We start from the raw sequence: 72,089 nt of genomic DNA, 5'->3' as shown, positions 1-72,089 counted from the left end.
GGCCCGGCGCGTTCAGTCGGGGTTGATTCCCATCCTGACAAATGCCTCATAGAATAGGATGTCGGCCGAACTATCGTTGTCAATTGTTCACATAAAAATATATCTGCAAGTGCACATAATCGTAACAAGTAGTAAAATATTTTTAAGAAAACGGATATCGAACCCATGGAAAATAATTATGCTATTGAGTATTGAAATTTACTAAATTAATTACTATTTGGAAAACTTAAATTTGAAGAATAGATTATCTAAATTAAATTGAAGAAAATAGCATCAAAATTAAGATTTTAAAGATAAAAAGAGTAGATCTAGAACGTTTGATTTCACTTAGTAAATCCCATACAATTTATTCTTCCTTATTATAAAATTTTAATTATCCCAAGTTGATGATAAAAATCTCTTAACTATTTAATATATTCTCTCGATTAGTACCAAAAATATCTCCAACTAATAACTTCATATCTTTGTGTGAATTTAACTAATTGGAGACTCATTAAGTCTTTTAAATTTTTCTAGAAAATCACATTAATCGCGGTAAAGTATTTCTACTTTTGCTCAACTAATGGTGTTTAATCCTAGAGCTTTAATCACAAATCACCTCTCACTCTCATTATGATTCAATAGATCGAACAATAATTAGCTAGAAAATTGCAAGTATTAAGAACAATGAATAAACACTCAATCATGGAAATATTGAAATAAAATAACTTAGAATATAAATTATGTGTTCAATGCTAGATTGCATCAAACCTCTAAAAAATAGAATTAGTTCATAATGAAACTGAAAAGAAAAATAATAAAACTAATGTTCTTCATTGGAGTTAGTTGATGAAGCATGCAGCTCTCACCTCTGCTCCCCAGATCTGCCTCATTGAAAGAAACTTAAGAATAAACTCTCGAATATTTTTTTGCTCTAAACTCAGACTCTCTAAAACTCAGAAACTCATAACTCTAAAAACTCAGAACCCTATGAACCCCTTATTCATCCCACAAGACGGGATTAAATAGATGTCAAAATTCAAATCTAGAAACAAGATAAATGCAACTACAATCTAACCTAAAGATCCAGAAAATAGTTTCTAAAGATAAAAGTTAACATAAAAGGAATTATCCCAAGAATAACGAAATTATCTAAAATGGAAGATTTAGTGATATGTGGCTTGATTTACGGGGTTTGGGAGGATTTGGTGGTTAGCGGATTGATTGATTGCGGAACTCGGAAGGGTCTCATCGAGTAGATGCCGTGTGCGTTGAATATAACTGGTCTTCTTGCCTTTCAAGAGGAAAGAATCCTGATCGGGATGATAGAACCCTCTCGCCAACCTACCTAGCGATAAAGCTGCTCACCTTTGCTAGTTGTCGCCCACGATTGTTTAGGTTGGTCATTTAGACTAGTTGTCCAATCTAGTCGCCCGGAGCGTTGCGCCAAGTCTTCTCGCTCAGAAGGTAAAATATATCGCTTATCGCCTAACTCTTGTTGCCAATTCTAGTCACGTGTCTCTTCGCCTAAATCTCATCGGTTCTCTTCAGATTTCGCTGCCTCTCATCAGTCTGGATCCGTAGTCTCTTCTTTTGTATTAAAATGCTCTCATTTCGCACTAAATTTTCTCATTCCTTCAAATCCAAGAAAATAAAGAAAAATATAAAGAAATAAAATAAAATCAATAGTATTGAAGGAAAAATGACGTGTTTCATAAATAAAAGAGTAATAAAAATCACATAAAAATAACACTTATCATCAATCAAGACCCTTTACGTCGTGAAGTTGGTGACCTCCACGATGACTACCAAGGCGTCGTCATGAGGGTGGAGGATGCCTTGTCCGTTTCTCTTTCTAAATGTCATGACAGCTCATCCTGTGTGTCTCCTAGCCTTGGCAGCAGTCCTTTTCGTCGTGAACACCTCCTTGTACAGGCCCTACGGGCGTGGGCCCTTGGTGCCAACAAGGTGGGTCCTCCTCCTACATATCCCCCTACAATAGTGCGGATCTCGCCCATCGAGTTGTCTATCCTAACTGGGCTCCGACGTCGTGGGCTCATCTAGGCCCCCCTTTTGGCCCTTCATCCTCTCGGGCTCTCACTTCCCCGAGGTCTCGAGGGCTCATTTGCTTGTTGGGTCGGCCATTCGCTCTCCTGGCATTGTTGGTCCAATAGACTTCCAAGCTCTTCCATCTTCCACTTCAGTGTATAGCAGGCATCGATCCTATGCCAGTCCATCCAGTGGTAAGTGCAGTATTTGTGGTTCTCCTAACCCTGTTGAGGTTCCTCACGCGAGCTTGGGGTGCGTTCACCTTCCATAGTCATACTTGTATGTGCACATGTTCTGCTGTGTGCCCGAGCCTACACCTCGTTCCTTCGATTGACTTGCTTTCGCTCTGCTATTCAACCCCGCAGCTTTCTTATCCGCATGTTCTAGCTCAGTTTTCTGGGGGGTTGTCAAAGCCGGGAGGGTGTCTTCGACATTGATAAAACCATCGACTGGGTCCATGAACTCTCTCAGGGTCGTGGGGATCTTGCGTGCTATCTTGGTCATGATTGGATTTCATGGCCAGATTCCCCCTCAGCAGAGTGCCAATGTGATCTTTTCATCTTGGTTGTCTATAGTCATATGCTACCGATTGAATCAAGAGAGGTATGCCTTGAGGCAACCGCGTCGCGCTATGTTAACATCAAGAGGTAGGTGGCCGGGCACCTCCTCTTTTGGCTTGCCATAAATTGTGCTAGAAAGAGACGAGCTAACTCACCGAAGCTATCAACGGAACCTGGTGGTAGGGGTCTGAACCAGGCCCTTGCTGCCCCTTTAGTGTCAGTGGGAAGGCTCAGCACGCGATCTCTCTCGAGAATTCGTGAAGGGTCATGTGAGTTTTGAATGTCTCCAAGTATTCCAGTGGGTCTTTGGACCCATCGTAGGCTTCCATCTGGGCGACTTTGAACTTGGGTGGGAGAGGGGGCCATGACCTCCGTGTTGTATGGTAGGTCTGTGCTGGTGAGCAGATGGTCAACGGAAGATGACTCATCCATTCGCTTGGCCATTTCTGTGTACTTGTCCCTAAGCTCCTAGAGCTCGAGGTACATCTTGTGTCTCTCTTCCTCGGGGCTGTGACTCGACGTGCTTGTTGTGGCTGGGTTCTGTTCCTCCTGCCAGTTCTTTGTTAGCTCTTTGTAATGTGGCATTTTCCTACCGGAGACCTCCTACCTTTGCCATCAGCTTCTTTATCGTGTCTCCCATTTCGGTGAGTCTTGCCTCTATGGTTCCAGACTGGTCTTCTTCCCTCCGTGTGGTCTAGGAACACGTCGTTGTCGGCATACGAAGCACACACTTTTATAGGATATTTTTCACAGACGGCGCCACTGTTAATGTCTTGTTTAGTTCCCCCTCGTTTGGAGCCTACAAGAATGCGAGAAGTGAAGGCTTGGGTGGTGAGAAACACCTTCGATGTCTAAGTCAGTACCCGTTGTTGGGGATTTAGAAGAAGAAGTCAGAGACCCCCAAACCCCTGAGGGGTATATATATATATATATATACATATATATAGTGGTGGTCCCTTGCCAAGTCGATCATGGCTCTGCCACATTGTACCCAGGTCGTGCCGCCTATCGGCATTCTGCCACGCACAGGCCTGCCATGCCTGATCGTGGCCACTCCAATGGACCTGCCCCCAGGTTGTGGTGTGTTCACCTGTCCTTCTTTAAATGCAGGGTGGTCTTGATCTGGCACGCCCGCTCCCCATGCCTGCCTAGTCGTCAGTAACCTGGGGCAGTGGCCATTCCTGTCCCTGCGTACACGGCTTGTCGGCCAGTAGAGGTGTCAGGTCTTCTGACTGAGTGGTTCACATTTCGTGTGTGACACATCTCTGCCCCTTTTTGGGCCTCTTGGACCCGTCTCACCCTACAGACCCGACCCTCCTATCTTTTTATATAGATTCCCTACTGCCGAGATATCTCGAAACCCATTGGTGCCTCATGGGCTAGGTCCGTGTGGTACAGCCCAACATGGGGAACGACCTCCTCTCCCTTGAAGCATCTACTTTTGTGAGAGGAAGAAGTTTACAAAAATGGAAACTTCTCATTTTCGGGGGAGGAAGAAAAGTCTTAGAATTCATTTGGATGAGATGAGATGAGATGGTTTTAGATGAGTTGAATAAAATATTTTTAGAATATAATTTTTTAATATTATTACTGTTTTGGGATTTGAAAAAGGTTAACTGTTTATTATATTTTGTGTGAGAATTTAGAAAAGTTATAATGATGAGATAAGATTGTTTCTCTATCCAAACAAGCCTTTAGCCTTTAGGTTTCAGGAAAAGATTACTTTGCTATGAATAATGCTATTAATATCACTTTTATCATCATCTTATCATTTCATAATATGATATTAACTGATTGGACTCATTAAAGACTATTTATTATATTTTACTTATAAGCCTATAATTTAATATCACATCAACAAATGTCGAGAATATGAAAAATAGATTTTTCTTTTATCAGACATGAGAGCCTAGAATCATTAACATACCACTAAAGTTCTCTCCCAACCGTTTCTCTCCATCGCCACTCCTAGAAAGTATTTTCGTTCACTGGGGGGAGGAGGGTTGATGCTTCGGCTCCACCCACCTCCCCTCCTCGCCTTTATTTCTGTTTATTTGTATTTTTTCCTTGTTTTTTTAGTTTTCCGGTAGCACCATTCATCTTTGCTGATCTGCTGCTTTCCGGCGACCTAGGGTGGACACGCTCCCCTTCTTCAGCTTCTCCAGGTGCCGATCGTCAATCTGGCGGAAGAAATCCACCCATCCGTGCAGCGCGTTCGCCTCACGCGCGGCTTATGCTATGCATGATCCTCACGCACTGTCGCGCCTCAAAGAACACTCTGCCACCACGCGTGGCAGTTTCGGGATCTTCGACTTCGGATCTTCCAGATCCGACTGTTCTTTTCACTCCAGCTGTGGCATGTGGCCTGCACGCACCGCCAGTAACACCCCCTCGCCGGCGATTCGACAAAGTTTTCAGTTGGTACACTATGTTCCCGCTTTTCCTAACCAGAGATCGAGTGAAAGTGGATGTGATAGTTCCTTCCAACCAGTCCAGACCAACACGTTGCAACACACCCCTTTGTATTGCAACTTCTAGCTGTAGTTTTATAGTTTGTTCATCAGACTATTTAAAAACCGTCACCAAGCAATCTCCCCTTGTGAGAATTGGGTGGGAGTCAATCTTTTGGCTCCGATCATCCACTTTATTTTGTTACTTTTGTGTTGTAATGTGTGTTAACTTTGAGAATACTGTAGAGGACTCCCACCACACCGAACTGTATCTTATATTCATTAGTTTATTTATAAATACTTAACTTGCCGTAAAATAAAAAAGAAAAAAAAGAAAAAGACATAGAGAGCCTAACTTATTGAGTGTCCTAGCTAGCTGGCATGCTAAGCCAAGATGGTCCACCACGTCAACATTCTGTTCTTGTATTCATTCGTGTATATAAGAGGCCGGAATGCACTATTCTTGATACATTCACTAAAATCAGAACTTTTGTACTTTCATTGGTGCTCTCTAGTACACTATTGTAGTTGATCCATACAGTAAAATATTCGTAATTTAATACGACACAAACACCAATATGCCAACCATCCTCACCGTTGGTTGTGCATATTATGTGAACCCTGGCCAACAGAACAAAATCGTTGGGGAATGCACAAAGAGAAGCCCAGAATGTGTAAGCAACTCATTAAAGTCAAAACTACAACCATAAAGGAAAGAAAAATCGATGGATCATAATTACATAATAATGCCCTGAATACAGATAGATCTCTTGAGAGTCATGGACCACAAATCCATGGGTGCTAAGCCTGGAATATTAGATTCCCTCCAAGCTTAAAAATGCACCAATTGTAAGACTAATAACAAGATCATTTCATGACACATTTCTTATGGAGACTTGCTTAATTTGGATCCTAGGCAATAAGACGAGTACCAATATAACAAGTCATTCCATTGAACATTGAATCGTCCAGGTAGATCAGGTTCACATTCACAAGCCAACACAAAGAGAGAAACAAAAAGGGAATAAATAAAACTGCATAGACTCCGTCACAAGACAATCTTAAAGGATAGAAATAGAATATTCTTCCACCACCACCACCAGAACATACTACTACTATATTCCCTGTAAAGGCAGATGCAAATGAGATTAAAGGAAATAGGAGGCCAACTGACATCCTTGTTCTCCGTTTTTTTCTTTTTTTGTTTTGGTTGTAGAAAAAGATAGATTTCATTAGGGTTTTTGGTGGAGGCAAGATTGATCACTTAGCCATCATCACCTTGACAAACTCCTCGTAGTTTATCTGGCCATCACCATCAACATCAGCCTCCCTGATCATCTCATCCACTTCTTCGTCGGTGAGCTTCTCTCCAAGATTGGTCATCACATGGCGCAGCTCAGCAGCAGAGATGAACCCATTCTGATCCTTGTCAAAAACCCGGAATGCCTCTTTAAGCTCCTCCTCCGAGTCGGTGTCTTTCATCTTCCTGGCCATGAGGTTTAGGAACTCAGGGAAGTCAATGGTTCCGTTGCCATCGGCATCAACCTCATTGATCATGTCCTGGAGCTCTGCTTCAGTTGGGTTCTGGCCCAGTGACCTCATAACAGTCCCGAGCTCCTTGGTAGTGATGCAACCTGCAAATCATTAAGACGATAAATTTCTAATATTCTTGTCAAGAATCGATCCCAAACTCACAGAGGCTAACTTGTGAACCACACAGAGCACCGTCTGAAATATGTCAACCATATTCATCCCATTATAGAAGTCTAAACACAATAGAAGTGAAGTTTAACAAGAAAACCAATCCAAAGTGACAAACAAGGTAATATTTATGGCGTTCCTGCATATTCTTTTATCTCAGGGACCAAACAGGGCATACTTCGTTCAAAGAAGTTCATCTCAATTATTCATAAAAAACATGCTTGATATCCAAACTTGTCGAATGAAATTGAAAGTGCAAGATCACACGTGCAATTGAATTATTCCTCTGAAAGCGACACCTAATCGACCAGGGAACATCTATTTTTGTACGCATTACATCAAGCCCGCGAGCGTGTTGTCGAAAATAAATATTAAGGAACGCAGTAGATGAAGAATATCTGTAAAAATGGTAAACATGCAGCAAGAACAAGGCAGATCAGTCTCTTTTTTTATTTTAGAAGGTTTCTAATTTATCAATAAATCACAAAAACAACAAATTTTGTCAACATGCGACCTCCCACAATGACAGATCTCACGTTCCATAGCCATATGATCTTCAAAAAATAGTGTGAAACGAAAAACAAACGCAGAAACTACATTATAGTTTCCAAATATATATATATATATATATATATATACATATATAATTGATAGCAACTTTTTCCTCTTTCAAAGTAAATTTCAAAGTGTCGGGTGATTAGAACCTTTAAGAAATTTTGTCTTCCAAACAATAAAACACAGATTCAAATTCCCACATCGTTGATCACTTTTCATCCCACCCAATTTTTTTCCTAGCAACCAAACGGTGCAAAATTATCAGTTGAAATGGCTCAGTTCAGACATGGTACAAGAAAGGGAAACACAGAGAAACGAAGAGGCAGAAATCCTTAAGACACAAAGAAAAATTAAAAGTTCAGAACCATGGAACCGCATAAAATTCAGGTTGAAGAAAAACAGAAAAAGAACATAGATCTGACACAAAATCGCAGATAAAACGAGATCGACATAAATCCTTAGAACCAACGAACCAGACCGTAAGAACTAGACCCGACACAAACATAAAGGAAATAGCCCTCAGACTCATCAATATAGGGGAGAGAGAGAGAGAGAGAGAGAGAGACGGACCGTCTCCATCCTTGTCGAACAAGCTGAAGGCCTCCTTAAACTCAGAGATCTGGTCGTCGGTGAGTTGGTCCGCCATTCTTCTTCTTCCTCTTCGAAGATTCGCTGCTTTCTGTTGTCTCTTTGCAAGGAGGAGGATATACTAATAGAACAAAGAGAGAGAGAGAAGGTGGAACTAAAAAGATGGAGAGAGAGAGAGAGAGAGAGCGTTCACTTTTTTAAAAGACAAGAGCTGCCGTTTTATATAACGGACAGAGAGACAGTTCACCATTTTCATCACCAAAGTATTGATAGGGGTAGTTCGAAAGATCTACAAGATCCTGCCACGTAGAAGAATGAAGGAAGATGAGAGACCCAAAAGCGTAGGATCCGTGGATGGCTGTGCACCGTTGGGTACAGAATGAGATTCTCTCGCCCAAAATTATAATAAATAAAAAAAGGAACATATCCTACACGCTGTGACACATAATAATTAAAATAATTAGCGCTTTGTGGAAAATGGAGAGGGCAGGAAATCGCGCTGCGCCTTTTATTTTTTATTTATTTCATGTATATCTGCTTCGCTATTTATTAATAATAATAGTAATATTAATAATAATAAGGAAATGGAAATGATACGCGGACGTACGCGGTTTGGACGCGGAGAGAGTGGTGTGTGATCTGATCTCATTATGTGTCGCGTTGACTGCCACCTCAAAGAGAAAGGTGAACAGAGCGTCCCCACTATTCCTAGCCAATCACCCAACCGGCCTTATCGAATCTCTTACTATTATTATCTTCGACTTGACGAATCTGTCCAGGCACCTGGAACACAGAGCGAGACTTATCACAATTTAGGCTGCGTTTGGAGCTGATTTGATTTGAATCGAAATAATAAAATATTATTAAAATATTATTTTTTAATATTATTATTATTTTAAAATTTAAAAGATTAAATTATTTATTATATTTTATATTGAAATTTGAAAAAATTATAATGATGAATTGAAATGAGTTTAAAATCCAAACTCATCGGAAAATAAATATTCTTATCTCATTTTATTTGATTTTTTTCTTAAATATAATTTAAATATAAAATTTTTAAACTAATTATTATAACTTTTTTAAACTAATCAAGTCAAATCTTAATTTTTAAACTAATTAATTTTAATTTTTTTTCTCTTTTTCCAAAATCTAAAAAATAATCAAGTCAAACTATCTCATTACTATTCACAAATTATCTTACTACTATTTACAAAATTCTCATTTCATCTCACTCACTAAACCAACTTGTACCCTAGAATTTCTTTCATATAAATACTTTTTATAATTTAAAAAGTAAATAAATATTAAAGTTGATTTTGTTTAGATACATAAAATACTTTCTATAAAAAATTTTAATATTATTTTTATTTTAAGATTTAAAAAAAATTGTATTATTTTTTATCTTTTATTTAAGAATTTAAAAAAGTTATAATAATTAAATAAAAAATTAAAAAATATTTTTTATTTAAATAATATTTAAAAGAATATTTAAAAATACTTTATTTAACCCTAAACGTCAAGAGTGAGAGGGAGCTATGAAAAAACAAAACGGAACATAATCTTATAAGAGCACTCTTATTGGATTAGTTAAAGTTAAAGTACATTTTTTTATAAATGTAAGATGAATTTAGTTTTTAGCTATTTCATTCACATAAGTCTCCACATTAGAATAACTATTTTTTTTTATTATATGATAATAAAATAATATAAGATAAATTTGATTTTAGCTATTCACATTAAATCTCTACATTAGATTATGAAATTATTTTTAAAAATATTTAATTTTTTTAATTATGAAATTATATTATTTTATCATATTTTACTATTCATAATATTATATATTAATTAGTAATCGTATTCTAATTAAATTATGGGTTAAAAATAGAAATTAAAAAGACATTGATGGATATCTCAAGAGAGAAATAAATGATATAAAATAAATTTGATGAATAAATAGTGTCTTTTAAATTTAGAAATTACTTTAAAAATTACTGTAACTATATTCTAAATATTTGAAATATAACTATTCTAATGTGCTACATTTTATAATTTAATAATTAAATTTTGATTGAATTTAACTTTTAACTAATTTAATAAGAATGCTCTTGGATATGGAATAAAACATTTCGAGATCGTAATTGTACGATATTGGTATGATGTCCTCCCTTCACATTGTGGATAGTGATTGGATAAGACATTGGAAGGAATCTGAAGGAATCTTACCCCATCATAAGATGGTGCGTCACAAATTGACATGTAATAAGGCGCACGACCCCACATAAATTGAGGAGGAATGTTATCTATTAATTATTATTTATTTTAACATTTTATATTCGTAAATTTTTATAAGATGTGAAGTGTAGAACGATAAATAATAATTGATAAATTTTTTTTTTTTAAAATTAAAAGTCAAGGCACAAAGCTCTACAATAAATTTATTCTATTTATAACATAATAAAAATAAAAATTGTTATATTTTATCCTTCTCAAAGCTTTACAATAAATACAATTTCTTACGACCATAAGAAGCCATTGCACAGTGCCAAAAAAAATAAATAAGTTGAAATTGTAAGCTAAGATTCTTTGAATTTGATGATATAACATCTGGTCTTCAAATAAGAGAATCGGATTCGAAATCCCACCTCCTAAATTAAAAAATAAAAAAGTAAAAATAAAAAGCTGAAATTGTGAACACAAGAAAGTCCAAAAGTAATAGACGACAAGGTAACAAGCAACTCGATCCTAGGATCCATGTTGTAGATGGGAGCAACATTGTTTTGTTGTTGCGTCCCTCCTTGTGTCCAGTCTGTGGAGCAATTTATAGACACGTGTACCAGGAAATTCTCACTTCAACAAACACTACTTTAGGTTCAACTTTTAATGTGGCTATATTTTCTATCAGCCCAGAAACACCGAAAACTCTCCCGTGTTGCACTTGTAAGTAGACACTGGGTGATTCTAGTGGGAGATGCCTCCTATGACAAAGTTAGAAGTATTACATGTGTAGGACTTTCTAGGGAGTTTAGTGCCTTTATAAGAGAGGAACTGTATCTTGCACTAGAAGATATCTCACAGCTTGTTTGGTGATGAGTGAGTTATTTCGCAGAATGCTAGATTTCGAAATAGTCATTGTTAGCTTAATCATAACACGTTGCAAGTCATAACTCTTTGATTATACTTTTTTCTTTTTAAGTCTAATCACCTGTCCTATCAATCTCCATTTTTTGCAAACCATCCTTTTCTTGGTGGAACCCTCGTGGGCCTCATTGTGAGGGCCCTACCAGTGTAAGGAAATAGACCATCAATATAGTTGAATGGAAAGAAAAATGAGGAACACGTCATTAGTTGGTGAAAAAATTTTTTTGCAGGTGCTGCAAAGTGTAGCTAGTTTAACATGTAAACTAGCATGCACCTTGTAGACGTCCTGACATACATGTCTTAGATGGAGGTGAATATGAGTGTCTCGTCCTATAATAGGCGAGCTAGAGAAGTCATCCGCCATACAGTCTAGAACAAGGAGCTGAAGAGGCTAGTGGCTCTGATGAGACAAGAGCTACTCGCCCAAGGCGAGTAACGGTCTAGGACAGACCAACCCAGACATGGAAACCTTTTGAAACTACACGGAAGATGCTTACAAGAGTGGTAGTGTCGTACTAAGAAACCTATACTCCAATTGAAAGGTTACATCTGAAGTGGGCCTGCTAGAGGTATTACGACTTGGAAAGTCATATCATATCGACCTAGAGGTATGGCCGAACACCATGTGGAGAAACATCATTCAAAGACGGATTGAGGAGTTGGCAGGCCGTAGGGAAGTGTGGATCATGTCCTGGCAGTCTGTCTCTACCATTTTTCAGTAGAACAGTCGAGACCAAATGACTCATAATCAAGCATACCTGGAGTCAGAGATGTGTCAAAAGGACATTTGACAGTCCCACCCTATATAAACTATTTGGACACGGGAAAAAATCTCACTTTTAAGATTTTAGACATCTAAGACCTCATGTAGCTGAAATATTTCAAGGGAAAGGGTGTAACGTGACTGAGTAGCGAGCTCGACGTTGTGGAGATAGGTTAGCTTCTAAGATAGAATTGGAAATGTGGGGGTGAATATTGTATGTAAGAGGCATATAAATTCGATTGATGAATTTCTTTAGAACTTATAAAAGTTGTGAAATCTCGAAAGGATTTCATGAATCAAGCGATCGATTAGGTTTTAGTATGTTATGTTGTCATGTAGGATATCCAAATACACTTGGGATCACTATAAAGATTTTTGGTTGGATATATGGCACAATCCTAGCCATCCACTTGGAAACCCTAGGACACTTATCAATAAGAAGACAAAGTGTGTAAGAGATGAAGTGTGAATCAAGCTGGTCATCATGTTCTCTTACACAATTCACCATTCCATCTAACCAAACATTTTCTGGGCAACGAGAAGAGGGTTTCAACCCTAATAAAACCCCAAACCATTGGTAGCAAACCCAAACCCTGAATCCCCTTGTGGAAAGCTAATACCCTAAATGGTTCCCAAATCCTAAACATACTTGGTTTGTAACTAAGCGTTTACTCACATGGTTTAGTCACTTCCACAAGTATCCAACCACTCAAGTACACACTCTTATACACTCATCCAATCTCTTACATCTTGGTAATTGGATTTGACCAAGAAAAGTTATAATTGGACCAAACACTAACCTAAACCCTAACTATACCCCAAATAAAACCTCATACGATTAGCCCCTTTTTTGTCCCACTAAAACCACCTTTTTCCTCAAGCTTCTTCAAAAATTTTCTCCACTCTTACAAGGCCATACCATGGTTGTCATGCCATCTCATTTTCTTCCCAAAATAGTGCCATTTATGGCTACTCAAACAAGCAAGACTCACCTCTCACCCACTCGGCTAGCAGCATCAGAAAATTATTTGCACTTCAGCCCCTTTTTCTCTCCTCTTTTCACAAGTTCAATTCACATCAAATGGTCATTCACTCACCCAAAAAGTCAGCCCCTTCATCCATACCCCACGCCCCTTTCATTTGCCTCCACACTTAGCCACTTTTTCATTTGTTTTCCAGGAGAGAAACCAAGAGAGAGTTAGAGAGAATTTCTGGCGGCTTTATGTTCTTGTGTTCCAAGCTTTTGTAAGTTATTTCCTATGGCTCTAATCTCTTCCATTTTGTTAATTATTTGTCTTAGTTTAATTGGGTATGTGTTGGTAAATCTTTCTTGGAGATTTGATTGATGAAAATGGGTATTGATGGTGGAAAAATTCAGTTTCGTTGATTGTGATGAACTTAGAAGTTTTATGATTTTTTTTTTGAGTATTTGTGTGGATATTGATTTGATGAAATGTATACATGATTATAGGAAAAGTTTATGGTATGATTCAATCATGCTAGTCTTTTATAAAATGATTTTTTGCACGATCTTTAAGTGGTAGAAACCAATTGGTACAAAGTGAGTTTTGTTTGGCTTATATTGTGATATTTGCTTTAGGATTTTGATTCTATGGTCATATTTTTATTAATCTTGTTTTTAAAGCTTAGGTCTATGATTAAGATTGAGTTTTAGAAATTTTATAAATTGGGTCTTTGTTGGATTTTTGAAGAACATGCAAGAGTTTAAGTTTAAGCATAAACTAGAGGCTCTCGGGGTTCAATGTAGTTTTTAATGAAATATTTGCTATGACACGCTAGATTTGATACTTAGATCTAGTTAGAACTTGAATGTGAGGTATATGGTTGTATTCTTTCAAGAGTTATTGTATGAAAATCAAGGATCTAGTCACTTTGTTTCAAGTCCAAAAGTATGCATGTTTGGTTTCTATGTTTCCATGCAAACAAATTGTTCTTTGTTGTGTTTTGTGATTTTTGATTGACTAGTCAAGCATTTTATCACCTAGGTTTGAATGATGAACATGTTAGAAGTGTTATTTATGGACTTTTGGAGTCCTTGGGGTTGATATGAAAGTGTTAAGCCAAGAACATCAAGAGTTGGTTATATTTGACCTAATTTTGATGCTTTGGCATTTTCTTTGAGATAGTGAGTCCAAGTTTTTCTAAAAAGTTTGATCTAGTGTTTTGGCATGATTTTTGAACTAAGTATGTGAATTTTTGGGAGTGCTAAATTCGGTTTAAGCATGTTAGTGTTAAATGATCAAGTAGCAATAAAAACTTGATTTTTAGCCTAGGAGTGAATCGGCCTAGAGAGAGATGTCATAGTTGGGTTTAACTTTAAAAACTTATGAGTTCATATTTGGAGTTAGGATGAAATTTACATGAGAAATGTAAATTTTGGTAAGTGTTGGAATCCGTTTGCAAATTCCTTATTTTTAAGGGCAAATTTATAATTTTTCATAAGTTGTGGGGGTAACTTTGCAAATTTGGCCGTAAAATAGTAATTTTTATGTTTGCAAATTTGGCCATGAATACCATGTCATAAGCATTGAGTATTTCATGAAATATTTCTAAGTCATAGCATGAATACATGTCTTGAAGCATACCAGTCATTCATGAAACATTTCTAAGTCAAGCATGCATAAGATACTCATGGCGAAAGCACTCTGCTTTTCAGAATATCTCTAATAAAAATATGAATAAGGTGCTCATGGTGGAGGCATTCTGCATTTTTTTAGTACCTCTAATAAAATACTCATGGTGTAGGCAATTCGGCTTTGTCTGAGTATCTCTGTTGGAATACTTTGAGCGGAGGTAGCCTGCTTTGTTTGAATGTTCCCGATGAAACAAAAAGGGTGAAGGAATTTTGTTGTGTCTGAGTAAATCTATGAATTTGTAACAAGGTCTCATGTCATGTTCAAGTCAAGTCATGTTATGTTCAAATCAAGTCATGTTATTTCCATGTCAAGTTATGTTACTTTCAAGTCATGTCACACATGTGCAAGTCCATGTCATGAAGCATACATGTCATATTACTGTCATGCATGTTTATTCATACTGATGGCAGTTTAGGAGCTTTACTCGCTGAGATTTTGTAAATCTCACTTGGTAGTCCCAACTACCATCCTCCCAGAATAGTAGAATATGTCAATGGACTAGGGATTAGAACGCGACCTGTTGGACGAGGTTGAGTAGGCCACAATAGATGCTAGAAGAGCTTGTGGAGTTGGGGCTCCAATTTTTGGGATCCATTTTGGCACTTATAGCCGAGTTGCGTGAGTGGTTTGGTGTTTAGTTTAGTAGTCTGTATATTATATTTGTACTTATGGAGATTTGTCTCCAATACTACATCGTTTTGATTATAGACTTATTGGGTTGATGTTGCATCTTTTGACACGTGAATATTTATGGAAATATGTTATGTTTTGTGATTTAGCATTCTGATAAATTAAGTATTGTTAAAAAAATAAATTATTTGTTGCGAATACTGCATACTAGTTGCACTGCATCCTTAACTGTCATGAATGGGGGTATGTGATCTTGTGTTGCATGTCGCGACGCTCCTAGTTTCGTCAAATTCTTTGTGTTGGTATGTGTACCATGCATCAACTTTCATGGGGCGGGACGGAGTTCCCAGTTCCCAGTTCCCAGTTCCCATTTGCGGACCCAAGTGTCCGTGCCCTCGAGGGTGATTCCTTGCCAAGTCATACATGCATGTGTGCCCTCACTATTTACATAAACTGTTCATTGCATCTTTAGGAACATTATCTCTCATTAGCAGTTTGTTTGTCATGGATGTCTAACCTATCTATGGTTTCACTTTCGGGACCAAAGACTTTGGTGCAGAGTTAGAACTAGAAGTGATGCCTGATGAGGAAGAGTCGACCACCTTGAAGACGGAGACCTGTCTCTGTTGTAGGCACCATGTATTATTTTTAGTTGTACGTAGTCTTTTGGAACGAGGTGACCACTGTACTCAGTCTGCTACCTCTAAACCTTTATCTTTTCCTCTGCAATCTTATACCTATATCCCACAAGTGCACTTCCATCCATATGAGGCACACTTGACCTGATCTAATTGTGGCTGTTGACTATCTAGGTGGTACCCTTGGCACCACGAAACCTTGCCCGGACCTTTACACGAGGGCTGGGGTGCTACAACATATCAGAGAGTGCTTGCACACGACTCTGGGTAAACCTATGAATTACGTAGGACGATACCAGAAATGTAGGAGATGATCTTAGCATTATAAGCTTGAAATTTTAGGTATCCTAGGTTTGATATGTATTTAGAAATAAATGAGGAGATAGAAAGTGAGAGGACTAGGCTATGTGGTAGGATTTGAGTATGGTGCAATTGAGAGCCAGGAGAGCAGCTACCTAGTGGATGCGAGGGAGGATTGTCGAACGATAGAAGAGATGAGGAGCTAGCAAGAGCGCTAAACTGTATTTCGAATGTGTTGGAGCACCAGCGTGACCTATATTCATGTCATCTACAAGTTCAACCAGTAGAACCTCCTAGGAGAGAGCAAACAGGGTGTACATACAAGCGATTTTTGGCACATTGTTAACCAGGACTCTTCAATAACAAGGGTCCAATGAAGGCAGAGAGGTGGATAATGGACATCGAAATGACTTTTGAAGTGTGTGGGTGCACTGAGAGTCAAAAGGTACTGTATGCAAGTTATTTGCTACAAGGAGATGCATCGTTATGGTGGGGGTACTAGGAGATAGTTAATTACCATCGATTAGGAGACATGGAAGAGATCTAGTGAGAGACATTTAAGAAAGAATTTGATGACCGACACTTCCCCCCGCTATAGTAAGATAGTAGAAGTCAAAGCACATTGCTAGTTTGGTCTAGGGAAATATGACAGTAGAATAGTACGCTTATAGGTTTATGGAGTTAGGGAGATTTACCCCTCATCTTATCTCCACAAAGAGTGTGAGGATGGAGAGATGCCAGGATGGACTGTAGACTCGGATTAGGACCCAAGTAGCGGGCTAAGAAATCAATGACTTTAAGAAATTGGTGCACGTAGCATTCATTGTCGAGCCAGAGCAATGCAATTCGTTGACCTTTAGAATATGCATCGATAATTGAGAGCTGAATAAGATGACAATAAAGAATAGGTACCCATTGCCAAGGATAGATGGACTATTTGATCAATTGCAGGGAGCAGTGTGATGACCCGAGTTTCGTCTAGGCTTGGTCCTTATAATTGTTCTAGATTGCCATGGTATTTTAGGAACCTTAGTTACTTTGAAAGACGTTAGAAGCCTTTGATGTAGTTATTTAAGCCCAAGAGAAGAGTGACTCTAGTTACCTTAAGGAATTCGGCCTTATTGAGAATTTAGGTCTAAAGGTTTAGGCCCATGACCCATTTATAAATTTGCTAAGTGTTATGTGACGTAAGAATGTTTTTCTTTGAACCTAGTCTTGAAAGTGGGCTAAGGGAGAAAGAGAAAAGTGTAGGAAAATGCCAAGGGTTGGCTTACACGCCTATCTTGGAAAAGTTGCTACTTGTCATTGTGTAAGAAACTTTCTAGATGATTCAAGGGACAAAAGGAACTTAGAGGAGCCAAAGGATTTTCAGCTAGATCCAAATTCCCACATGCTTATACCCTTTGTCTTGCCCAATTCGAGTTCCAAGGGAGTTAGTTATCTTGGAAATAGAAGTTTAGGGAAGTGAAATGGGACTTTTTCTAGGAGTTTTGCATGGGAAACCGAATGGAGGCTTATGGGATTTCGAAATTTAGTCAAATAATGCCAAGTGTCAAGCATGCATGGAGTTTCTAGAAGGATATGTGAAGAGACATTTTGACTGAAGAACAAGAATACCCTTAGAAATTCGGCTAGCACACTCCCAAACACTATATTCCTTTGCCACTTGTCACCTAAGCTAAATTGGATCTATAGAACATGAAAGGTCACCTAGGGAAGGAGTATTGGAAGATGAAACATCATCTTGGGAAAGGAAGAAAGAGGTGGACGGTTAAGCCATGGCATATGTCTTTTGCCACTTATCATCCATGCAAAAGATTACTTGCTTGGGAAAAGGAAGAGTCACATGATGTTTTACCATGTTACCCTTAGAAGAAATACTCAATTGTTTGAAGAAAGGAAGGGCATAAAGGGGAGAGAAGAGGAATTCGGCCTAGGGAAGAGAGCCTACACGCCAACCCAAAAAAAAATGCACCTTCCCAATGCAATCCATCTAGGGAATTCTAAGAGGTGGTTTCGGCCAAAGTGAAAAGAGCAAGGAAATCTTTGCCACTTGTCTTACATGCATTGGTTTCTAATCACCAATGAGGGAATGAGGAGTTTTCTATAAAATGGGAGAAAGACCACACGCCCAAAGGCTTCTTCTTTTGCAAAATTCAAAATTTTCATGCTCTTACCCTCTCCAAACAACTCTCTCATATTTTCTTGAAGAATCTCTCACTTTCTTATACTTTCTCCTCAACCAAACAAGAAGATTTTCTTATCTCAAGAGGAGATTTCGGCACACTAAGTCTAGCCAAGGTAAGAATCGGTTTTTCCTTCTAAGCTTCACACACGCATTACTTGCTTAACCCGAAAATGAGATTCAAATCTCATTTGGACAATGTGGAAGATAGAACACCCACTTTTCTTGTGATTTCTTGAAGATGGTTTAAGGTTCTTAAGAAACCTTAGAAGCCGATAAGAGAGAAGAGTTTATCCTCCATGTTTTTTTTCGGCCACTACCCATATCTTTGGTTATTTTAGGGTTTGCTTTACTTTAAGAATGAATTGAAGAAGTTTTTACCCCAAAAACCCTAGAAGCCGAATAGATATAGACAAGTTTTGCTCTAGAAATCTACATATACACTCAAGAACATGAGGTGAGGTTTTTAGTTGCTTTTCTAATGAGGAATGTTTGGATTTACAGCTTGCTAATATTGCTATATGTGGATTTTTTTTGTAAGTATACACACAACCTACTCTTGGTTAACACTTGTATATGATTATGTAAATCTTTTCATTACCATGTTTGTCTTAGTTGCTATTTCTTGATTGTTTGTTGATTATGTTACTATGATCTTATATCAATCTATGGAAGGAATTATATGCTTTGAAATAGTGATGAATATGCCATGAAATCCTTGTATATGTTTCGGTTTTCACATGTTTATGAATGATGAAATGTGTATCATGATATTTCGGCCATACCATGTCTTGAATGATTCGGATCTTGGTCAAATGTTATGATTTCATGCTTTGTTTTACTAAACTATGATTTCTATGTTATTTGCTTGAAGTTTGGACTATGTTTATGGGATGAATCTTCATATTTTTATGCCTGTGAGTTTCGGCCTAAGCAAGATTTTATGGTTCTATGCACATGTTTTTATATCTATCATGGTTTATGTGATTATGCTATGAAATGAATATGTTATGCTTGGTTATTTCATGTATGGCATTTCATATATCATATGTCATGCATAAGTAAGCATGTTTAAGTCTCATGTCACATGCATTTGGGGAAAGAAGTGTTTTCAAAGAAGTATTTTTTTTAAAAAAAAAACAATGCTTTTCAAAGAAAAGAGTCTAAATGTTTTATCACGACCCCAAGTGCTAGGGTGGGGAATGTCCTAGTAGAACTCCTCTGTCCACTCTGGAGTGCTTAAGAATGGAGTGGTAACCCTTGGGTCGATGAAGAATAGTCGATGAGCCTCGAATGGATTCTTTTAAAGAATGCCAGAGCGAGGACGCACCTAACGCTAGTGGGTGCATAAGGCATGTAACCCAACGAAGTAAGGTCGAGTTATTATGATTCTCTATTTATGACGTATTCATCATGGTGTACGGATCGTTGATGGTGTGCTAACTAGTAGGAACACGCGGTGCAAGGAGGGGAACACTTGATGAAAATCTTGTGATATGTTTTGATAAGACAAGTTCTGAATAAGATCACGTGAATAAGAAAAAGTTAAGAAGTTTTTATGAAAATTTTAAGTCTCTGTTACAAGTCTTTTGCAAGTGGTCAAGTGCATAAGTTAAGTTATAGTTAAGGCATAAGTCAAGTACATGTCCATGCACGCATATCATGACATACTTTTTGTATGCTTGTATTGACTGTGGTATGTTGTGTGATTACATGCTGAGATTTCTCCTAATCTCATTGTGGTAGTTTCCACTACCATTCCCCAACCTGAATGGTAGAAGATGTAACAAGTTTGGTAAGAAGCCATGATGACCAAGAGGAAGAGAATGACACCTCCTCCTCCAGAGAGGATTGTACCTAAAATGGCCATGAATCGGCCTGAGTCCTCCATCTGGGAGTGTCTCAAGGCCATCGATCGAGAGATCATAGGAATACTAGAATTCATCGCCGAGTTCAAGTGACGTAACAATTGAGACAAGGATAAGGCTTTAGAGAAGCGCGTGAAGCCTGAGTCTTCTTGAGGAACACGTGTTTAAATATTTTCTGAAAAAAAAAAAAAAGAGAAAGAATGCATCAATGTTTATGGCCATCTCTTGTGGACCTATTCATTGTGGGAATCCCGTGTTTTGGGAACTTTAAAATTATGCTTCATGCTGTTGGGGTATTTTGCCTTTAAGGCCTATGTTTATGCTTTGGGACAATGTTTTGGGTTATGATATTAGTTTATGGTGCCATGTGCTTTGCAATTGCTTATTGCATTGCCTAGTTATCCGACTTTTATAATGTTTTTTTGCTGCGTCGTTATTGCATATTGCTAGTATACTTAGGTGCATAGCATATTATCTGTCATGTACGAGGGGTGTGTAGCCTTGTGTTACATGTTCCGGCGTCTCAGTCACCGTTCAATCCCAAGCAGGGGCTAGGGGCACCACAAGCAGCAACATTTTCTAAGATTGACCGTATGACAAGATATCACCAATTAAGGATTAAAGAGGGCAACATATCGAAAATAGCTTTCCGAACTAGGTATGGCCATTACAAATTTACGATGATGCCTTTTGGGTTGGCTAACATCCCAGTTGCTTTTATGGACATTATGAATAGAGTGTTTCGGCCGTATTTGGACCTATTTGTAGTAGTCTTCATTGACGACACTCTGGTATATTTCGGAGATGCCGAGGAGCATGAGAGCCATTTAAGATTGGTGTTGGAGACACTTAAGGACCATCAACTGTTCGCCAAACTTAGTAAATGCGAGTTCTGGCTGGACGAACTCATATTGCTCAGTCATGTGATATACAAGGAGGGAACCACGGTCAACCTGAGTAACATTGAGACAATAGTAGGATGGCAACGACCTAACTCTATGTAGGAGGTGAGGAGTTTCCTAGGATTGGTCAGCTACTATCGGAGGTTTGTGGAAGGATTCTCTAAGCTGTCGAGTTCGCTTTTGACACTAACTAAGAAGAATGTTAAGTTTGCGTGGACTGACAAGTGCAAATGGAGCTTTAAGGAGCTAAGGAAAAGGTTGACTACGGCCCCTGTTCTAACCTTACCTGTGTCTCATAAGCCATTTGTAGTATTTAGTGAAGCGTCTAAATATGACCTAGGTTGTGTTTTGATGCATGAAGGTAGGGTAGTAGCCTATGCATCCTGACAATTGAAGGACCACGAGAGGAACTATCCAACTCATGACATGGAGTTGGCGGCGATGGTATTTTCCTTGAAGATACGGCGACACTACTTGTATGGTGAATAACGTGAGGTATATACTGATCACAAGAGTCTAAAGCATCTCTTTACCGAGAAAAACCTTAACATGAGACAATGAAGGTGGTTAGAACTTAGAGGTTATCATCCACAACCAATGTAAGATTAAGTACCACCTGGGGAAGGCTAGCTTAGTCGCCGATGCCCTAAGTCACAAATCAAAGGTGGGGAGACACAAGAGAACTCTTGGAGGTGGACTCACTCTTGGAGGGGATGAGATGCATAATGATAAAGGATCAACCACCAGAAGAGGTCCTCACTGCCTTACGATAGATTAGGAATACACAATTTCAATGAGTGGAAGGGCCAACAAGAAAAGGGATTCGAATCCGATAGAGAGTCTGTAGAGGTGAAGGACCCATGTGCTTCAACTTGGGTAAGGATGGGACCTTGCTATTCAAATAGAGGAAAGTAGTTCTGACTAATTCGGAGATTTTAGGGTGGATATTGGGTGAAGCACATTCCTTGCCATACTCAATACACCCTAGAGGAACAAAGATGTATCGAGATCTTAAGAAATGATTTTGGTGGAAAGAACTGAAGCGAGATATCACCCATTTCATCGAGTGGTGTGCCACATGTCAAAGGGTAAAGGTGGAGCACCAAAGGCCAGCAGGGAATCTGCAACCTTTACCTATTCCTAAGTGGAAATGGGAAGATATCGCTGTGGATTTCATGATTGGATTACCTAGAACTTCCTATGGGAAGGACGCCATATGGATGATCGTAGATCAGTTGGCTAGGAGTGTCCACTTTTTACCTATCACCGCGACGAACACGGTAAGTAAACTCATCTAGCTATACATAAGGAAGATCACCAAATTAAGCAGAGACCCTAAGACTATAATATCAGATTGAGACGGGCAACAAACTGAAGTTCAACAGTGCCTATGCGCCCCCAGATTTTGCTTGAGATTTGGCAAACTCTAAAGCGTGGGGACATGTAACACAAGGTTACCTACCTCCGTTCATGACAGATAAAAATGCAATCTACCTTGAATGTATCTAACAATATACAATATTCGCAGCGGATAATTTTTTCTTGAACAATACTATGCACTAGATATAACATATCCAAAATTAACATAAGCATGCTTCATAAAATTCACATAACAGATGTTCAAAAGTTACAGTGTATGTCCAAAGATTTGTAACGTTACGAGTATTGGAGACAGCGCTCCTTAAGTACATGTAAAGACTACTAAAATATCTTAGGTTAGTCCTTTGAGTAGCTCGCACAACTCAGTCAAGGAAGCCAACATACTATCAATGAAACAGAGCATTGAAGCTATAAGCTCCTCGTCATTGTGTTGATGCCTATTTGACCTCCTCAAGTCGACCCTCGGTCACATGTTAGGATCGGGAGACACAACCGACGGTCGACTGGATCAGGTCGACTAGGTGTAAATGCCACAATGCAGAGCTTATAGCCTTCATGCTTCGATTCATCGATAGTATGATGGCTTTCTTGGCCGAGTTGCATGAGTTACTCGAAGGATTAGCCTAGTATGTTTTTAGTAATATTTTCATTTACTTAAGGCGAGCTTCCTCCAGTACTTTTATCATTACAGATCTTTGGACATATATTGTAACCTTTTGAACATCTGTCATGTGAATTTTGTGAAGTATGTTTATGTTTTTGGGATATATTACTTTTGGTACACAATATTGCTCAAAGACAATAATTATCAGCTATAAATTTTGCATATTAATAGATGCATGCTAGGACCATTACGTCTTTATCTGGCATGAATGAGGGCAGGTAACCTTGTGTTGCATGTCTTGACACTTCAGAGTCTACCAAATCCCAAGCGGAATTTAGGATCATCACACTTGTTCCCATGATAACTGCTTGATTAAACATGAATTGTGGATGCTACACAAGTCCCCTTGAGTCGTGTGCCTCTGCTAATACCATATCACATCACATCTATCTGCGCCAACAGTAAGTACGTTAACATATGCATCACAGCACAAGTATCTGCACCTTTCGCTAGTACGTAATGTACGCATCTCATGACAGGTATTTGCACCTACACGAGTGCATATAACATGAGATTTAACTGTAGTTGGCACCATCGGCATTAGTGCCTGACTTCGCTCTGGGGACCAGTTACTTAAGTCCCATTCGAAACCTGTTGACAGTACTTTGTCAACCCAGAAAATTTCACATTAGTTTAAATATTCCAGTGTGAACAATGGAGTTACATTAGGATATTATGCTATCCTAACACTTGGGGTCATGATAAACGTAAAAGACTCAACTGGCTTGAAAATACTATTTTTCTTGACAAACTTCAAATTCGTGACATGACGTGGCGTGAAATGGAAAGACAGATGACATGATGTGACATGTAAGTATGACTAACAACATGACATAATATGACGTGCAACAGTTAAACATGGCATGACATGAAATAACATGTAACAAATAATTTCATACTTGAAAATAAAACATGGCGTGATGTAATATAACATGTAACAAATAATTTCGTGCTTGAAAATGAAACATGGTATAACATAACTTAACATGTATATATATTAAACCTAACCAACGTGAATTATGGTAAGATAGACAAATACCCTGAGAGTAAGTTAGAGGCTAATTTATAGTGATTAAGCGGGAAACTGTAAGTAGGGGTGTAAACCGGTCGGTCTGGACCGAACACCCATAGGGACCGGACTGGACCGGTAGTTATCGGTCTGGTCCGGTCCGGTCGGTCCATTCGGTCCGGCCTATTTTTTTTTTTAAATTAATTAATAAAAAAATTATTTAAAATACTAAATTAAATTAAGCGACTTATTAATGTGGATTATGTAACAAACTCAATAAAAAAATATTTTATATGGTCAATGATAATAAATTAAATGAAAATTACATTATTAATTTATATAATTACTATATAATTAACTAATTGATATTATATATTAGTTAATTCATAGAATATTAACAAGTGTTAATAACATATTTAAAATTTTATATTGTTAATAGTGATAGGTTAGATGAAAATATATATAAAATATTGTTAATTTATAGAATATTAACAAGTATTAATAACATATTTAAAATTTTATATTGTTAATTGTACAATTATTATATAAATAATATATATAATATTTTTATTTTTTATTTTTTATTTTTTATTCGGTCGGTCCGGTCCGGTCTGGTCCGAGAAATCTCCACCCCGGGACCGGACCGAAGACCGAAATTTATGTAGTGTTTGGACCGAAATTGACCATGCATTTGGTCGGTCCGGTCCGGTCCGGACCGAACCGGTCCGTCCGGTCGGTTTCTCTGGTCCGGACCGACCGGTTTACACCCCTAACTGTAAGGAGACATTTCTAAGGGTTAGAAACTTCTTATTAGTATACTTAGAAAAATAAAATCACTGACTCAAAGTAAAATAACCATTTTACCCATAAGTTAAGGATTTCACATTCTAACTAAAAAAATCACAAAAATTAAAATTACTCATGAATTTTTTTCCTAAATCGAAATATCTAATTAGAAAAATTTAAAACATGACATAGCTACAAGAGCCAAGCATAGGCTGAAACACACTAATGCTAAAATCCTTGATTTTTTTGTTGCAATTCTTTCAAACTCGAAGTTTCACACTAAAACCGAATCGTGCAACATAAAAAATCATATCCTATGCTCTAATATTATACTAGGACATTAAAAAAACACAAATCATAAAAATTATAGTTTCCTTTATGCCAAAATATCAAGTCTTTTGACCATAAAGCTATCCCATGATGATCTTGGTCTATGCTTTTTTACATCAACTCCAACAACTCCAACAGTTTAAAAAATATTCTTAAAATAACCATAAATCAATCCTAAGAAATAGCATGCTTGACGAAACAAGTCAAGAATCCCAAAAATCCAAAAATGTCAACCAACACAATTGGCTTGCACATTGTCTCTAAAACTGAGTACCACATGTTTTGGTCTTTGATCAAACCACTAAATCTGACTCTTTTCACGAAGTAAACCTTAAATAAAAAATATCATATACTTCAAATTGAAGTCCTAAGATTGTAATAATTATTAAACACTAATTATTAAACTCATGATCACAGGGCAAAAATTGCATAGAAACACGAGACAACCCTTGAGCCTCAAGTTTGTGTTTCAACCGAACCTCAACATGCATAAAGATTCATTCCCTCAAGATCATAACCATAAATCTTCAAATAAGTTCCTAACACATATATAAAAGTCTCAAGAACAAAATATGTGAAAATCTAGACCATAGGAGCATGCTTTCACAACAAAAGATCCAAACTTACTCAATAGAATCTGTTTTTACACCTCGAGTTTCCAATGTTATCATATCATGCAAAAATCTTAGCAAAAAATCTCAATATGTAACAAATTTAAATCCCACATGCATTTTCATATGTTAAATCTAAACCATAAAAATATTGGATCAAGATCCTTTCAATAACATCATAAAACAATTAAAGAATCACACACTATCCAAATTATCACCCATTATGACATTTGAATGCTTAAACTGACTTCTCTCTCTCTCTCTCTCTCACTCTCTCTCTCTTTAAAAAAAAAAAAAAAAAAAAGAGATTGAGGTCACATGTCCACGAGTGACCCCTTCCTAAATTTATTAATAAAAACCCTCACTTGCGGCAGAAGAATTCCTTCGTTACATACAAGCATAAAAAGAAAAATCAACACTCAACATGCTGAAAAGGACATCCTCACAAAACCAAATTCAAAAGGAAAAACATCTCAATGACCTCTCAACTAAAGTAAAGACAATTTACCTGTGCGAATCAAACCTTTTAAGGAGTCTTGGCAAAGCTGAATGGAACGGTGGTCATTCGAAATATGATGACATGGCGTAGGGTAATTTTTTCTCTCAACTTGCGAAGCGATAAGGGATTTCTACTATGGTGCTAGCCGCCGGCCCCCTGCCTCCACCTGCAGGACAAGGGGTTGGCTTTTTGAATTCGGATCGCATGGAGCAGGGGACGACCACGCTTTTTGTGCATCATGTAGCTGCTGGCTCTCTGCCTCTGGAGGCAGGCCAGGGGCCTTGGACACAGTTTGTAGGAGGTCGCAGTCTGGTCGTCCGGGGGTTGTTGGGGCAATGGGGTTTGCTGATGTGGTGGCTGCGAGGCCACAGATTTTGCCAGAAGTATCTCTTCCTCCAAGGGAGCCATAGTTCCAGGATGGGAATATGTTTTCCTTGTTTTTGAAGGCAGAGATTCAACAGTTGGTAGAGCCATTCCGATTTTCAATGGTTCTGAAATTCCTTTGTAGACGTCCTTCCCTAGATCATATTCAGGCTTTTATAAAAAATCGTTGGGGTCTGCGATTGATGCTGGTGGTTGGGCAATTACGTAATCCACGGAATGTACTGGTTAGAATGGTGGCAAAGGAGGATTTTATTAGTGTGATGGCGCGCGGTAATTTTGAAATCCATGGAGTTCCTTTTCAGGTTTCTCATTGGTCATCGGATTTTGTGGAAGAAGAGGATTTGTTGTGGGTGCCGATATGGATTACGTTGCTAGGTTTGTCTCCAAATTATTTTCACGAGTCAATGTTACGTAGTATGGGGAATGGTATTGGTCGTTATCTACAAAGGGATAATAAGACGGAGTGCGTGACTCTTCTGGAGGCTGCCCATATATGCATTGAAGTCGATGTCTCATAGCCTTTGCGCAAGTCGTTTTGGTTGGGTCTCCCAGGTCTTGCGTCGAGTCACTTCTAGGAGATTATTTATGAATCAATGCCGTCGTTTTGTGTCCTGTGAAAGAAACATGGTCACCTTGAGGCAAGATGCTCCAGGCGGGAATGTTCATTGGCTGAAAATAAGAATAAACAGTGTGATGAAGGGAAAAAACAGGAATCAAATACTCAGTGGAAAGCTGTAGGTAATCGTGGTGGGGCGCAATCCTTACCTGTTACGGAGACGGTGGTGGGGGAATCATCAAAATCAAGCAGGGAGTGATTTTAGAGTATATTTGCAGGAGATGGGCGAAGAACATTGGGGCAGTCATAGACATTTGGTTCGTTTCACCCACAAGTGTACTATTTGAAGAATGATTGGTTGAGACTTGCGATGGTTCTTTAGAGAACGTTACGTCTGGAGAGTTGCGTATGGGGAGTATTCCTCTGACTGTTGAAGCGTTAACAGATTTTGTACCGATGGTGGGGACACCGTCTAAGCCTCGGGATAACTGGTTCGAAATTACAGCGACAGAGGATGAAGATGACTAGGATTTTTTGGAACGTTCTGCACCACGAAGCACCTTGAGGTTAGTAGATGAAGCCTTGGAGTTTGAATTAGGTGGGTTGGGTGACAGTGATCTGTTTGTTGAGGGTGATTTGCATCATATGGATTTTATGTCCAAGGCAGGGTCCGAAGGTGAGTTCGAAGAGGAATTAAATGAGTTAGCAGCTAAACCTTTTGATTCGGGTCCAGATACGATTGTTCCTCTAAAAAAAGTAAAAGGAATAAGAAAAGAAAAATTGATTGTGGTTTTGGAGTGCCGCACTCACCCTAAAAAGCTTCTCTAATTTTTTGATGTACATTCTCACCTAGAATATTAGGGGGATTTGTTCATAGAAGAGTAGACTTTGGCGCATTTTGAATAAAAGCCATCCTTCTGTGGTGGCCATTTTAGAACCATTTTTAAATTCTAATAAGTGCAGTAGATGGGCACGTTGGATGAAGATGTCGTTCTGTTTGAATAATGCGGAGGTAGGAGAAAAATTTTGGTTATTTTGGAATACAGATGTGGAGTTTGAGTTGGTTTCAATGTCAGACCAAGCTATTAGTGGTTGGTTTGTTCATGGTAATTGTCGGGTGTTTTTCATCTTTTTTTATGTGAGTTGCTTTCTAAATAAAAGAGTCAATTTATGTGAGTTTTTTAAGGCTCAAAATGCTTGTGGGCTGCCATGGTTTATTGGTGGAGATTTTAATATAATTTGAGATGATAGTGAAAAGGTTGATAGGCTTTGTGCAGGCTCCTCGGGTGAAATGGCATTTTAATGATTGTATTCATGCGTGTGCGCTTGTGGACCTTCCTTGTGAAGGTAATCGATTATCGTGGTGTAATGGGAGGTTAGGGGGTGGAAGAATTTAGGCTCGGCTAGACTTTGTCCTTGTGAATGTGCCTTTTAGTGAATTTTTTAGAGATGCTACGATTTCGTGTTTGCCGAGGACTACTTCGGATCATGCACCAATGTTGGTTCAGCTCAGTAGAGACAGAGTTCCTGCTATTCGCCCATTCAAGTTCCTCCGTATGTGGGGATTTCATGCGAACTTTTTACCTTTAGTGCAGACTGTGTGGGATAAGCAAATTGGAGGTTGTACCATGGTGAGGATAAGTAAAAAACTGAAGAAGTTGAAACATGTGCTCCAGACGTGGAACCGAGAGGTTTTTGGTAGAGTGAAAATTGAACTTAAAAAATTGGAAGAACGAATCACTGGGTTGGAAGTCTCGTTGTCACGTGCTTATGCTGTTCAAATTGAAACTGAGTTGTTAAAGTGTAAACAAGAGCACTTGCAATGGGTCCACAGAGAGGAGGTCTTGGCCTGTCAGATGGCTTGCTGAAGGGGATGAGAACTCTAGGTTTTTCCATGCTACCTTACAGCTCAAAAAAAGAAGTAAAAATATAGAGAAAATGCATATGGAAGATGGTAGCACGTTGGCTTCAGCGGAAGATATTCACGATGGTGCTGTTACGTCCTTTCAGTCGTTACTCACAGGTATGCTGGTTGAAAGTTACATGGAGGAATTGGAGTTGTTACAACCAATTGTCCAGCGATGAGAACGAGACTTTATGTGTGGAACCAAACTCACAGGAACTCAAGCAAGCTCTTTGGTCTATCTCGGGGGATAGTAGCCCGAGTCTAGACAGTTTTACGGCTAGTTTTTCATGCTTGCTTGGAATTGTTAAAGATGATTTGTTGGAAATGGCTAAAGATATTTTTGCAGGACAACCGTTTACAACTTTCTTTGGGGCTACGAATTTGGCTCTGATCCCGAAAGTTGATGAGCCGATGGGTTTTGGTCAGTTTCGACGATCAGTCTTTGTTCTGTTGTCTATAAAATTATGTTGAAGATAATGGTTTTTCGGTTGGCGCCGATCCTAGATAAAATTATCTCTCCTGAGCAAGCGGTATTTATTCAAGGTAGAAGTATTTTCGAGAATATCTCGTTGGCTCAAGAACTTGTTCAAGGCATCAATAGGAAGGCAAGAGGGGGTAATGTTTTGTTGAAAATTGATATAGCTAAAGCTTATGATCAAGTCAACTGGAATTTTCTTCTGGAGATTATATGTAGGTTGGGTTTTTTAGAGAAGTGGCGTACTCTTATTTTTAATGCTATTTCCTCCCCTTACTACTCGGTTTTGCAGAATGGGTGTGCCAAACGTTTTTTCAAGCCGTCGCGAGGGCTCTACCAAGGTGATCCTCTATCTCCTTAGTTATTTATTTTATCGGAGGAGATTCTCACTCGAATGCTTCATAAAGAGTTTGGTTTGGGTCGAATAAAGTCGTTTCATCCGGGTGGAGGTACCTTGATTTCACATTTGTTATATGCGGATGATATTCTGATTTTTGCTAATGGGGGTAAGTCATCTATTCGTACTCTTATGGAGGTATTGCATAGGTATGAATTGATGTCTGGTCAGTTGATTAATCTGAGTGAATCTTCAATGTTTTTTTCTTCCTCTATATTTGTTGGCCGTAAAAACGATTTGAAGGCGATTTCGGGTTTTGTGGAAGGTAGTTGGCCTTGTACGTATTTGGGAGTACCTTTGATTGTGGGTCGCGTGACTATCCGAGCGTTTGATCCTCTCTTGGTGAAAATCCAATAGAAATTGGTGGGGTGGAAGAGTAAGTTGCTTTCTTTTGGAGGAAATTTTTTTCTAATCAAGCATGTTTTGAATAGCATGCCTATACATATGCTTTCCGTCTTGAATGTACAAAAAGGAGTGTTATCGGAGATTAAGATAATTTTTTTGAATTTTTTATGGGGTTCGGCATTGGAGAATAAAAAAAGGAAGTGGATATCTTGGGGAAAATTTTTATGCCAGTGGATGAGGGTGGGTTGGGTATTTGGGATTTGTACAAGGTGCAAGCTTCTCTACTTGTGAAATTTGTGTGGAAGATTAGCAATGAAAAGTAGTTGTGGTCCAATTTTTTTGCTTCCAAATATATTGGTAATTCTCATATTTTTTCTGCGAGGCAATGTAGGACTGGGTCTTGGTTTTGGAAAGGGATTTTGGATCTCATGCACCAGGTGTTACAGAATTCTCAGTGGATTATATGAGCAGGCCATGTTAATTATAATTGGTTAGGAGAGGGTCCTCTTATTTCTCATTTACTTATTGTGGGGAGTCTTGACTTGCAAGTGGTGGAAGTGTTTGCGGATGCAGGGCCAATTGATCACGTCTTGTAGGAACTCGTTCCAGAGGAATATCTAGTCAAAATTCATGATGCGGATATGAAGCTAAAACCAGGGAGGGATGTATGCGTATGGCAGCCCACAGTTAATGGAAAATTTAGCACCAAGTTTGCTTGGCATATGGTGTGAAACAAGGTGAGAGTTGTGCATGGAAAAAATGGTTGTGGAAAAATTGGGTTCCAAAGAAGATGTCTTTCTTTGTTTGGCCAGCTAAGAAGAAGGCTGTTTCGGTAGATGGCATCATTCAGCAGCTAAGCTTACCGATTATTTCTAAGTGTGAATGTTGTGAACAGTCAAAAGTGGAGACATTGAATCACATTATGTGGGGGAGTTGGCACTCAAAAAATATGGCAATTTTTTGCGACATCTTGTAGAATGAGAGTTCCACAGATTCGAAACTGGGCGGGCATGATGAGCTTTTGGTGGCAGCGAGCTTCCATGTCTACGCAAGTTGGCTTGCTTCCGGGGGCTCTCCCTATTGCTATCTCTTGGACTCTATGGAGAGCTCGATGTGCGGCTAGAATGGAAGGTATGAACTTTAATTTGGATGCTATCATTCGATCTATTAAAATTTTAATTGCTGATATGTCAAGCAAGATAAAGCATTTTTGGTGCCAAGGCCCATTGGATCGGGTGATTTTGGACGAGCTAGGTTGTTCAATTATTCCGATTGTCACAAGGAAAGTTGAATTAATTGCATGGCGGCCACCGGAGCGAGGACAGGTAAAGTTGAATGTTGATGGAGGTTCTTGTGGCAACCCAGGTATTTCAGGTGGGGGAGGGATTATTCGTGATGATCAAGGTGGAGTAGTGGCTGGTTTTGCTCACAATTACGGTCATGCTACTAATACCATTGCAGAGTGTAGAGCTCTCCTAGATGGGCTTCGACTGTGTAGGCAACTGGGGTTGAGAGATGTTTTGGTAGAGTCAGACTCAATGGTCATAGTTGGATGGTTTCTTTGGAAATTTTGGGAGGAAATTACAACTATGGTTGGGGAGCTTAATGTTCGGTTTCGGCACATTTTTAGAGAATTGATATGGCAGTAGACTTTCTAGCTAAACAAGGGATGTGAGGAGCCATTTTAGATTTTTATGATGATTCTTCCATGCACGGGCTTATTCGGGGTATCATACGTATGGATAAACTTGGAATTCTTTTTCTTAGATGTTGATTTTGATTGGTTTAGAGGAAATGTTTTGGGTTTGTTGGAATTTTATGCCTGAGGCTTAGGAACTCAGGGTGTTTGTTGTTTTTGGGTATTCCTCTGCCATATGTGAGGGTTTTATAATAAAAATGGGAAGGGTCACTATTGGACATGTGACCTCAGCTCTTCTTGAAAAAAAAGGGAGTCTTGGCACATGCAAAAGAGATCTCCAAACAAAGGTCGAACCTCAAGCTCCCATTTTAGCTAAATAATTAGCCGATGCGTTTCCTTCTCGATAAACATGAGTAATAACAAAATCCCCACCTTCAAACAATCCCATAGCCTCCTCCCAAAAATCTTCTAAATACCACACTCCACAATGCTTCTTCTGAATCCAAGATACACAAACCAAGGAATCAGACTCAAGGTCCACCTGATGCGTCCCAAAGCACGACAATATTTTAACCCTATTAACAGTGCCTTCAACTCAGCAAGGTTATTGGATCCCACCCCAAGATAGCACGAAAAAGACAACACCATATCACTACGCAAGTCCCGAATTACTCCCCCTGCGCCTAAACTCCCCGAGTTACCGAGAATACACCCATTTATATTCAATTTAAATCTTCTAAGCCTAGGCTTCACCCAACAAACAAGTTTAACCTGCACAGATTGAATCGGAATAATTTGAATATTCAAATCTCTCAACCCGTCGGCAAAGGTAAACTTTGTAAGTTTAGGCAAATTAGTTTGCACTTTCCTTAGCCACACACAAATAGACCTCCAAAGCTCCATCGAGATGCATTTGCCTTGCATCCTTGCCTTACACCTGCATTGCTACAACTTCCAAATAAAAATAGAAGGAAGAAGACCCAAAATAGAGACGCACATCTAAACCAAAGAAGCACCAGCTCAAACCAGCATTTATTTGGGTCATAAGGAATGCCCAAGATAACAGAAAACCGCTTCCATATCCTGGAAGCCAAATCACCTGCAACCAAGACGTGATTTAAATCCTCATATCTTCCTAGCTCACAACAATTACACTTGGAAGTAATAGGAATACCAACTCTCCGCAATCTATCATCATCACTTAAACTGTTATGAAAAGCCTTCCACATTAATACGGAAATTTTTTTAGGTAAAGATTCGTGCCACACCCACTTAGCCCAAGACGCAGCTGGTGTAGTAACCTGAATACATTGCCATGCACTTTTGGTGGAGAAGCCGCCATCTTTATTATGAAGCCAAACAAGCAAATCTTGACCAGATTTTTGAGCACCCAAAAAACTACAATTTTTTTTGTATTCCCACTAGCCTCTCTAATACTTCAATGTCCCAACCATTTTCAATTCTTAAGTCAGCCAACATCAACTTTGGTTCTTCCACCACAGGAAAAGAATTAGCAAGAGGACCTTCATTTAGCCAATGATCCCACCAAAAAGAAATATTCCCATCCCGGACTCTCCATTTCGAATTTTCTAACACCGTCGGAATGCACTTCACCACTATCCTCCAAAACCTCTAGCCTTTTTTTGGGGTCTAATAAAGAAACATGATTATCCCAATATATTTAGAGCGAAAAAATTGTGACCAAAGATCAGTCATAGTCATAACCTTCCATGCAAATTTCATATAAAGAGAAGTCTGAACCTCATCAAAATCACAAAAGCCAATTCCCACCTCATTAGTTGGCTAGCACATCGACTTCCACGCAACCCATTTCTTTTTTTCCTTTCCATATTTTTCACCCCAAAAAAATGAACTAAAAAGCCTGTTTAGATTTTTCAAAGTCCGTTTGGGCAATTGAAGGATAGACATAATATGTATAGGCATACTAGCTAACACATGTTTCAACAAAATCAACTTGCCAACAGCCGAGAGACACTTTAACTTCCACCCCCACGTTTCTTTCTCACCCGATTGAAAATAGGTTCTAAATGTAAATTAGTAAGCCTCCCATTGACAATAAGTGCACCAAGACAAGTAAAAGGAAAGGTACCTTCGATAAAACTTGTGATATTGATAAGCTCCCTCTTCCGCCCTGTTGAAAACTGCTTAGCAAAATATATGGCTATTTTCTCCTTACTCACTTGCTGCCCAAACCAAGACTCATAAGTCCCAATAACCTTCATCAATTCTCTCATCAATTTCTTCCCGCCATTAGAGAAAATAACTACATCATCCGCATAAAGAAGGTGAGAAACAAGAGGCGCACCTTTTGGATGAAAGAAAATTTTTATATTGCCACACAAAAAATTCTTCTTTAGTAAGTGAGAAAACACTTCTTCCATAATGATAAAAAGATATAGCGATAACGGATCACCCTGCCGCAAACCCCGACCTCCTTGAAAAAAATCCCGAGACGTGTCATTCATCATGATTGAATACCAAGGCGAGCCAATACAATTCCTGATCAATGCATTGATAGAAGGAGAAAAAACAAAAGCTGCCAGCACATGCAAAAGAAACTCCCACTCCACCCTATCATATGCCTTAGCCATATCAAGTTTTAAAATAACATTTCCACCCATAGCCTTCTTAGTAAGAGAATGAACCATTTTCTGTGTAAGGCTAAAATTATCGAAAACACTCCTACTTGGAATAAACGCACACTGCTCAGAGGAGATCAAAGAGGACAATACAGGCGCAAGCCTCGCCACCAAGACCTTATAACAGATGTTGTAAAACACAGAACATAAGTTGATAGGCCGGAAATTGTCAAAACCCGTCGGCTGAGCCACTTTTGGAATAAGCACTACAGAAAAAGCAGTATAGAATCTGGGAAGAGGAAACCCCTCAAAAAAATTCTCTTACCGCCTCCACCACCTCCGAACGTACAACATCCCAACAAGCACGGTAAAATCCTAACCTGAAACCATCGGGCCCCGAACTACTCTCTATGGGAATACTGAAGACTACTTGTTTCTCCTCTTCTTCTGTGGGCAATGAACAAAGTCTCAAATTATTGCTCAAGTCTAGTAACACCACACATTTAGATTGCCCCAAGAATTCCATGAAATATTGCACGGCACCATCATGAATTTCAAGAGGTAATTTTAACGTGATCCCATTCGGAAGACTCATCTCCACAATCCTTTCTTGCTTTCATTTGTTCAAAATAGCATGAAAATCCCGAGAGTTTTTATCACCATGTCTCCACCATCTAACCTTAGCACACTGAGCTAACCGAACATCCTCATGGTGCATCCAGGTATCCAACTCCATTTTTGAAGTGATCAGGTCGAGCTCCGCCTCTTCTTCATACCGCATCTGTAGCTTCTCTCCCAGTCGCTCAATACTCTTTTCCAACTCCTAAATGTGCCCACTTGTCCATCCAAATACTTCCTTATTCCATCCTTTCAGAGCTACTTTCACCCTTTTTAATTTTGTAACAAGTTTCAAGAGACCACTGCCAGCATCAGATTGTTCCTAAGCCTCTCGTACGCATCTATTAAAATCAACATGATCCACCCACATTTGCTGAAAATGGAAAGGTGACGACCCACTCCCTTCAACATTCTTCACTAGAGAAATGACCATAGGGGCATGGTTGGATGAGGTACGAGGCAAATATCTCATAACTGAGTTCGGAAAAGCATCAAAAAAATTCTGATCAGCCAAAGAACGATCCAATAGAGCCCAACTGCGAGAATGAGCGGCATGCCCATTGCACCATGAGAAACTCTTACCCAAGAATTTTAATTCCTGTAATCCGCAAATGTGGATCCAAGAATTAAACTCCTCCATAGCCACCACAGGCCGTGATCGACCACCACGTCTCTCCCCATCAGAAGCAATAATGTTAAAATCCCCTGTTACTAGCCACGACACACTTGAATTACTCTCCCTGGCAAGGTCAACCCACAACTCACGTCGTTGCTCATAAGAGCATTTAGCATAAAAAAATGAAATTTTACACTTCATCCCACCATCAGTCACAAGAACAGAAATTTGTTGAGTTCCACGGCTTACCATACTCACATTAACTTCTTTCATCTACAAGATCCACAATTTACCATCCCAAGCACCATTCGAAAAACCACAATAAAATCCGAGTACTTTCTTAATGTCATCCAATTGTTCATCCCGTAAAAAAGGCTCTGCTACCGCAACAACTTTCGATTTATACACTTGCACAAGCTTTTTCAACCTACTTCGAGAAGATCTTACCCCTCTAATATTCCAATACAATATTGAACTAATCATAAATTCAGTTTAGAAGACTGGGTAATAACCCGTTTACTGTTACAAACTTTCATGGCTATGTCCTCTCCCTTTTTCTTCACTAGATTAGGCATTTCAGAGTCAGAGACTACATCTTTATTCGGTACCCGTTTCCTTCCACTATCTCCGTATCAGATAAACTGGCCAACTGATCAGCCATATCACTGCCATCCCCATTCAACACTTGCTCAGCGGCTTGCCAAGCACACAAACTACCTTATACATCACTGGAATGGTTCACCATGATGGAAACAAGAGTCTCCTAAGCCACATCCACATGATTTGATCTTAACACTTCTTTTAAACCCTATGCATTATCCTCTGAAGGGGCAGAGGAACCCATCTCGTCAAGCGCTATAAAGGGCCCCACCTCTGTAGAAACCATTATAACCTTTGTAGGAACCACATCCACTACTTTCAGATCCACTACCACAGAACCAGAAACCATTGGAACCTCTGCAAAAATCACATCCACTGCTTTCGGTGCTACCACCACCTCAGAAACCACTGGAGCCATCTCCTTAAGAACAGGGGATACCACTTTCGTATGGACATGCAACTCCACAACCTTGGCCTTGTCCCCAAAACTGATTCCATGCAAATCCACCAACTAAAAAGTAGCCACTTCCTCACCATCCTTTTCCACTATTGGCTGATCAACACTAACCAGCACCAACGCATCCGAAATCTTGCTTTTTGTACCCATATTCGCTACTTCTTTTAACTTTGGTTTCGAACCCGAAGGATCCAAAATTTTCAACTGCTTCGGCACTTCCTTATGCTCAATTCGAACCAGTTGCTTTGCTTTCTCCTTCCTTAAACTAAATTTCTTGCAAGTCTTCAAATTATGCCCTTGGATTTTACATTTGGTGCAGAACGCAGGCATCGTTTTATACACCACCTCTTGCATACGACTTGCAGGACAAGATGGTGCTCCAATCCAAAACGATAACAAAGGGGATTTAGCAACATCAAGTTCTAAACACACCCTTGCCCCGTCTGTTCTCGTAGCACACCGAGTAGAATTATCACACCGAATATACTTCCCAATTGGTGTTGTGAGGCTTTTCGGGATTGAAGGGTGGTAGAAATTTGGAGCCAACCCTAGAAGGAAAATCCAAACTGGAACCACCGACAGCTCTTCCCCTTCAGAAAACTCAGGGGTCCAATGAAACGATCGATACGCCACTCCATCAATGTTGAAAACTTCTCTAGACAAAGCCTTATTGAAATCCTCCTCCAACGTTAATTGGACAAAAGCATTACGCGGCTTTCTCATGGCTGAAACCACTACAATACCAGATAATCCCCATCTATTTTTAATAAATAATCTGGTCGCATCCAGGGATGGTCTCTGTCTAAGAAACTTCAGCACCAAAGAGAACCTAAACGGTTCCGCAGACTTCATGATTTTCTCCTTCGAAAACAAAAAATACACTTCACCATCCATAGTTTTAGGAGCCCGTGATGGCAGAAGCACATCAGGGATAGGATGAGGGGCCGTAGATAGAAGATCTGCGAACGAACGAGAATTGGCCATCATGGAACCACTAGTGTCCCCGGCAGCAGCCATGCAAAAATCGTACGTAAAAACCCTAGCAGAGCAAAATCGCTTACCACTTCCTTATTCCCTAGCAGAGCAAATTCACCATTCTCAATGCAATATTTAGGACTTCTCACTAATCAAAATGTCATGAAAAATCACACAAAATATACCAACAAAAACTAGACTCGAAGAGGAACAACATATGTGAGTGATATTTGTGATAATCTACCTAAAAAGGCTTCAAATACATTCGAGCAGAAAAGGCCAGAAAAGCTGTATGAAGTTTTTCCTTGAGGTCTATCCAAGAAAGTGTTTCAAAAGTGACAAAAGCTTAAGGGACAAGCTATGGATGACTCATATACTACTGGAAAAGGGGATGTGAGGGTGACTTTTTGGTATGGGTTGTCAACCAAAAGCATGCCGAAACCGATGGGCTACAACACACGATTTTGTGCCTTGAAGCTGCTATGTGATGCGGGTGGTGGTGAGGTGGCTGTCTACCCTCCCATCAACCACTATTTGGGATTGACATGGGCAATGGAAGTACACTCATGGCAATGAAGAAAATTATGCAAGAAGCCATGCATAGGTGGTGCAATTCGGTGGGCCTTAATGAGCCTAAACCGATTGGGCCTCATTTGAGGTTTCAATAGGGTTCGATTTGGGGTTTTGGTTTCTGTCAACCCCAAATCTAATTTTTCTTGCCACAATGAAATTAATATGGTATAAAAGAATGGAAAACGGTGTATTGACATAAATTTAAAAGGTTAATAGCATGTAGACAGACATAATTGCATCAAGTGATTAAATACCAAGCTAAAACTAACTTCATTTGGGTTTGGCAAACCATTTAGGGTTTCAGTTTCCATAAGATATTTGAGGTTTCACTAAGGTTGAAACCCTCTTTAGTTTGGAACAGAAATGAATGGTTGGATGGAATAGTGTTCGACTTAGATGGAATGATCACAAAGCTTAATTGTTCTTCCTTTCCTTCACATCTCTATCTCATGGTCCCTCTTGGTGGCTAGTGCCCTATAATATTCACCAAGTGTAGCAAAGATTTTACGAAGTGTCCAAATGAAACTTCTCTTAGTCTAATTTGGACATTTCACACTGTGATATGAAAACGACTGGACTGCGTGCAACATGGCGCTAACACAGAAGTTACTTTTCACTCTGAGAATGGTGCGAATAACATTGTTCTATAAAATCCTAAATATTCTTATGAAACTAAGAGTGCACTTCATTTCGTGAATTTCAACTCCTAAGTGACTCGAACAAATCAAAACACGTTTTCAAACAAAATGAAGATCATTTTATTGTGATGTAAATTCCTAAATATTCATCTGAGACTAATGACACAGACCATTTCTCTTTTTCACCCTCCTAAGTACCTCAAATAACTAAAATCGCATTTTTGACACCTAAGTGGACCAGAAACTAACTATGCTGACATATTCAATCCTACAGGATTGCTCAATTCATGAGAACTTTCCTGGGTTTTCACGACATTCTTAAAGCCTAAAGAAACTCACCCATTTAATCTCTGGTGGGCTGTTACAGTGCCTATCGTCCTCATACTGATGCACTATTAGAGAGGACTATACAGATGTCGGTGGACATGCTAAGAGCCCGCATAATGGATTTCAAAGAGTCTTGGGAGAAGCATGTCCCACTCATCAAATTTGTGCATAATAATATCTACCGGACGACTATCCAAATGGCCCTTATGAGGTGTTGTACGTGAGGAAGTGTAGGCCGTCGATATGTTGGGTTAAGGTGGAGGAAGCCAAGGTAATATGACTAGAAATCATCCAGGAGATGACTAAGCAGGTAAAGCTCATACATGCAAGGATGACCATAACTCAAAGCAAGCAGAAGAGCTAAGTCGATGTCAGGAGGACGGAGCTGACCTTGGAGGAAGGTGACTGGGTGTACCTAAAGGTATTACCTATGAAAGGTGTTAGGAGATTTGGGCTAAAGGGAAAGCTAAACCCAAGATATATTGGACCATACCAAATAATGGGAAATGTCAGCCTAGTAGCGTACAAGTGGTGCTACCTGCCGAGTGTGAGGGAATACATAGGGTGGTTTACATTTTCTCGTTATGGAAGAGTTTTAATAACAAAAAACCTTGGGTAATGGAAATAAATCTAGCTCCATTACAATCAAATCTCACTTACGAGTAGAACCCAGTACGAATAGTTGATTGGGAAGAGCAAAGATTATGATCCAAAGTCATACTATTGGTAAAGGTGTAGTGGGGAGATGTGGTAAACAAGGAGTCACTTGGAAAGGTGAGCGGGTCATGCCGAAGCAATATTTGCATTTATTCTCATAATAATGAGCTTTAATGCATGATGCAAGGGTGATTTGGACAATTTCTAGGTAAAGGCATGTCTATAAATAAGCCTTCAAGCTATTTCCTCTGAATGCATCCATAAGAACTTGCAGAGGCATAGTCATGGTGAGAGGGAAGAGGACCGCCCGTAGGAAGGGAGCGACATAGGTGTTCGAAAGAGGTTAGAGGAAGAGGAAGAGTGTTGTTGAGATGAGGAGAGTATTTGGAAGATTGAGCCCTAATGGTGGAGATGCTGCAACATGATGGCACTGCCATGACATAACAAGGGGAGAGATAAACGGTACCTGAATGTGACAAGTAAGATAAGGACAAGGATGAGGATTCCCCAACGTCTTATAGGACCCAACCCATCGAGGAAGCTGAAATCCGAGAGAGCACAATTGGCCTACAACCCCAGATGGAGTAGGCGAAGGAGACATAAGGAGTCATCTCATGTCCCTCTCGCAAATGGTGATGGTCAATCTGTAGAATTAGTTAAGGGGAAAACCCCATTTGGAGTCGAAGATGACTGGAAGTACCAAATGATCTCCCTTTTAAGATCCTCTCCCTTGGAGGGACAAAGTAAGGGAGAACCCTCACCGAATATTGAGGATGAAATTCCTTGTATGGAGGTGAGGATGTAAGGGCTCCACCTGTAGCAAAGGGATAGACCACCAAGCAGTTGAGTGGAAAGAAAGACAAGGAACGCTCCATTGGCTGGAGAAAACAATTGCGATAGGTGTTGCAAAGTGCAGCTAGTCCAACATGTGGGTGAGCAAGCACCTTGTAGACGTCTAGGCAGATATGTCCCAGAGCAAGGTGGAGATGAGTGTCACGTCCTATGGTAAGTGAGCAAGAAAAGTCACCCGCCATGTAGGTGAGGACGAGGAGCTGAAGAGGCTAGTGGGTCTAATGAGACAAGAGTTACTCGCCCTAGGTGAGCAACATTGTAGGACAGACCAACCCAGACATGGAAACTTTTCAGAATAACACGGAAGTGTTGAGAAGAGTGGCAATTGCGTACACAGAAGCCCACATTCCAGCTAAAGGATAACGTTCAGAGTGGGTTTGCTGGAGGTATTACAACTCAAGAAGTCATATCATCTAAACCCAGAGGTATGGGCTGATGCTATGTGCAGAACCCTAATTCAAGGATGGACTGAAGAGTTGGCAAACTATAGGGAAGTACGAACCATGCCCTTGTCATCTATATCTGTCATCCTTCAGTACAATAATTGAGGCTAAATGACTCTAATTCAAGCATACCTAGAGTCAAAGTTGCTTTAGAAGGACGTCTGACAGTCCTACCCTATATAAGGGATTTAGACGCAGGACAAAATCTCACTTTTAAGGTCTTAGACACTTGAGACCTCATGTAGCCAAAATCTGTCGAGGAAGCAAGGAAGGGAGCGACCCAACTGAGTAGCGAGCTTGACTGATGGGAACCAAGGTGGGCATAGTCTTAAAGATCCTTTGCAAGTTCCAGACTGGCCAATTATAAAATCAAGAGCCAAGAAGATCAAGGAAGCAATGCAAGGATTGGTGTAGTCCACTTGGGATGAAACTAGCAAGAGCCCAACACTCAAGATGGGTTTGAAAGAAGTAGAACCAGTTTTGTTCCACTTGATACAAGCTGTGGAAGAGATGACTTAGAGTTATTGTTTGGGACTATTGTTATTGAAGGCTTTCAATTTGATAAAAGATTTATTTTATTAGTTTAGAATAAGTGGGCTTGAGGATGCTTGACCCACATATGTCTTATTTCTTATGAACTAGGTTTTTGGGAAGGCCTTGTATTGTAGCTACAGGCTTAGTCGGAAAGTTATTTTTTAGGAACTAGGGTTTCAAGAAGTATTGTAGCAAAATTACTGTAGCGAATTATTGTAGCGTGGCAACATCCATTCAGGGGTATTTTTGGGAGAAATGGCTTTATTTTGGCAAGGGTTTTAATTAGGTTTTGGTTTAAATACTCTTTGTAGCCTCATTTTAAGGTTTAGATAATATTGAATTTTCATTGTGAGTTGAGTTTTCTCCTCTTATTTTTGATTGAACGTTTGAACTTATCGAAGGTAAATCACAACCTTTGTGGCGTTCCTTCTTGTAATATGGGTTCTTAAGATAGGTTTTTCAACAGGTCTAGATTTTAATATATTCTAGGTTCTTGAAACGAGATCTCAACAGGTCTAAATTCTCCATCCATTGACCTGATTTTGACTTTCTTGGGTGAATTTTTAACTTGATTGTGGTTTTAAGAGATTCCATTCCCACGGGTTCATATCATTTGGTATTCAGAGCAAGGTTTCCAATCAGGTCTATTTTTTATTTCTTGCATATTTAATTCTAGGGCTTCATTGTTGTAGGATTTCTTCACTATTCTTAGGGCTGTCGAATTTCATTGTTCCAGGGTTTGTGTTGGCTGAAATCTCTTGCTCTAGGGGTTGTCGTATATCACACTTATCCTAGGGTTTTTGAGTTACTGTTAGGGTTTTGTCAATTGTTTATTCTTTTGTTTGTGATTAAATCAGTTGGTGAAAAGAAAAGAAAAAAAATCGTCCCAAAAAAAGAAAAGAAGGAAATCTAAAATTTTTTCTTGAGCCTTATCATCAGAGGGGCTACTTTCATCATTCTAGTTGGTATCTTGTCTTATAGTTACTCTTTCATTCGTATAATTTCATTGATTCTCATGTCATTTTTTATTCCTTCTATGTTTCTCTTGTTCTAGTTTCTTGGACCTAATTACTAGTTGGGATAAAACAAGGTTAGATTGTCTTGATTGAGTTCAATTAGTTCTTAAAGAACTTGAGTGGGAAAACTCTTGAGGTAAAAGGTAAGAGAGTGAGAGACTATTATCGGATAAAAAACAAATTAAGAGTGAAATACAAGTAGAGTGCCATTATTTTAGTGTAAACACGTAAGGGAGTGTGTGAGTTTTTTTTTTTTTTTTTTTTTTTTTTTTTTTTTTTTTTTTTTTACCACTAACATTGTTTTGTGCAGTACCTTACAATATCTCACCGGAGTGGCTCATCACCAAGGGGGAGGGCAGATAACTCATCCTTTGTGTTGCAAGCCATGCAACAACGGTTTGAGCGGTTGAACTTTGTGTAGGGTGAAGTGAGGGATATGATAAATCATCAAGAAGCAGCGATTATAAATTTACAACGTGGGAGATATAGGAGGCGACGTGAGCCTAGGGTTAAAAATGAGTATGAGAATGAAGGAGATGGTGAGGATGAGGAAGACTTAACATCTGAAGTTGGGTCAGGTAGACATAGAAGAATTAGGTGTGAAAGAGGATTTGAAGGGAACCTAGGGGGTTGGGATGGTATAGATAGAGACCTTGGGAGCATCAAAATGAAAATATCATTTTTCCAAGGTAGAACTGACCCTGAGTTATCTAGAGTGTGAGAAAAAAATAGTGTTGGTGTTTGATTGTCTTAATTACTCTAAGGAGAAGAAAGTGAAGTTAGGGGTAATTGAATTCACTGATTATGCTATTATTTGGTGGGATCAATTAGTGACCAATAGGAGGATGAATTGTGAGAGGCCTGTAGAGACGTGAGGAGAGTTAAAAGCTCTCATGAGGCAGAGATTTGTACCTAGTCACTACTATAGGGACCTTTACCAAAAGCTCCAAAATCTTATACAAGGGTCTAGGAGTGTGAAGGATTACCATAAGGAGATGAAGGTGGCGATGATTCGGGCTAATGTAGAGGAGGACTGGGAGGCCACCATGGCTAGATTTTTGAGTGGTTTGAATAGGGACATAGCTAATGTAATTGAATTGCAACATTCTGTGGAGATAGAGGACATGGTGCATATAGCTATGAAGGTGGAGAGGCAATTATAAAGAAAGGGGACAACAAGATACACTTCGGTTTCTAGCACTACTTGGAAATCAAAGTGGGATAGGAATGATCCAGTTGAAGCAAAAAGAAAAACCGAACCACCCAAGGAAAAAAATGTGTGAACTAGCAACAAACCCAAGGTAAAATCTCAACCTTCATGGAATAGAGATATTAAATGCTTTAAGTGTTTAGGTTCAAGGCACATCGCATCTCAATGTCCCAACAAGCGAGTGATGATTATGCGTGACAATGAGGAGGTGATGACTGAGAGTGAGGATGATAGTGATGGGGTACCCGAGTTGGTTGATGCTAGTGATGATGATGGAGTGGTATACCTCGTGATAGGTGAGTCTCTTATTACCAGGTGTGCTCTCGATACACACATTAAGCTAAATGATGTAGAGCAATAAAGAGAGATCATTTTCCATACTAGACTCCACGTCAACAAAAAACTACTTTGGTTGAGAAATTGAATTTACCAACCTTAAAACACTCTAAACCATACAAATTGTAGTGGTTAAATGATTGTGGGGAGGTTAAGGTGGACAGACAAGTGTTAGTTACTTTTTGTATTGGGAAGTATCAGGATGAGGTGCTTTGTGATGTTGTGCCTATGCATGCAGACCATATTTTGTTGGGGAGGTCGTGGCAGTATGATAGGAGGGTGACATATGATGGGTTCAAAAACATGTACAACTTTGAAAATGAGGGCAAAACAATCAAGCTTGCTCCTTTAACTCCAAGCCAGGTCTACGAGGACCAACTGAAACTGAAAAGTGAGGTTGCTCAAAAAAGAAAGAGTGAAAATGAGAATGATAAAAAAAGAAAGAGTGAAAATGAGAGTGATAAAAAAGAAAGAGTCAAAAAGAGATTGAGCAAAAAAGAAAGAGTCAAAAAGAAAGTAGAGAGGTGGCTGAGAGTAAAAAAAAAAAGAGAGTGGAGCCATGAGAGAAAAAAGAAAGAAAGTCTGCAGAGAGAAAATGAAAGACAAAAGTGAGTTTCTATGCAAGAGAGAGTGAGGTTAAGAGGGCTTTTTTCGCAGATTGCCTTATGATTTTTCTTGTCTATAAAGAGTCTTATCTTAATCTTGATGAAACTAACCAGTCTCTTCCTAGTTTGGCTATTTGTTTGTTGTAGGAGTTTAAGGATGTATTCCCTGAGGAGATGCCTAATGAGTTGCCACCCATAAGAGGCATTGAGTACAAAATTGATTTTGTACCCGGAGCTACTATTCCAAATTGACCAACCTATAGGAGTAATCTAGATGAGACAAAGGAGCTTCAAATGCAAGTTGAGGATTTGATGAGCAAGGGGCACCTGAGGGAGAGCATGAACCCATGTGCAGTACCAGTGCTACTAGTGCCAAAGAAGGATGGGACGTGGAGGATATGTGTTGATTGCAGGATGGTCAACAATATCACAGTAAAGTATCGCCATCCCATTTCTAGATTAGATGATATGCTTGAAGAATTGCATGGCTCATTAATTTTCAGTAAAATTGATCTTAAAAGTGGGTACCATCAAATTAGAATGAAAGAGGGTGATGAATGGAAAAGTGCTTTTAAGATTAAGTATGGGCTTTATGAATGGTTGGTTATGCCATTTGGACTTACAAATGTGCCCAGTACTTTCATGAGATTAATGAACCATGTCCTACGTGCGTTCATAGGCGAGGTTGTGGTTGTGTACTTTGATGATATCCTAGTGTACAACAAGGACTTAAATGAACATATTGAGCATTTGAGATATGTGTTTGATGTGTTGAAATGTGAAAAGTTGTATGTTAATTTCAAGAAATGTAACTTTTGCATGGAAAAAGTTGTTTTTCTTGGTTATGTTGTTAGTACAAAAGGTATTAAGGTGGATGAAGAGAAAGTCAAGGCCATCAAGGAGTGGCCAACGCCAAAAAGCATCACTGAGATAAGAAGCTTTCATGGCTTAGCTAGCTTTTATCGACATTTTGTTAGAAACTTTAGCACCATTGCTGCACCACTCACTGCGGTAATTAAAAAGAATGTTGGATTTCATTGGGGGGTTGACTAAGAGAATGCTTTTGCCTCTATTAAAGAAAGGTTGTGCTCTGTATCTGTGTTAGAATTACCTGATTTTAACAATGCTTTTGAGTTTGAATGTGATGCCTCTGGAATAGGGATTGGAGCCGCTTTGATGCAGGATAGACGGCCTATAGCATTCTTTAGTGAGAAGCTAAGTGGGGCGTCCCTGAAGTACCCTACTTATGACAAAGAGCTTTATGTTCTTGCTCGTGCATTAGAGACTTGGCAGCACTACCTGTGGCCTAGGGAATTTGTGATCCACGCCGATCATGAATCATTAAAGCATCTCAAGGGTCAAGATATGTTGAATAAAAGGCATGCTAGATGGATGGAATATATTGAGACCTTTCCATATGTCATCCGTTACAAGCATGGTAAGGAGAATATTGTTGCTGATACTCTATCCCGGAGGAGTAGCCAGGATGGACAAAAGAATGAGGAGTTGGTGAAGTCACTTCATGAGAGGGTCCGGCTTTAAATTGCCCAAAAGAATGAAATGGTTCTTCCCAAGCCAATAAAAGGTGAAGGCGTGTCATCTTTGAACCAAGAGATTGGGTTTGGGTTCACATGTGCAAAGAAAGATTCACAATCGATAGAAGGACTAAGTTGCATCCTCGAGGAGGTAGATATTTTCAAATTCTCGAGAAAATTAATGACAATGCATATAAAATGGACCTTCCAGGTGAGTATAATGTTTATGCTACTTTCAATATTTTTTATCTTTCTCCTTTTGATGTAGGTGAAGATTCAAGGTGGAATCCTTTTGAGGAGATGGGGAATGATAGGAACCAATGTGAGCCTAGTCTTAGAGATCCTTTACAAGTTCCAGATGGGCCAATTACAAGATCAAGAACCAAGAAGATGAATGAAGCAATGCAAGCATTGGTGCAATCCACTTGGGATGAAGCTAACAAGAGCCCAACACTCAAGATGGGTTTGAAAGAATGAGAACCGATTTTGATCCACTTGATACAAGCTGTGGAAGACATGACTTAGAGTTATTGTTTGGGCCTATTGTTATTGAAGGATTTCAAATTGTTAAAGGATTTATTTTATTAGTTTTGAATAAATGGGCTTGAGGATGCTTGACCCACATATGTCTTATTTCCTATGAACTAGGGTTTTGGGAAGGCCTTGTATTGTAGCCAAGGGTTTATTTGAAAAGTTACTTTTTAGGAACTAGGGTTTCAAGAAGTACTATAACCGAATTATTGTAGCACAACACTATTCATTCAGGGGTATTTTTGGGATAAGGGGCTTTATTTTTGCTAGGATTTTAATTAGGTTTTGGTTTAAATACTCTTTGTAGCCTCATTTTAAGGTTTAGACATATTGAATTTTAATTGTGAGTTGAGTTTACTCCTCTTGTTCTTGATGAACTTTTGAACTTTTCAAAGGTAAATCACAACTTTTGTGTCGTTCCTCCTTGTAATCTGGGTCTTGAGATAGATTCTTCAACGGGTCTAGATTTTAATATAATCTAGGTTCTTGAAACGATTTCTCAACAGGTCTAGATTCTCCATCTATTGACTTGGTTTTGGCTTTCTTGGGTGAGTTTTCAAATTGATTGTGGGTTCAAGGGATTCTATTTCCACGGGTTCATATCACTAACGCTGTGAGGTAGATTAGCTTTTAAGACAGGACAAGGAGTTCCCCGTGCCCATTCTTGCGAGATGTTGCCACGAGCTTCTGGATTTCTCGTGAGGATTGGGGTGGGGCAGTATCTGTAATACTCGAATCCTACTACGTGGGTCCTTACGTCATCTATTAATTCTTAAGTTAAATATTTTGAGATAAAAACTTTTATTATTTTATTAATTTATTTTAAGGTGGGTGTATTTTTATTTTATGTGGGTTATTAAATAATTCAAGGGTGTGATTTTTATGACCTTACAATATTTCTTTCAAACCCTTTAATTTTTATTTACTCAAGAAATGGCCCAAACTCTTTTTGATCTTCCCACATGTGATCTCCACCGTTCATTCCCTAGCTTATGGGACAAGTTTGATTTAAACCCATCGACTTTTCTTCTCCCTTACCCGTAGCTTCCTCCATAAGCCAAGTGAATTCCTTTCCTGCTCCTACACAACAGCGTCCAAGGCAAGACAAGTAAATTCTTTTCCTTATTCCCCTACACCCGTCGGTTCCAAGGCACACACGAGAGAAAACTTCTCAAGTCTCCTTCCTTCACACGAGAGGCTCTTGGTTCCTCTAGTTCGCGCGTCCTCTCCCTTTTCTTCAAGTCATCTCTCTCATTTCTTAAACCTAACATCTCCACCGAAAATCTCCAAGGAAGTCAACCTCGTAAGTGAATTTCTATGGCTCTAATCTCTAGTTTGAAATCTTAGATCTATGGGTTTAACTTAGGGTTTGTTTTTAAGAAATTTTTTGTTGTGTTCTAGCCTTGGATCTTTCGGATTCCCTTCTTTTTCTCGCCTACCGTGTATTTCCGTGGCTTAAAAGGGGACCAAACCTGGAAATAATCCTTCCGTGAGTTTTTTCTTGTGATTTGGGGTTTTTCTAAGCAAGTTTGTGACTTGTAATTGAGGGTTCGAATTCTGGGCTAGCCGAGTGTTGTGTGGAAACTTCCTAGACCAGTTTCTCGTTGCCTTCTCTAGTGATTGATCTAGTGGGTAGTAGCCGAAAGCCCTGTTTTCTGGTCAAACCGACTATCTTGAGGCTGTTTTTGCCATGTATTTCTACCACTCGAAAATGATATATTTCCTTTTTAACTTGGTTAGTCACAAGTGGTGATTAATTGATTTGTTGTGTATATGTACATGAAGAAGCCGTGGGTCATGCTTTGTTTTGGTGTGTGTTCCAGCCATGTGTTGCAAGGCAAATTTTGTAGTCCCTTTCTTGTGATCTCTTGAGTCCAAGCCATGTTTTTAATTATGCTTTTATGTGTCAAATTAATGAAGTTAAGATTTACAATTTTTAAACATTTCTTCCCGCAAGTTTATGGCCTAAGTAAGCCATTAAGAGTTTTAAATCTAAACTGGTAAGCTTACTTAGAAATTTTAAGTTGCCAGAGTTTGTATCTTTTTATCTATGCTATGTTTCAGAAAATATACGAGACTTTTTTTTAAAGTTTTCTACCACTCTTGTATTATTTAGTTGTATGGTTGAGTTTTGGGTAAGTGAGAGATGTTTAAGACCCTGAATGTACTAAGACTTGCTAGCTGTCCATGTACTACAAAATTCTGAAAAATGTTCTGTTTTGAAGCCTAAATCGGCCCATTGCATCCCTTGCTCAATTTCACCCATTTGTTTAACCAAGGATAAACTTTAGTATGGAAAACCCTTGAAGAACAAGTGACAAAAACCAACCTCTTGTAAGCATTTTCTTTTGTTAGAATTACTTTCCACATGATGTTACAAAGATGTCAAAATGCTCTTTTTATAAATATTTCAGATTTGGTAGTACCTCCTTACTCCCTACCATACTTAAATAAATCCCTGCCATCCTATACATTTTAACTTATGATTCCTACCTATCCCTTGTATAGGAAATAATAGCCTTTAAAAGGGGACAACAAGCGAGTTATGTACCTTCATGAGTTCTTTAAATGTCGGAATGAAGATATTAATGTCTTGACTTAGTGTCATGTATGTAGCAAATGGGGTTAAGGGAAATGCTTTAATTCCAAATTGGAAGTTTAGTGAGCACGTGGGTGTTGGATAGTAAGCTTAAAGTTGAATGAATATTAATATGTTTATCCCATTTCATTGAATAAGAGTTTATTTTCAAGATTCAAGGAATCTTCTTGTAAAGCAACGAGGTAAATAGCTATGACTATGCTCCTTACACACAAAGCTCTCTTATGAAAGAATCTCTCTCTCTTTACAGATGTTCTCTTATGAAAGAATAAATGTATATATATTATGTACAAGCCTTTCTTGGTAGCCCCTGTTAAGCACCCTGTTGATTACAATTGTGTGTATGTAAGGTAATAATGCATCATGAGATTTTATGCATGCTCTCTTAAATAACTACGATGTACCTATATGTAGCATGACATGAAACACTCTTTTTAAAGAAAAGCATATGCATTTGGACTAAGGAAAGATAATGAAAATGTTTGACTGAAAAGAAAGGAAAAAAAAGAAATGAAAGCATGAACGTACGTAACGGCCATATGAATGAAAGGGTACCAAAGGAATGGACATATTGCAATGACAGGTAAGTAGTACTGGTAGTGCACCCAGTGCTGCCCCCATGAAAGGGATTCCCAACTTGTGGCCACGGTCGGAATCCAGGTCCAAAAGACCGCTAACCCCAACACACGGGGCGTAATAGTGTGTATCGGCCAAGAAAGTGAAAAGTAAAATAAAGTTATTTCTTAGGAATGTTTATGCATGAAAGTACAGTTATGCCTTAAGCCATTTATGCATGAAAGTATAGTTATTCTTTAAACTGTTAAGCATGAAAGCATTGTCAATAATTAGCAAATGTTTATATATGCATGTTTTCAAAAGAAAAGATTATGTGATTAATAAGTTAACGACATGGTGTACTGCTTACTGAATATTAGACTCACTTTGTGTTTATGTTTTAAACGTCCAGGTATGAATGATGAGGCTGTGGAGCTAGGCATTGCTGAGGAGGGAGGGGCCGATGCTTAGAGTTCCCTGTCGGTTCGGTTTTGATGATAATGGTTATGTTTTTATGCCTTTATGATGGGTCCCGTGTTGGGATGTTTTGTTGGCTTGACTTTAAGACAATATGTCTTCGGGCATGATGTAAATATTATGGTGGGGTGATGGTAATGGCGTAACTTCTATGATGGGGTGATGGTAACCCCACATAAGATGGTTAAATGCCTTTTTGGTATGTGTTGAAGGGACTAAGTCCCCTCTTATTAAGGACTGGTTATGTTTGGTGCATGGATGATAGACTCTGAGAGTCCTTTACTTAGAATATTGAACAGGTCGTCTATCAGGTGTTTCTTTTAAGCTAGAAATGCAGAGTACATGCGTGACACGTTCACACATAGCCCTTTTACCCTCTTTTAAAGAAAAAAAAGATATATATATATATATATATAGCAAAAATATAGTACTAATAATAATAAGGAAAGAACAGGTAAATTGTCGCGGCCTCATCCTAGGATTGGGGCAGGGTTGTGACAGTATCGTGCTTGGCTAGACCTGATAGTCGATTTGTACAATCTCCTGGTGTATCACGTGCTCGTGTCTTCTAATTGGTTGGTGGAATGAACGTTCCCCACTGCAAGAAGTTATCTTTGTGTAAGAGTTGACCTGAGTTGGGGTACAAGCGAGTTGACTTACACGAGGCTGAACGGGTAGAAAGGATTTTTTAGATGTCGAGCAATGGATCAACTCATTCCCTGTTTGCCCATGAGGCAATGAAATGTCTGTGTGACGAACAAATATGTGATGAATCTCTATATGCTGGCGGTTGTACCAAGTGAAACCAATATGGTCTTACGTATTTCACCTAATGACCATGTGAATTATGAAATGAATAAGGTATTTGAGCTCCATGTTATGATGCGATATGATATACCATGATATGTTATGATCTGCCATGATATGTTATGTTATGCCATGAATGTTATGAGATGACACAAAAGAATGTGATATGATCGCAATATGATATGTTATGAAATGATAAGAATATCATGATATATTATGGCAAGAACAAGGACCCGGGCTCAAATGGTTTGAACATGTGTTAAGAGTTTAAAAAGATGAAAATATATTTTATGAAAAAATCTATGTTGCATATGTCAAAGTTTTACGTTTAAGCACATGCCCATGCATTCATTTGTAGTTTACTTTTATATGCTTGTGATATCAGTTGTATGTTGACTGTTTATTTGCTAAGATTTCTCGAAATCTCACTGTAGTAGTTGATTCCTCGCTTAAACAGTACTCATGTCTTAAAGTAAATTGCATTAAAGGGTAACTCCTTATAGGGTGTCAAGCTTGTATATATGTGTATTTAACTAAGAGAATGATTCCTCGCCATGTTTTGTAGACCTATGTGTTTGTGCCCTTGAGGGTGATTCCTCGCCAAGGCATATATGCATGTGTTCCCCCACTATTTACATGAACTATTCATTGCATCTTCAGGAGAATTATCTCTCATTGGTAGTTTCTTTATCATGAATGCCTAACCTACTTATGGGTTCACTCTCAGAACCATAGACTTTGGTGTAGAGTTAGAATCAGGAGTGATACCTGAGGAGGAAAGTGGACACCTGCCGAACCCTAAAGACAAAGGCTTGTCTCTGTCATAGGTGCCATGCATTATTTTAAGTTGTGCATAGTCTTTTGGAAGGGGCGACCAATGTATTAGGTCTGCCGTCTAATAGGTGATAAACTGTAACACCCTGCTTAATTAACTTTTGATTATCCCTCAAGTACTCTAGATTAGGCTTTTATTTTTGGATTAATCACTTTCATTAAGGTTGATAGTGGGATTAGCATTAATGTTGGTACTTAGTATTAATGAGATAAGGATTTGAGAGACAAGCCAATTAGTAATTTTGGTGAGGCTTTTTAGGACCCAAGTGCATTCATGGGCCTAGCCCAAGAAAAATCTTGAACTACGCCCTTAGGAAATCAAGGCTAGTCTTGGCCCAAGTATAGGAAGGCATAAGGTTTTTGGTGTAGATTGGACCATTGGCCTTTTTCAAGCCCATATGGCCCAAAGTCATGTTTGGACTCATTTTACCATTCAAAGATCAAAGGCCCAATACACCATACTATTGGTTTCCTTAAACCAAAATTACACTCAAAGTACCCAAATTAAGTTTAGAAAATTGGCTAAGGCCATTAACCATCATACTTGAGATTAGTGCACTTTAAGCTATGCTTTGAAGCTTAATCATGCTTAATCTTTTCTTAAACTTTTTAATTCAAATTTTCTTGAATTAATACTCCCTTAAATCATGATTAGGCCATGTTAATGCCCTAGCTCAACCATTATACATGTCATTAAGAAAAATGACATAACAAGCCCAAACCATGCTTCAATCGGTTTTGTGCATTGCCCTTTGTAATGCTTCGATTGTTTTGCCCTTGAGCCCAACATTTTTGTGATTTGTTCTCAAGGGTAATATGGTTCTTAAACACCTCATGAGACCATCCCCAACTCAGTTTGAGCCTTGGACGAAATTGGTTGCATCAATCAACTCAAAGAACCAAATTGGGTGCACCTTGGTCTAGTTTGTGTAGGAACCATTTGGATTAAATTTGAACCAGCCTCCTGCCATGGTTTGCACCACCAGCCCACACCACCTCCTTCTCTACCCAATCACCAAGAAGTCCCATGACCATCATGAAGGATTTTGACTCAGTTTTGCTGCCCAAAAACATCCAAAACCGAACTGATTTTCTACCACCACAAAACCACCTCCATCCACCTATTTTCAAGGGTGGTTTGAGGGATCTTCTGCCATCCAAATGATGCCCCACGACCTAGATTAATCTACAGAACCGTTGCAGCTACTGTGGAGAGGAAATGATGGTGGTTTAGGGCACTATTTCATTCTACACAAGTGACCTAAGCTCATGCAAGCAAATTTGGAATTTTTTCAGATTTGAGCACCTCCCACTTCACCCAATCACCAAGCACTCAAGCCAATGTCCCTCACCCCTTGGCCACCTATAAATACTTCCCTCCCTTCTCATTTCACCGATACCATACCTCCAAATATCATCTTGAGCCTTGAGAGCATTTCTCCCTCTTAGAGATCAAAAGAGTGCAAACCGAGTGAGTTTTGGTGAGTTCTTGAATGTTCTTGTGTAAGGCAGTCTAGAGAGCTTGGAAGACCACAAAATTTTTAATTTCTCTTCCTTTTGATCTTAGCTAGCATTTCAAGCTTTGTTTCTAAGTGTTGGTATGAAATTTGGTTGAGTTTTGAGAAGGTTATGATGCTTAATGCAAAACCAGGTCAATTAAAGGAATGTTTGAATGATTGAATATTTTTAATTGGAAATTTAGCTATGGCATGTCCTAATCATGATTTGATATGATCTATCATTATCCTGACATGATTATGGAAGATTAAATTTGTGATTAGAAGCATGTTATGATAGGTTTTAAATCTATCTTGTTTTGGTTATCAAGCATGAATGGGTTTTAAGCATATTGGTGATTAAGGATTTCTTAGCTTAAGTGTTGGGATGAACTGGATTACTCAAGGATTAGACTTCATAATTTCTCTAAAGACGTTATGATCATTAGTGATTAAAGAAAATCTCATATACATGCATTCATAGGGATCAATAGTTGAAAATATACATAGGCATCAACTAGGATGCATGCCACGGGTTGGGACTAATTAGACAAGTTTCACTTTGAATTTTAAAAATTTAAGGGTATAGATGGTTTTAGAATGTCAAAAATATGAAGTCCATGAAACTTGGTTAAATTTGGAGTTCGTTTGCAATTAGTGAAAATTTAGGACATAAATGTCAAATTTTGAAAGTCTAGGGGTATTTTTGTAAATGCTCAATTTTTTTGAAGCCTTTGATTTTGAACCTATCCATAAGAGTATTAACTCTAACATAATATACACACAATTTACGCAGCTACGACGCTAATTTTGAATTTGCCCAGAAGTTTATAAGCTGGCCTTTAACTTACACCTTGATAAATTATTTATGAATTATTGATAAATGTTCATTGATATTTCAATTATCATTTTGAATATAAAATATCATGTTATATGATACATTGAGTGCATACTTACAGGACATGTCATATTTTTACCTTTTTTAAATATTGTATATAAATGTCATTTTTCATGAAACTTGCTACATATGCACATGTCATGAAAAATATTTTTCAAAACATTGCATGAAAATCATTTTATCACGACCCAAAGGCTAGGATTGGGAAGTTAGCCTAGTGGAACTCCTCTGTCCACTCTGGAGTGTTTAATAATGGAGTGGTGGCCCCTGAGTTGATAAAGAATAGTCAACAGACTTCGAATGGGTTCTTTTTAAAGAACGCCGAAGTGAAGTCAACATGTTATGACACCTAACGCTGGTGGGTGTACACGTTATGAATTTTCATGATGATATGTTATATTTACTAATGCATTGAGAACGAGTCTATAGACAACGTAGTTTCAATGTAAGTTATATTACGGTCATCGGCAAGTACTGACAGTGCATATGGGGAACTGTGATATTACCACACGTTATGTTATTAATTAAGATAATGATGAAAGGGCTATGATAATGAAAGTTTATGATGAAATTTTTATGAAGAAGTTATGTTTTTTCAAAAATGATGACGAAATTACTTACTGAGTAAAAACCCGTGTCTCCATAGTTCTAAAAGATGTTGAGGAATCTGGATGGGAGACATGTATACTGATTTTCTGCATTTTATGCATTGCATATTTATCATTTTTCATGATTGATTTATCTTTGTGTCAGTTAGTTGTTTAACTTACTGAGATTTCGAGTAAATCTCACCATTTTATGGGACCACATAATGATAGAAGTTGTGCCGAAATCGACTAGGATGAGATTATGGAGAAGTAGATTCGCATGATTGAGGAGGAGTCGGATTTGGAGAGGAAGCTTGACTTAATTTTGATGTTCATAACCCAAGTCCTTTATACTTTAGATCACATGAAGAGAATGTTACGACTTTGTATATAAATCTATACTACTTTAGTATTTTGAATATGATAATTATCTAATGAAGTTGAGATGTTTTAGTTATTCTGGCATATTTTTCACCTTAACCTTTTATTTCTGCTGCGATTATTGCATATTGATAGTTGCATACTAGGATGCATTGCACATTAACTGTCATTAACGGGGGTATGTAACCTTGTGTTGCTTATCCCGACGCTCTAAGTCTCTGTTCCATCCCAAGCGGGGATTGAGGGCATCACATAAAGATACCATTTTTGGTTGTCTATAAGTCTAAGTTAATGTTATAAGGAATGACAATAATGTTTTCCTCTAAAATATGGTTTATACTTTGGTACTGTGAGGTCTAGTTACCGACTAAACCTTTATTTTTTTCACCACAATCTAATCATGGGTGTTAACCATCTGGGTGGCACCCCGAAACCTTGCTAGGATCTTTACATGAGGAACGGGGCGCTACACTCATCTCACCACTTCTTCCTAGTAGGCCCTCGTCCTGGAGCTACATCTTTCCACTTCCTTTTGGCAAGTCCCTCACCCTAAACCTTCATCATGCCTCACACTGTTGGAGGATTTATATGCAAGTGGTGATTAGCATATGGCTTTTCATCCTTGCCCCTCTTTCATTCTCCTTCACCTACCTTATATGCTTTTTGCCCAATAGTTACCCCCGCAAATTCTACTTTATGAGTGTGTATTCATGTTTTGTTCTAAATTTCTTTAGTACTCTTACCTTCTAGGACACACGTCCCTTTTGGGGCGTCCGTCACTTTATTTCCTAATAGTTTTCTCAACCGTCACTTCATGCAACACATTTCCTGGTATCACATTCAGCTTTCCATTTGTAGCTTTATAGCTTCCCTTGTTTAGTGGCCAATGTTGCATCACTTTTTAATTCGGTTAATTACATTTTGCTCCCTTGAACTTTCACTCAATTCACAATGTACCTCCAAAACTAATAATTACATCAAATTGGACTCTCGAACTTTCAAAACTTCCCAATCCCCCCTTCCGTCTAGTAGCATCGTTAAATATAACAAAAATTCACTGCACGTGCTGCTCATATGCATAACATTCATTGTAAAAATATAATTTTCATCTAATTTATTATCACTGACCATATAAAATATAAAATAATATATGCCATTAATTAATAATAAATCATAAATCATTAAATAATTTTTTTATTAATTTATATATGGTTAATGAATATCAAATAATTTCATTGTGTACATAGATTATTCATACTTGCTTAAAACTTAGGTATAAAATAATTTTATATATGGTTAATGATTAATAATTTATTATTAGTTGATAGCATATATTATTTTATATTTTATATAGTCAATGATAATAAATTAGATAAAAATTATATTTTTACAGTGAATTTCCGTTAGAATTGATTTTGTTGGCAGACGGAAGGGGGGAATGGGAAGTTTTGAAAGTTTGAGGGTCCACTTTGATGCAATTATTAGTTTCGAGGACACCTTGTACATTGAGTGAAAGTTCGAGGTGGTAAAGTGTAATTAACCCCTTTTTAATTTCACTTAATTTTGAGAATTGATTTACCTTCTTTCGATATTCTCTTCCTCTTCGTCTTATCAACCTCCTTCTAGTTTCACTTTGGTTTCATCCCTACTTCCTCTTTCTTCTCTCGCACCCAATCCTTTTCATGGTGATAAAGTGTTAAAATTGCATGATTAAGCTGTTTAAGTGAATAAATTGTTTAACCAAAAGTTGAGTTAAGCACTTAATTATGCAGTAGATTATGATACTTGAGTCAATTGATAAATTCTGATATTTTGCACTTGAAAAGAGTTATAATGCAGTTGGTCCACACCAAAACTAATACCCCAAATTTTACTCTCATATTTTACTTATATGTTGCAGGGCATTATGGGAAAATATGTTAAAGCACATAAGTATTCTTGGAAATACCCAACTGACACGGCAACACCCGAAAGAAGGCATTGGGCAGCAGATTCACACACACTAAGGGGCTAGGGATCTGAAACGCAAAAAGCCAAAAAAAACAAAAAAAGAAAAAAAGAAAGGAGGAGGTTACGGATGAGTGGGACGATGAAATGCAAGGCGCACAGCTCACGCATCAAGGACGTACAGCAACACAAGATTGCCTCAAGGACGTGCAGGAGCCAGCCAATCAAACGGATGCGGATAAAAAGGAGTTACGATTTTTGAACCAGGGGGTTTTTTTCTGCATTTTTTTCAGACTTTGGTGGGGGGAGTTTTATCTTCGTTGTAGTGGTTCTGGGGAATGATTATTTTTTCTTGGGGCAGCTTTGTTTTTTGAGTAGTGAGCAGTGAGTAACCCTTCTATGAGTTGGGAGTTTACTTGTTTTATTTTCTATTTTCCCGAGAGAATGATGTTAGGCTAAGTTTTCATCTCCAGCTACAAGATATGGATTCTCTTGCTTTAAACTACTGATTAGAGTGATTTTGAGATGATAAAAATCCATTTTATAGTTTTGCAAGTTGATTTTGTTGAGATAAGTCAAAACCAGAAACTCTTATTCTTGTTCTACTGTTGACGGAAGGCACATCAGAAACTTGGTAATATTTTCAAGGTTTTTCATGGTTGGTATTCATTGTAAATTTATTTGCACTCTATAGATACTTAGGATTGGAAATCTGGTTTTAAATATTCATTTTCCGATTGTTAATACTTAGACTGGATTGACAATTGAGTTATAGAGTTCGACCACTTAATTAGAGTTTGGAAAATGAGAAAACATTCTTGTAGTTCAAGTGTTTGACATTTTGTGTTACTGGTTTTGATATTTATGTGATCTCTACATTTCCTGCACCCATTTTACTAATACTCATATTCCTCAATTCTTTTAAATTTGACAAGCAATCAGAAAACCAATTCCACTTGATTCTTAAACTTTGTTTCATTAAAAAGAAAAAAAAATCATTTTATAAAAAGATCATAACCAGCCTTTCCTCAATACCGTCCACACTAGTACAAAAGCATATATTCTTGTTTCTCTCCTTAGCTATGCAAAAACCCCTTTCTTAAACACGTTCATTGCACAAAATACCTTCAATTAAATTTTTGTTCAGCATGAATACTATTGTCCTTGTGGAAATGACCTTAGAACTCTTCCATGTACTACTTTGATAGCTTTTGCACTTGGAAGATAGATTTAGAAAGCCATCAAATTTTTGGCGCCGTTGCCGGGGGTTTGATTGGCTAGCTCCTGCATGTCCTTGAGGCGATCTTGTGTTGTTGTACGTCCTTGATGTGTGAGCTGATGCGCCTTGCATTTTGTCGTCCCACTCATCTGTAACCTCCTCCCTCTCTCTTTTCCTTTCTTTTTTTTTTTTTTTTTTTTTTTTTTTTTTTTTTTTTTTTTTGCCTTTTGTGTTTCAGATCCCTAGCCCCTTAGTGTGCATGAATCTGCTGCCCAGTGCCTTCTTTTGGGTGTTGCCGTGTCAGTTGGGTATTTCCAAGAATACCCATGTGCTTTAACATCTTTTCCCATAATGCCCTACAACATATATGTAAGATATGAGATGAGTAAAATTTGGGATATTAATTTTAGTGTGGACTAGCTGCATTATAACTCTTTTCAAGTGCAAAATATCAGAATTTATCAATTGACTCAAGTATCATAATTTACTGCATAATTAAGCGCTTAACTCAACTTTTGGTTAAATTTATTCACTTAAGCAGGTTAATCACTTTATCACATGTGTAACGCCCCAATGGAAGGCCAAAACCACATGGCCTATACTCCAAAAGAACTAGTCAATGATACAATTGGAGCCCCATCGGAACCTTATAGAGTGCAAGAACTTCTCATTCCCAAGCAATATGAAATCTCATACACCACCTATTCTTATCAATATTATATGGGGTATTACAATCTACCCCCTTAAATTCTCGACGTCCTTCTCTGGCCTGTCCATTGTAGGTGGTACGACTCAAGTCCCATATTTCTAGTTGGGATAGGCTCTGATATCATTTGTAACACCCCAATAGAAGGCCCAAACCACAAGGCCTATACTTCAAAAGGACTAGTCAATAATACAACTAGAGCCCCATTGGAACCTTATAAAGAGCAAGAACTTCTCCTTCCCAAGCAATGTGGGATCCCACACACCACCTACCCTTATCCATATCATATGGGGTATCACAATCTACCCCTTTAAATTCGTGACGTCTTTGTTGGGTCTGTCGATTGTAGGTGGCACGTGTGACGCCCACAGATTCCGCTTGGGATCGGACGGACATCTGAAGCGTCAGGACATGCAACACAAGGTTACCTGCCCTCGTTCATGACATATAAGATGCAATGTTCCTAACATGCGTCTAGCATTATGCAATATTCGCAGCGGATAAATTTTTTTTTTTCTTTTGGCAATACCATGCACCAAACTTATAATATCCCAAATACTTAAAACATACTTCATACATAAAGGCATACTAACAAACGAGATCACAATACTAGTCCAAAATGATTGTGAACAAAAGAGTGCTGGAGATTTAACTCCACAAAATACAAGTAGTAATCTAGGGTAACTACATCTAAGTCACACCGTTGCTTAGTCGACCGTTTCCAGCTGGTCGATCCCTAGTTCTCCTTCAGATCCTGTAATAAGATCTACCATTCGGGGGGAATGGTAGTTGGGACTACCACAGTGAGATTTGATTACAAATCTCAGCAAGTTAACAAAAAACCTTCACACAGGTTAATGATGCGTGCATGGCAATAAAGGCATAAATGCACAATCAAAGTCAATAGTAAACATAACATATCTTGACATAGCATGGTATGAAATTATAAGCATAGCATGACTTGACATAACATGGCATGAGCTGACATAACTTGAACTGAAACTGAAACTTAGCTTGACGTGACATAAACTTGAAACTTGACATGAACATAAACTTGAACATAACATAACGTGAAACATGACTTGAACGTGAAATACATGAACTTGGAATCTTATTCAGTAGACTTAATCATTAAAGTGACCATACGGGTGCTACATAGGTCCCCTTGAGCCGTGTGTCCCTGCCGATTACCGCATCACAACACAGGTGTCTATACCAGCTGTGAGTGCATTAATACGTACTCCACAGTTGTTGTGGCCCCACGTATCCTACGTGTCACAATTACTGTGTCTCACGTAGTGTATGCTCCACAGTTGTTGTGGCCCCATACTTCATGCTCCACAGTTGTTGTGGCCCCATTAATTGTTTGTGCCACACTTGCTGTGGACACACGTAAAATAAAGTTTGGCTCCATCGGCGTTAGTGCCTGGCGCGCTCCGGTGACCAGCTAATTAGGCCCCATTCGCAACCTGTTGACTGTACTTCGTCAACCCAGGGAATTTCACACCTATTTAGACACTCCAGCGTGAACAAAGGAGTTTCACTAGGATATTACCCCATCCTAGCACTTAGGGTCGTGATTGACATGAATAACTTAACAAGACTGTTCTCGAGATACACAAACTGTATTCAAGACGGAATGACATGAATATGAAAAGACAGAAGTCCTAACGTAGCGTAACGTGACGTGAACAGAAGATGACATACATGACTTACTTTGAGTCTTACTTGTAACAGAAAATATTTTATAACATGGCATACATGTAATAGATATTATTTCGGCATAACATATAACAGACAATATTCCGTAACATGGCATAACATATGACAGTGAATATTACGTGAAATGAAATACATGTAACAGATGGCATACTTAACTTAACATGACATACTTGCAATGCATAGCAATGTATAGAAATACGTGACAGAATATCTTATGTAACAGATGAATAATTCGTGATAGAATAAATTCTGTGTAACAGATAAATATGTAATGACTTGGCATGGAACATATGATAACATGCATACATACACTTTAGTTCCCTTACTTATCACTCATACACATTAAACTGATAGTAAGTTAAAAGCTAACTTACCTCGATAGTCGTGTTCTACGAGAATAAGTGTGAAACACGAGGAACTGTAAGAGGGTATTCTAAAAGTTAGAAATTAATTACTAACAATTAGAAATGTGAAAAGAGGCAACTTAGAGTAAAATTACCATTTTACCCTTTACAAGTGGGAAAATGACTATTTTACCCCTAACTTAAGGATTTCATATCCTATCTCCAAAAATTACCAAAATTTACATTCCTCATGTAAATTTTGTTCTAAACTCAAATATCAACTCAGAAAAATTTAAAACCATTCACAACTATGGAAAACTCACTATTGCCGAAACCTACTTAGGCCATTTCTCTTGATTTTGGTTCAATTCTTTCAAAATTCAAAACTCATGATTAAACCAAAATTTTGTAACAAAGATCTTCCTATCCTAAGTTTAAAAACACACTTAAAATATCCATTAGGAAAAATCTATTCATCAACACCAAACTTTTTGTAAAAAGACCCAAACTTTTTAACAAAAAGTAAGCCCTTTAAATCACAAGTTTTGACCTTAATAAAAACATCTCCAAGAATTCCAAAAAATCAAATCTTACCTCTAACATATTCATAACATCATTCTAAGATCAACCATGCTTTAAATCATCAAACAAAAGTCACCAAAAATCACAAAACAACACTTGGAGTTTTTGGTTTTAAACATAGTCCAAAACAGAAACTTTTCTCTCAACTACATTTGATCAATCTCTTGATCCATGGCTTAAAGACATGTGATCTTCAAACTAAAACATCACATGGTCTAACAACGTGTCCTAAAGAAGATCTAACCATCAAACTTAATATCACATGGCTAAAATTCAACAAAACATGGATCTAACCCAAAAACATCAAATCTTAGGCCAAACCGAAATCCTCTTACATAGAAAAATCATATCTTTAAAAATAATACTAAATATCTTCGAAATAACATCCTAAAATGTATATAAGAGGCTTAGGATCATCATATAAAAATATCAAAGCCTTTGGAATAAGATTATACCACGAAATATTTAAACTTTCACAAAACAAAAACTGTTTTCCCACCTCCAGTTTTCAAGTTTCTAAATCTAAGGAAATCTATCATCAAAAGCTTTAGTCATGCAATAAAACCTCAATGAAAATTCATAAAAACATGTTAACAATACTCCATAAAATTTTTGGACCAAGATATGTCCATTAGCTTGGTCAAAAAATCCAAAACATATCATACTCTCCAGTTTCACACCCAGAATGACCTTTGCATCGTTAAAAATACTTTTTACTAATCAAATGAGCATGGATTGAGACGAATAAGATATCTACGGAAACTAGACTCAAAGAAGAACAACTTATATGAAGGAAAAATCGTGCGAAAATACTTGAAAAGGGTCGAAAATGGCCACGCAAAAATACACAGAAATCTGCCCGAGAGAGCGCTTTTGGGTTTCTCTCTAAGAACGGGGGAAAGAAGTGATGAAATGGAGAGAAGTGTGTCTTCCACGACTTTAGACTCCTGGAAGGGGAAGTTATGGACTTGAAAGACCCTTGATTGGAGTTGGCTATGTGACATAAAGTAGAGAATAGTGAGAGGCATGGACTGCCTGCAGCAGCTGTGAGAGATGGAGGTTGATGGAGTGGATTTCTCCTTCACATCAAGGCATTATTGGGTGCAGCCAATGGCAGTGGATGGTCTGCCATGTGGGGGAGGAAACTTCTCCAAGAAGCTTTGCCAAGGTGGCCAATTTCGTGGGCCTTGGTGGGCCCCACCAAGTGGGCTTCAATTTGGGGTTTAAAGGGGGGTTTGGTTAGGGTTTGAGATGCTATCAAGCCCAAAATCAATTTTTCTTGGCCCAATCAAATTCCCAAGGTTTAAAAGGTTGAATAATGATATCATAACAAGGATTTGATTAATTAATAGCATGTGGAAGTGATTTAATCAAGTGATTAAACACAATGCTAGAAATCGGGTTAAAAAGGGTTTGGAGACCAACTTTAGGGTTTGGGAATACCATTTAGGGTTTTGGTTTCAACCAAGCTTTTGGGGTTTCAATTGGATTCCAACCATTTAGGGTTTTGCTAGGTTTGAAACCCTCTTTGGTCTGGCACAATTTGGTTGAACAGATGAAACACAGTTTTGCTCAGGTGGCATGATATCACACCTTGATTCCTTCACAAATCTATCTAATGGTTTTTCTTTGTGCCAAGTGTCTAATACTATTCCCTATGTGTGGCTAAGATCTTGCCGAGTGTCCAAATAAATTTCCCTAACCTAATTTGGGCATTCCACACTGTGATTTTAAAAACACTGCACTAGGTGCGCTTATTGAGGTTACTATTCACTCCAAAAAATTGCATAATAAAATTAGTACTGAAAAATTCTAAATATTCATATTAACCTATAGTGAAAATCGTTTACCGAAACTCAACCCCGAAGTGCCCCTAAAAATAATTTCACAATTTTCATCAGACGTTTCGTCCGGAATTATGAAAATAGGCTATTGCGCCATAAAATCCTAAATAATCCACTGAGTCTAATGGCGTAGACCATAATGCATTCTAACACTTCTAACTACCTCAAATAAATAAACTCGTAAATTTGCACCATAGTGAGTGATAACACTGATTATGATGACAGACTAAAACCTGAGCGATTGGTCGATTCGTAAAAACGTATGGGTTTTCACGAGGTTCCTACGGTCAAAAGAAATTCTACCAGTGAATTTCTTGTGGTCTGTTACAGCACGACTCAAGTACCACTTTTCTAGTTGGGATAGGCTCTGATACCATTTGTAACGCCCCAATGGAAGACTCAAACCACATGGCCTATACTTCAAAATGACTAGTCAATAATACAATTGGAACCCCATTGGAACCTTATAAATTGCAAGAACTTCTCCTTCCCAAGCAATGTGGGATCTCATCCACCACCTACTCTTATCCATATCATATAAGGTATCACAATAATGGTATCAAAGCCTATCTCAACCAGAAATGTGGGACTTGAGCCATACCACCTGCAATGAACAGGCCCGAAGAGAACGTCGGGAATTTAAGGGAGGTAGATTGTGATACCCCCATATGATGTGGATAAGGGTGGGTGGTGTATGGGATCCCACGTTGCTTGGGAAGGAGAAGTTCTTGCTTTTTGTAAGGTTCCAATGGGGCTCAAATTATATCATTGATTAGTCCTTTTGGAGTATAGGCCATGTGGTTTGGGCCTTCCATTGGGGCGTTACAAATGGTATCAGAGCCTATCCCAACCAGAAAAGTGGTACTTGAGTCATGCCACCTACAATCGACAGACCCGACAAGGACATCGGGAATTTAAGGGGGGTAGATTGTGATACCCCATATGATATGAATAAGGGTAGGTGGTGTATGGGATCCCACATTGCTTGGGAAGGAGAATTTCTTGCTCTTTATAAGGTTTCAATGGGGCTCTAATTGTATCATTGATGGGGCTCTAATTGTATCATTGACTAGTCATTTTGGAGTATAGGCCATATGGTTTGGGCTTTCCATTGGGGCATTACAACATGGCTCCCATTAATCCATCTAAAGGGGCGGCTTGTTTCTCATGTACTCACGAGTCTTCCCCTCACAGGCCGTCCCACGATGCCTCCCATAAGGACTATCTCCAGGACATCATTCCTTTTTCTTCAGAGAATGAAACTACCTTGACTTCCGTCTTTGTCTAGAGCGCATGGAAGCCAACAATCATGCAGGTTGAGATTCGCTCGTTCAGGGAAGCATCTAACATCCTTGACTTAGTCTAGCTTATTTTGCCTAACCACCCTAGTGGGGGTAGTAAACATTGGCGGGATTGTAGAACATGTCAGGATTTACACGGAGATGTTTTTCATTGGCTTGTGATTCCTTATCCGTCATCTAGACCGAGACATTTTGGTCTATCTTTGCCTCACTTTGGCGTAATTGTTACCAAACTTTTGAAGATCCTCTTGTCCTGTTGCATGGTGTGTGGCAAGCTCTCGAAGCTGCAGGCATCCCAATCCTATATCTAACTACTTAAGAGTTTTTTCATGTCCACAATGTGAATAAGAAGAAAGAAAATGATTTATACAGTCATAGAGTGTGTAAGCCCTGCACACCCTCTTTGAAAACAGTTGACAAATATGGGATTCACGTGAAAAATTTAGTTTTAATAGTGGGATCCTATGTTTTTAAAGGGAGTGCACTAGACCTGCATATCATAAGACTGTATCTAACATTACTCTAAGAAGAAAGATGATCGATGCAGTTTTTGATCTCGTCCTAGCTACAAAGTTGTCAGTTTGGGGTCTCGTTGTTTGCATGTTAGAAATTAGGGTCAACTTATTTTTGTTTTGGGTGATGGGTGGGAGTTTCCAATGGAGGAAGCTTCTGAAGGAAAATCCTTTAATTGAGCTACTAGTACTTGATGCCCAGTCTCGGAGTGCCCTATTTATTTTTATATTGTCCTCACTAGGAATGAGATGTCTTGCCTAGACATCATTTACGATTGGGTAAAAGCCATGCTTAGTTGATGAACCCCGAAAACATCCATATTGAGGAAAATATCAGTCACCTTATCATGGGGCCAGATTGTTGCCACCTCCTAGGTTGTACTGTCCAAGGAGCTGCCTTTCTTGAGCTCTCTAGCCCTTGAAAGAGTGGTGTTTGATAGCCCATTGAGTCAAAAAAGGGAAAAGACCTCATGTTGAGGGTGGGATAAAAGGAAGTTCTTTTCACCAGGTGGAGAATGCAAAGAAGGGGCGATTTGTTCGTTCATCTGGTGACCACAGGTGTGCCCAAAAAGGCTCATTCACTAGCCATCACTCCAATGATGGTGCTGCTGATGTGGAATGTCCTCCCTGCCCTCTTAGAGGTTGACCGCCTCTCCAAGGTGTCAATGATTCAGATCCACTTCTTGATCTAGCAATTTTTTAAGCACAAGTTCCTCCTTCTAGCCTCCTTATTGATAGGGTTTTCTCACCTGCGTAGAAAAGCTTAGTCGACTTGATGAAGTCGAAAGCGAGCCAGTAGAGGTTTCTGCCCATCTTCCTATCATGCACTGAAGGTTATATTAATCACCCTCCCAGGTAGGAAGGAGTCTAGGTTGATCTCGCCACGGGGAGGGGAGGGGGGTGGTAGGGGCCAGAACCTTGGGAGCCTTATAGAATTAACCCTTCGCAACCTACTACTGCATAAGGTGCCATCTGGCCTTGTTCACTCGCTCTTTAACTGTAGCAACTTGGCCCATATTAATAGGGTCAAGATACGGATAATTTTGTTAGGTCCAATTTAAGTTTAATGGGCCTTTTTAAGCCTACAAGCAATAATTTATTGTGGTCGACTATGAGTTTTTAATAGGCCCAAAAATTTAATTTAAAAGCCCGTTAAGATTTAGTAAGTCAATATTTTTGGAAAGTTCGATTGATATTTATTGGATAATTTTGAATGTGCCATTGGCCCAAGATTTATTATGATGGTTTAATGATTTTTATTGGGCTCAATAATTATATTAAAGCCCATTTAATAGTTATGGAGCTAGTGAGCTCTTGTTTTTGAGTAATAGGCTCGATAATTTATTTAAAAGCTCCAAAGTAATTATTGGATGAGTTGGGCTTATTTTGAGATTTAAGACAGGCTCATTATGTTGTTAAGAGACTTGCCCATGAAATTATAGCTTTATAGGCAAGCTCTATAATATAGTTGGACCCATTACATTAGCCATTGTTAGAGCCCTAATAAGGATCCAAGAGAAAACACTAAAACCCATGGATTAAGCCCATAAAATGGCCCAACCCACTTAGGTTGCCACGAAAGTAGCTAGAAGCCCATAAAATGGACCAAGAAACTCAGCCCATTATGGAATCACGTAGAGCACTTTACTTCCCTTTAATATTTAGGGTTGCTGCACATGAAATCCACTTTGCCATACATACATTCATGCACAATAGCCCCATACACGCACGACCGTCACCAAAGTAGCAGCTCCGTGGTTTCTCCCTAGCAGGTCAACCACCATGAGGTCCCTCAAACCGCTACCCCATCCACCTCTCTGGCTGCCCAGTTACGCACACACTGCACCTGCAAGGAGTTGCTCCAAGCCACCCCAAGGCCCACGACCAAACAGCCATCCCAAAAGCCAGCACCACAGCAACTGCCTCCTTTTTGCACCACTATCCACCCTTTCCTTGTAACACCCTATCCCCTAGGGCCTGTAAAGCTAGACGAATTGAATGTCACCAAGCCTTAAAACATTACACTTTTGCACCAAGTATAAAAGATTCCATAACATTAATAAAAGAAATTAGAGTATTTGATAAAAATGGACTCTCTCAAAACACATTGCTAAGAAACACTTATTAAATGAAAATTAAAAAATCATGTGCTACAAATTCATTGAAATTGTAAAATAAAATCAAAGTTCATTTCTTGATGCCCCAAGCCTCAACGTCATTGTCATCCTCCAAACAATATCCTCGTCAACTTCCTTACCTAGGGTGGGGAAATCATAAAAAAAAAAAGACTAAAGTAAGTCGAATACTTAGTAAGAGCTATATCATGCAGTAAACACAATAGCAGTCTTGGGTTTTCAGTTAAGAATAACATTCTTGAGAAAATCTTACTTTACAGCATACACAAATATTTTTTTTTTTTTATAAGTAGCATACACAAATATTTACCTCAAAGCATTAAAGAAACATTATTTTCCCTAACCTTAACACATTAGCATTCGTTACCCTAACCTCATCTTTAATGCCCATTACACATTGTTACCCCATATGCTAGGGTCAGCAATCCTTGCAGTCAATGGTTCTTTCCGTGGTTAGTGGATAAGAACCTATACTCCTCAAGAATAGGTTATCACTAGCTGCATTGCCATTGATGCATTTTGACGTTGCAATTCGTCCCAGCCTCATGGTACAATTCATTATCCTCATAAAAAACATGCAGCCATAAATATTTCATTTCATTTCTTTCTTTTAACCGTACCTTACCTCGCCTTTCATTCCTTAAAATACATAGTCATACTACATAGTATTTAGTCAGATCATCATTCATGCAGTTCGAAAATCATATGAAACTTCCTTCATCATAAATAGAGTTGATGAAAAAGGGCTATCAACGAAGGCTCATAAACATATAAGATCCTTTCTAAACACTTTGCTACATATACACATTTACAAAAGAGACCTTACATAGCTCGGTCCTCATGTAAATTAAGCTAACAGTGTATGTCTCCAAGCGTTAAACCTAACATATAATAGTTAAGGCAATGGAATAAGCATTCTTTTACTATTAACATTATGCGCAATATGCATCATGTACTATACCTAAAGGTAACTCGGGGTATCTAAATTCCTTGGATTACAACTCTTTCCTAGCCTACTTTGCTTGCCCAAACTTTGCTCTCCTGAGACTTTGCTTCCCTAGCACTTGCATGCCTAACAGCTTGCATGCTTATCACTTTGCTTTACTTTCCTGGCCCAACTCTTCCTCGGTTTTAACCCAGAATTTATCGATTACTCAAAACAAACATAAACCTTGGTAACCTACCCAGGCAGTTTCACTCCTACACACAACAGTTATACTGACTTTCCTCTCTTCACTCCCCTTCCCAAACCTCTAATCGTAGTTGTTCAAGTCTGTCTAAGGATCAATATTCGAGGGGAGAAAATACGTAAATTTGAGAGGATGGGAGTATGTCTCATGGGGTATTGTCTCATGTGGTTACCATGATCCTAAGTCTTATCTTTTTTTTTTCGTTTCATGTCACGTCATATCTTGAGTTTGGAATATGTCTCTCCAAAACAATATTTTAGTCATGTTACGTCCATGGACAGTTAAGTTATTGTTCATTTCATTGTTGTTTTGAAACATTGTGGTAACCCCATGAGAGAAGACTAATCTATTATGGTAACCCCATGAGACAAGACTACTCTATTACTGTAACCCAATGAGACAAGATTACTCTATTATGGTAACCCCATGAGATAAGATTACTCTATTATTGTAACCCCATAAGACAAGATTACTCCATTATGGTAACCCCATGAGACAAGACTTCTCAATTATGATAATCCCATGAGACAAGATTACTCTATTATGGTAACCTCATGAGATAAAACTACTACATTATTATGGTAATCCCATGAGATAATGATATAATTATGGTAACTCTATGAGACAAGAACACCATGGTAACTCCATAAGATAAGAATACATTTTAAATTCATGTTAATTCACGTTAAGTTCATATCCAAGTCAGTTCACGTTAGTTCATGTCATGTCAAGTCTCAGTTTAGTTCGTGTCAAGTTTCATGTTCAGTTTCAAGTTCAGTTTCATGTCACATTTATTTAACATTTAGTTCAAGTTCAATTCATATTCAATTCACGTTCAGTTTTATGTCAAGTCTAGTTCACATAAGCTCAGTTATTCTCATGTCAGTTCAGGTCATATCAGTTCACGTCATGTTATATGTCAAGTCATGTCATGCTCATTTATGATTATGATTATGCATTCATGCCTGCATTTGTAAACTGCATGTTAAGTTATCTGTTAACTTGCTAAGATTTGTAATCAAATCTCACCGTGGTACAAATCTCACCGTGGTAGTTTCAACTACCATTCCCCTCGGAATGGTAGATCATGTGCTAGGATCAAGAGATGCGGCAGAAGATCGTCTGAAGGTGGTCGACTAGACAGTGAGGGCACGATCCAGAGCCCATCGCTTTGATGCTTAGTTTCATCGATAGTATTATGGCGTCCTTGACTGAGTTGCGGGAGCTACTCGATGGATCAATCTAGTAGTTACCTTAGTTTTACATGTACTTAGGCAACTCTGTCTCCAGTACTCTTTATGTTACAAACATATTGGACAAGTACTGTAACCTTTGGATACTAGCTATCACGTTAATTTTATAAAGCGTGTTTAGGTTTTGAGATATATTACTTTTGGTGTATAGTATTGCTTAAAGAAAAAAATTATATGCTGCGAATATTACATATTGCTATATGCTTGCTAGGTGCATTGCATCCCTAATTGTCATGAATGAGGTCAGTTAATCTTGTGTTGTATGTTACAATGCTTCGGAGTCTGTTTGATCTCAAGCGGAATCTAGGGTGTCGCAATTTCTCTTGCAACTAGGTCACGATTTAGGCCTTCCAATGGCTCTAAGTCTAGGTTCTATGCCCTACTTTAACCCACTATTGTCTCTAACCTCACTCTCAGCTCTTGAATCCACATACTAAATTCTCTAAGGGTCTGAATTCTAGTCTTCGTCTAACTAATCTCGATAAAATAATAATAGCATAATTTACATAATATATTATTATCAACCGAGTCAACCTATCATACAATATAACAATCTAGTAATATTATTTATAGATAATTGTGGATTACATTCCTAACACAACACAACTCTACCTCAAGCAAAGTCACAACTAGCCGCATGCTTCTTGTGATGACCCGAACTTAGCCAAGTCGTCATCGAACTTTTAGTCACCACTAAGTTTAATGTTTGGGCCAAGCATAAAGGAGGAGAACACTTAGTAAAAGGCATGGGCCTTATTTTGTTCTTAGAGCATGGTGCACCCAACCCCACAAGGAGGGCCCAAAAGCCCACAAGGCGTTCGACCACTGGAAAGGTTTAGGGTTTTGGTTTTAAAAAAGAGGCGCCACTTGATGGGAAAGACCTTTTAGTTTCCTTAGAATCTCATCATTTGAAACCTAGGGAAGTAGCATCCTTGTTTAGTACACGATTGACACTTGGCCAACTTACACAAAAGCTTCTAGAAGAAGCCAAAGGATGAGAAGAAAAGAGAGAGGGCTCGGCCACTTAGGGCACTTGCCATTTCACCCACCTACATGCCACATGGCTTACATGCAATTCCACCATTAGAATTCATTGCACTTGGATGTGAAAATGGAAGAGAGAAAAGAGAATTTAGAAAACCCTAAAGGGGCTACACGCCACACCATATAATGAATGATAAGTGTGCAAGCTCCAAGAACACAATGCAAATATGAAGGGGCGCATAGGGAAGACGCCAAATTAGGAGCACGAGATTCAAAGGGGCTCTAGGGTTTCGGCCAAATGAGTGCATGCCCAACTAAGTGTCTTTCAAACCACATGGACACCATGTGTCTTGCCTGCGTAGGATATGGGAATCTCTAGAATATCTTAATTGTGAGGAATGGGAAGGGGCACCTAGAACAAAACAAACTCTAGTCTCTAGAGTCTTAGCCAATGCCCCACCAAAAGCAACGACCACTTCCTTTGCCACTTATCACACATGCAGTGTATATGAGAGTTTATAGAATGGTGCAATCAATAGGAAGAATAAGAGAAGGCCTAGGGAATTGACACACACAACTTTTGAAGATTCTAGAAGAATCATAGTGGGAAAACGAAGACAAGGAAGAGAAAGGATGGGTTGGCTAG

The 72,089-nt window shown here is 38.6% G+C and overlaps 3 protein-coding genes and 2 long non-coding RNA genes across 5 annotated transcripts; 2 read left to right on the top strand and 3 right to left on the bottom strand.

The window, feature by feature from the left end:
- Positions 1–6,243: 6,243 nt before the first annotated feature.
- Positions 6,244–8,258, bottom strand: LOC121267419 (calmodulin-7). Its single transcript, XM_041171280.1, has 2 exons — positions 7,865–8,258; positions 6,244–6,672 (listed from the first exon to the last, which is right to left on the bottom strand). The coding sequence occupies exons 1-2, from the start codon at positions 7,938–7,940 to the stop codon at positions 6,299–6,301; spliced, it is 450 nt and encodes a 149-aa protein (XP_041027214.1). The 5' UTR covers positions 7,941–8,258; the 3' UTR covers positions 6,244–6,298.
- Positions 8,259–31,495: 23,237 nt separating this feature from the next.
- On the top strand, positions 31,496–31,957 carry LOC121267192 (14.7 kDa ribonuclease H-like protein). The gene has a single exon (XM_041171053.1). It carries the CDS (start codon positions 31,496–31,498, stop codon positions 31,955–31,957), a length of 462 nt encoding a protein of 153 aa, XP_041026987.1.
- A 4,935-nt stretch (positions 31,958–36,892) lies between these two features.
- On the bottom strand, positions 36,893–37,855 carry LOC121267191. The gene has a single exon (XM_041171052.1). The coding sequence runs from the start codon at positions 37,853–37,855 to the stop codon at positions 36,893–36,895; it is 963 nt and encodes a 320-aa protein (XP_041026986.1).
- Positions 37,856–48,184: 10,329 nt separating this feature from the next.
- Positions 48,185–51,025, top strand: LOC121267417. The gene is made up of 2 exons (XR_005940988.1): positions 48,185–48,373; positions 50,637–51,025. It is a non-coding gene; the product is annotated as an uncharacterized LOC121267417 (long non-coding RNA).
- On the bottom strand, positions 48,621–63,957 carry LOC121267418. Its single transcript, XR_005940989.1, has 3 exons — positions 63,948–63,957; positions 53,538–53,545; positions 48,621–48,749 (listed from the first exon to the last, which is right to left on the bottom strand). It is a non-coding gene; the product is annotated as an uncharacterized LOC121267418 (long non-coding RNA).
- Positions 63,958–72,089: the final 8,132 nt, after the last annotated feature.

The sequence above is a fragment of the Juglans microcarpa x Juglans regia genome, chromosome 5S, assembly GCF_004785595.1.
Source record: "Juglans microcarpa x Juglans regia isolate MS1-56 chromosome 5S, Jm3101_v1.0, whole genome shotgun sequence".
Taxonomy (NCBI): Eukaryota; Viridiplantae; Streptophyta; class Magnoliopsida; order Fagales; family Juglandaceae; genus Juglans; species Juglans microcarpa x Juglans regia.
Note: the sequence above shows the minus strand (reverse complement) of the source record. Positions and strands in the feature narration are given on the sequence as shown.

What these genes read in the sequence shown, in the direction of transcription:
- LOC121267419 (XM_041171280.1), bottom strand. Translation starts at nt 7,940, where the DNA reads ATGGCGGACCAACTCACCGACGACCAGATCTCTGAGTTTAAGGAGGCC. An exon ending in GTTCGACAAGGATGGAGACG is followed by an intron (nt 6,673 to 7,864) that starts GTCCGTCTCTCT and finishes AATGATTTGCAG; the next exon opens with GTTGCATCACTACCAAGGAG.
- LOC121267192 (XM_041171053.1), top strand. Translation starts at nt 31,496, where the DNA reads ATGTCAAGCAAGATAAAGCATTTTTGGTGCCAAGGCCCATTGGATCGG.
- LOC121267191 (XM_041171052.1), bottom strand. Translation starts at nt 37,855, where the DNA reads ATGGCTGCTGCCGGGGACACTAGTGGTTCCATGATGGCCAATTCTCGT.